The sequence below is a fragment of the Hemiscyllium ocellatum genome, chromosome 11 (genome assembly GCF_020745735.1).
Source record: "Hemiscyllium ocellatum isolate sHemOce1 chromosome 11, sHemOce1.pat.X.cur, whole genome shotgun sequence".
Classification (NCBI taxonomy): domain Eukaryota; kingdom Metazoa; phylum Chordata; class Chondrichthyes; order Orectolobiformes; family Hemiscylliidae; genus Hemiscyllium; species Hemiscyllium ocellatum.
In genome coordinates this window covers 71,980,621-72,052,709 of record NC_083411.1, presented here as the reverse complement: position 1 = coordinate 72,052,709, position 72,089 = coordinate 71,980,621, and the positions used below count along the sequence as shown (strand labels likewise).

Below are 72,089 nucleotides of genomic sequence, written 5' to 3'. Positions count from 1 at the left end.
TGTCCAATCAGTTATCAGAAACTCCGGTGCCTTAAATGCACATAAATATAGTCTTGTACATGTAAGAGATGCCTTTGGTTTGTGTGTTGGATAGTGTTAAACTCCAATATTTGCTTGTTCCTTCATATGCTATTGCACAGAACCAAACTGCATGAGTGACTATGCATGTCCATAAAGGTAATTTTATGAAAAAGCATATTTTTGAAGGTAAAAAATATCTGTGTGCTTAACCCAGGGGATCCAGGTTTGTGCATCTTCAATCAAGCATGCTGTGCCCCATGGAAGGGGCCCCATGGGTGATAACTTCCCCTGACAACATGGTCGTCTCTCTGCCCTACCTATTATGTCCTCCCTTGACGATGCCCGTCTGACCAACCCTGGTCACTCTCAATGCCATACACTTAGTTGCAAGAGTGGCATCTATCCTGCATTCTCTCACCTGGTTAATTGCAGTATGACCAAGTGAGTAAGGCAAAATCAACTCCCATCTTTTTAACCTCCTGTCGAATGGCCGTAGCAAGTCTTTTGATTTACCATACATACTCGCGTAAAAGTTGAATTTTTTAGACTATTTTTAAGTTAAATTTAGGGGGTCAACTATTACATGGATACTACTTTTTAGGGGTTGAAATTCATGCTACAGTCCAAAATACCACATCATTAGCAGAAGCCCAATTGATCCTGAAATGAATATAGAAAAAAACATGAAGGGAGATTGTCACCTGACTCTGACCTGGTGCCTCTTAAACATTCATGCCAAATTCTTCTATTTCCCTTTGTTTTCTCTCATCTACTATTGTTTTAGTTTTTCAAACTAACAAATGAACTGAAATGTATTCATTTCCTCATCGTAATATTTATGTACAGGCTAATATCTGGATTTACCAATGTAGATCTGTTATCTGTGAGGAACTAGGGTTATCATTTACATAAATTATTTGGACACAAGCATAAGAGGTACAGTTAGTAAGTTTGCAGATGACACCAAAATTGGAGGTGTAATGGACAGTGAAGAATGTCATCTCAGATTACAACAGGATCTTGACCAGATGGACCAATGGGCTGAGAAGTGACAGATGGAGTTTAATTCAGATAAATGCGAGGGGCTGCATTTTGGGAAAGCAAATCTTAGCAGGACTTATACACTTAAAGCTAAGGTCCTCAGGAGTGTTGCTGAACAAAGAGACCTTGAAGTGCAGGTTCATAGCTCCTTGAAAGTGAAGTCGCTGGTAGATAGGATAGTGAAGAAGGCGTTTGGTATGCTTTCCTTTTATTGGTCAGAGTATTGAGTACAGGAGTTGGGAGATGATGTTGCGGCTCTACAGGACATGGATTCGGCCACTGTTGGAATATTGCGTGTATTTCTGGTCTCCTTCCTATCGGAAAAATGTTGTGAAACTTGAAAGGGTTCAGAAATGATTTACAAGGATGTTGCCAGGGTTGGAGGATTTGAGCTATAGGGAGAGACTGAACAGGCTGGGGCTGTTTTCCCTGGAGAGTCGGAGGCTGAGGGATGGCCTTATAGAGGTTTACAAAATTGAGGGGCACGGATAGGGTAAATAGGTAAAAGCTTTTCTCTGGGGTCGGTGAATCCAGAAACTAGAGGGCATACGTTTAGGGTGAGAGGGAAAGATATAAAAGAGACCTACAGGTCAATGTTTTAACACAGAGGGTGGTATGTGTATGGAATGAGCTGCCAGAGGATGTGGTGGAGGCTGGTACAATCGCAACATTTAAGAGACTTTTGGATGGGTATATGAATAGGAAGGGTTTGGAGGGATATGGGCCAGGTGCTGGCAGGTGGGACTAGATTGGGTTTGGATGTCTGGTTGGCGTGGACAGGTTGGACCGAAGGGTCTATTTTCATGCTGTACATCTCCATGACTCTCTGACTCAGTGAGGAGGACACTTGTTAAGACAGGGTAGCAGCAAGAGTCTTGGTCAGCTTGGTCCAACTGCAGCTTGTTACAGACCTGAGTGCACTCCGAGATCCAAAAGCCTGCAAACAAGAAGCATTTTCACTGTCTCTCTCTCTCAACAGGTGGAAAAGCTGAAACTTGACGGCTCTGAAAAGCAAGAGTTAATTGAAGAAAGGACTGGAGTCACCTGATTTCAGTGCAGAAACTTTTGCTTAGGTCACAAAGGTTCCAAGGTCTTGCCTCAATCTGTGGTCAGCTGATCATGGCAGACATTTTAAATCAGTGTGGGATCATCTATGAAACTATTTTACTCCATGAAATGTAACAGGTGTAAAATTAGACGAAGGACAATAAAATTTTTTAGTCCATAAGTTGAAACAGCACTTCTCCTGGTGATGCAACTAAGACCAAATAGATGACTGATTGATTGTCACAAAATACTTTATGATGAGGCACCACCATTTAAAGATTAGGAGCCCGTTGGCAACTAATTCATTGCTGGATGGGCCTGGGTCAGGGAAAGGCCCTCCAAGTGGCAATGATGATGGTTTCCCCTTGATTTCCAACCAGTTGTCAGAACCCCTGTTATCCTGGCTAAATTCAGGCCATTTGATACTAATCTGCTGCACATGCATAATGCTGCTGTTAATTTTCTGTCTGACATTTTGTAGGTGGCTGCACTTGACCTTGACTGAGACAGTGCGGCAACATGAATTAGAAAGTCAGAGGTCTGCAGATTTACATTTCCTGTAATAATGTTAGGTGCAGTTCAGAAGCAGTCTGCTGACATAGAAACCTGCACCTAGCTCCCCAACCCCCAGCCCCCAGCCCCCCACTCAGTAAGCTGCTGTTTCAGCTTTATCAATCTTGGCAGGAAAGTTTCACATAGCAAAATGTTATTAACCTTTTAGTTTAGTGACTGAGACCATCTCCAATCATGTGCAGCCCACTGTGATGTTGGGTGACCCCACACCTCCCTTCTTTTGTGCACACATAACAAAAAAGTAGGTAAAGCATAATGGTGTTAAAATAATTTTCCAGAAAGTTTCATCCATGTTTGTTCCCTTTCATGAGCACCTCTACTTTGAATTCCCCATTATCCACTCTCCATTCCCTGTACTTTCTCTCTCCCATCGAATTCTTGGATTGGCCCTCCTACATCCAATCACTTTCCTCATCCATTGTCCTGAATTGATTGACAAACATGGAAGTGATCTGTTAATTGGCTTAAATTTTCCATCTATGTTTCTCCATCAAATTTTTACTGATCCAAAAACAAAATTGGAACAAAGGTTTAACTACTCGAATTAAATTCTGCTAATTTTAATTTGTAAAATATCGACATAAATACTGTTATTCTGCATAAAATGTTTATTTTTCCCATTTGAACATTCTGCTCTAATCTGAATCAATCACTGTTGGACTTAGTCTCCTGTCATGTCACAGTAACTACTATAAAGAATCACAGTGCTTAATATATGCATAGCGTCAGTACAGTGGAAGAAAAGTAACCAGATCATCTGAAAGTAAATGATGGCTGAAAATGTGTTGCTGGAAAAGTGCAGCAGGTCAGGCAGCATCCAAGGAACAGGAAATTCGACGTTTCATGCATAAGCCCTTCATCAGGAAATTTCCTGATGAAGGGCTTATGCACGAAATGTCGAATTTCCTGTTCCTTGGATGCTGCACTTTTCCAGCAACACATTTTCAGCTCTGATCTCCAGCATCTGCTGACCTCACTTTCTCCTGAAAGTAAATGATGTCTGGTTTCGGATGAATTATGATTAGGTCAGAGGCCTTGTGGTGTAAAGGATAGTAACTTCCCCTGAATCTGAACCAGATTGTCTATGTTCAAGTCCCACTCTGGGACATCATGTCCCAATGAACAAGAGATCGCTACAAGGTCAAACAAGTTGAGTTCCAACCTGTAAATCTTTCCAATACATGCAATGACACCTGCACCCCCAAAAGGCTTACTGCACACTCTCCACAGACCTGTACTTCTCAAGCCTTCCCTTTTGTGCTGGACCAGATATTCTTTGGCCCTCTAACCCGTCCATTACTTAGCTGGTTTTCTACCTTCTGGCACTCTGGCATCCTCACCTCATACTTACCTTTCACAGCTGTCTGTAATGCTGCACATTTAAGACAGAGAATAACCATGGTGACTACTATTGTAAAAAAAAGGGTATGTTTTGACATCCCTTGATTATCATGTTCTACAAGGAACCTGTCAGATCTAAGTTATGCTCTGCATCATTGAAGGAGCCCTGATTGGAATCTAATGTCAGAAATACAGAGCTCTTGTCAGAAAAATGAGAGGCTCACGATTGGTGTGTTACCTCCCAGGTGCCAGGGTTCATGATGTCTCTGATCATGATTTTGGGATCCTTGAGGGGGAGGGGGAGCAGCCCCAAGTCATTGTCCACATAGGTACTAACGACAGAGATAGGGAAAGGATGGGGATTTAAGGCAGAAATTCAGGGAGCCCCAGGTGGAAGCTTAGACTAGAACAAACAGAGTTGTTATCTGGTTTGTTACCCATGCTATGTGCTAGTGAAGCGAGGAACAACGAGAGAGTGGAACTGAATACATAGCTGCAGGGGTGGTGCAGGAGGGAGGGCTTTGGATTCTTGGATAATTGGAGCTCTTTCTGGGAAAGGTGGGACCTCTACAAACAGGATGGTCTTCACCTGAACCAGAGGGGTAGCAACATCCTGGGGGGCGGGGGGGTGGGAATTTGCTAATGCTCTTCGGGAGGAGGGGGGGAATTTAAAGTAATGCAGCAGGGGGATGGGAACCTGAATTGTAATTCCAGTGTACTGGAGGTTGAGGATAGTGAGGTCAGGGGTAGGTTTACAAGATCACGAGAGGGCACCGGCAATCAGGATGTTGGTTGGAAATGTGTGTACTTTAATGCCAGGAGCGTCCGGAATAAGGTGGGTGAACTTGGCAGCATGGGTGGTATCTGGGATTTCGATGTTGTGGCCATTTCAGAGACATGGCTAGAAAAGGGACAGGAATGATTCTATGGTTTAAATGTTTTCAGTAAGAACAGAGAAGATGCTAAATGGCAAGGGGGGGTATGTGGTGTGGCATTGTTAATAAAGAGTAGTATTACAGCAGCTAAGATATTGTTTGAGGACTCGTCCACTGAGGTAGTTTGGGTTGAGGTTAGAAACAGGACAGGAAAGGTCACCCTGTTGGGAGTTTTCTATAGGCCTCATAATTTTTCGAAGGAAAGAATAGCAAAGGTGATTCTCGATAGGAGCGAAAGTAACAGGGTAGTTGTTATGGGGGAGTTTAACTTCCCCAATATTGACTGGAAACACTATAGTTCAAGTAGTTTAGATGAGTCAGTTTTTGTTCAACGTGTGCAGGAGAGTTTTCTGACACAGTAAAGGGGCCAACAAGGGGTGATGCCATATTGGATTTGGTACTGGGGAATGAACCCAGACAGATACTAGATTTGGAGGTAGGTGATAGTTTAGCGATAGTCACCATAATTCAGTTATGTTTACAATAGAAATGGGCATGGATATGTATATACCGTAGGGAAAGAGATATTACTGGGGGAAAGGCAATTATGATGCGATTAGGCAAGATGCATAGGATGGGGAAGGAAGCTGCAGGGGATGGGCACACTTGAAATGTGAACCTTATTCAAGGAACAGCGACTGCGGATCCTTGATAAGTATGTACCAGTCTGGCAGGGAGGTAGTTGTCGAGAGAGGGAATCATAGTTTACTAAAGAAGTTGAACCTCTTGTCAAGAGGAAGAAGAAGGCTTCTGTGAGGATGAGGTGTGAAAGCTCAGTTCAGGTGCTTGAGAGTTGTAAGCTAGCTGGGAAAGATCTAAAGAGAGGGCTAAGAGCCAGGAGGGGACATGAGAAGCTGTTGACGGATAGGTTCAAGAAAAGCCCTAAGGCCTTCTATAGGTATATCAGGAATAAAAGAATGACTAGAGTAAGATTAGGCCAATCAAAGATAGTAGTAGGAGGTTGAGTTTGGAATCTGTGGAGATAGGGGAAGCGCTTATTGAATATTTTTTATCAGTACTCACATTGGAAAAGGGCAATGTTAGTGAGAATATGGAGATACAGGCCACAAGATTAGATGGAATCGAGGTTGACAAAGAGGGGTTTTAGCAATTTTGGAAGATCTGAAAATGGATAAGACCCCTGAACCAGATGGGATTTATCCTAGGATTCTCTGGGAGCCAGGGAGGAGATTGCAGAGCCTTGGGCTTTGATCTTTAGGTTGGTATTGTCTACAGGAATAGTGCCAGAAGACTGGACTATAGCAAATGTTGACCCCTTGTTCAAGAAGGGGAGTTGGGACAACCCTGGTAATTATAGGCCAGTGCGCCTTACTTTGGTTGTGGGTAAGGTGTTGGAAAACGTTATCAGAGATAGGATTTATAATCATCTGGAAAGGAATAATTTGATTCGGGATAGTCGACACGGTTTTGTGAAGGGTAAGTCATGCCTCACTAATCTTACTGAGTTCTTTGAGAAGGCGACAAAACAGGTGGATGAAGGTAAAATGGTTGATGTGGTATTCATGGATTTCAGTAAGGCATTTGATAAAGTTCCATCCAGTAGTCTATTGCACAAAATATGGAGTTTCGGGATTGAAGGTGATTTAGTGGTTTGGATCAGAGACTGGTGAGCTAAAAGAAGACAGAGAGAGGTCGTTGATGGGAAATGTTCACCTGGAGCTCAGTTACTAGTGGTGTACTGCAAGAATGTTGTTTGTCATTTTTATAAATGAATTGGAGGTGGGTGTAGAAGGACGGGAGAGTAAATTTGCAGATGACGCAGGTAGGCAGAGTTGTGGATAGTACCGAAGTTTGTTGCAATTTACAGAGGGACATAGATAAGATGCAGAGCTGGGCTGAGAAGTAGCAATTGGGGTTTAATGTGGAAAAGTGTGAGGTGATTCACTTTGGAAGAAGTAACAAGAATGCAGAGAACTGGGCTAATGGTAAGATTCTTGGCAGTATAGATGAACAGAGCGATCTCAGTATCCAGGTCGATAAATTCCTCAAAGTTGCCACCCAGGTTGATAGGGTTGTTAAGAAGGCATATGGTATGTTGATGTTTATTAGTAGGGATTGCGTTTCTGAGCCACGAGGTTCATGTTTCAGCTGTGCAAGACACTGGCAAGGCCACACCTGGAGTATTGTGTACAGTTCTGGTCACCGCATTATGGGAAGGATTAGATTAGATTACTTACAGTGTGGAAACAGGCCCTTCGGCCCAACAAGTCCACACCGACCCGCCGAAGCGCAACCCACCCATACCCCTTACCTAACACTACAGGCAATTTAGCATGGCCAATTCACCTGAACCGCACATCTTTGGACTGTGGGAGGAAACCGGAGCACCCAGAGGAAACCCACGCAGACACTGGGAGAACGTGCAAACTCCACACAGTCAGTCACCTGAGGCGGGAATCGAACCCAGGTCCCTGGCGCTGTGAGGCAGCAGTGCTAACCACTGTGCCACCGTGCCGATTTGGAAAGGGTTCAGAAGAGATTTACTAGGACATTGCCTGATATGGAAGGAAGGTCTTATGAAGAAAGGCTGAAGGAACTGAGGCTGTTTTCATTGGAGAGAAGAAGGTTGGGAGGTGACTTAATTGAGACATATAAGATAATCAGAGTATTAGATAGGATGGACAGTGAGAGCCTTTTACTTGGATTGTGCAGGCTAACATAAGGGGATATAGCTTTAAATTGAGGGGTGATAGATTTAGGATGGACATCAGGGGTATTTTCTTTACACAGAGAAGTAGAGGTGTGGAATGGCCTGCCTGCAACAGTAGTGGACTTGAGGTCTATAAAGGCTTTTAATTGGGCATTGGACATACATATGGATAATAATTGAATAGTGTAGGTTAGATGGGCATTAGATCAATTTCACAGGTCAGCGCAACATTGAAGGCTGAAGGGCCTGTACTGAGCTGTAATGTTCTATGGTCTATGTTCTGTCTTGACATATACAAAAGGACAACGTGAGTGTGATTGCCCACCTTTGGGGCTGTGTTACCATTATTCTGAATGGTGAAATATTTTAGAGTCAAAATGGTTTGTAAACTGATGGGGCACTTGCATGTGGTGGTGCTGCCTTTGCCTTTCAGCTGGTCAGATTAGTGAGCTTCTGTCAAAGAAAAGAGTTTTGAATTGCTGCTCCAACATTGAATGTACACAATGCAATGTCAGTGCATTGGTGATGTTTAAAGTGTCGAATAGAGTGTCATCTAAATAGAATCTTTTGTTGATATTCTTTAGAATTGTTAGAGCTGCGCTCATCCAAGCAAATAGAATGCATTTCAGCAGATTCCTGATTTATGCTTTGTAGATGACAAACAATCTTTGAGGACTCAAGAGGTGAGAATATCCAGTTCAGTTTGTGCCTAATTCAGTTTAGGTTCTGATCCATGGCAACATGCAAGATGTTGATGTTGAAGAATTAGATGATGATGTTAAAATTACAAGAGCAGCATCATGTGAAGAAATTTCATTTTGCACTAATGTTGTTACGTTATAGAAAAAGAAACTTACATTTATATAGCACTTTCCACCTTCATTACCAGATGGCTGAAAGTGCTTTTCAGCCAATGCAGTACTTGTAGGAAATGTGACATTTCATTTATGTTTAGCATACTCCCACAAACAGCAATGTGATTATGAACAGATAATCTATTTTTTGTGACTATATGATAGATAAATATTGAGCAGGAGTAAGATTTGGGATTACATTGCACTTTGGAGTAAAATGGAGTGAGGGTTCCATTTTTATTTCAGGTTACATCCGAGGTCTGGATTAATCTGCGATTCTTAACATTTGTGCAAAACTAAACTGAATATAAATAAACTCAGAAAAGTTTGGACAGTCATCATTAACATTGATCTGCCAATTCTCTCTCCTTTTAATCTGGGTTTGTTAAGTGTACTTCTCAAAGTACAGATTGGTGATCTAGCCCACAGATTGGTAAAAATATTTATCCATGATTATTTCAACCTGGCTCCATTAATTTATATTAACTGCAAGGATTTTGAAATGACAAAAATACAATTTGGAAAATGTCATTTAAATTAATAGATTTGAAGCAACAAATAGGATCACTTTTTACAAATTTTGTTCAACAGCACCATATAGTGGTCAACAATAATTAATTATAATTGCAAGAATCATTTTCAAAATTGCTTACCTTGCATTAAGCGTTTTATTGGAAAAATAGAATTGATGAAGTGAATATGAATCTTAAACACAGAAGTTAAAATCGTGAAAAATCAAGATTCTTTTGTCTGCTTACATTGAAGTCATACTAATTAGCTGAAAAGAAGCTTCCAGCATCTCGATAATGGTGCAGTTAGAATTTGCATTATTAGATTAGATTCCCTACAGTATGGAAACAGGCCCTTTAGCCCAACAAAACTATACCAACCATCCGAAGAGCAACCCACCCAGACTCATTCCTCTACTGTGTATTTACGCCTGACTAATGGATCTAATACTATGGGCAATTTTTAGCATGACCTATTCACCTAACCTGCAAATCTTTGGACTGTGGGAGGAAACCAGAGCACCCCGAGGAAAACTATGCAGACACAGGGAGAATGTGCAGACTCCAAACGGACAGTTGTCCAAGGCTGGAATCAAAACTGAATCCCTGGTGCTATGAGGCAGCGGTGCTAAACACTGAGCCACTGTGCCACCCCTTTCTTCATAAAGGAAAAAGAAATGTGAATATTCCAACTGCAAAATTGTCACCATTTTGATTTGTGAGAATGTTGTCAAAGTAGAGTTTGTGGGAGGAAGAGAAAAACATTGATACATTACAGAATTATTTATGCTGTCCACTCAGATAAATGAGTGTAGTTGGTGTGGAATTCTAAGACCAAATTTAGGTCTTATGTTGGGAAGCCTTTTTTTAAGCAATTGCCTCATCCTCTCAAGCCTAAGACATCCAGGATTAAATGTGACTTATTACCTACTTTATAATTGCCACTTTGTTGCTGCCCACTGATATTTTCAGAAAGTCTAACGTCGGCTGTGTTATATCCAAAAGAATTGGGCTCTTCACTTGCCAAGAATTTATGATAGATTGCGGAAGGATCTGTCAAGGCCTTGCTGAAAATGTAATCAGTCCCACTCGGGAATTTACCTTAGAAGAAAACTGGAATCTGACCAAAATCACACAACCTCCATACTGGTGGTCATTTCTGAGGCCAAGAGTGGAGATGCAATGAAAGAAGTTTGGCCTGGATTTTCCACTGGCTAGCCAATCGTCATTCCAGAACAGAAGGGAGTTGCTCTCTGGAGGCCCCATGGAAGCCCGATTGGAGCAGACTCCCAAAGGAATTGCTCAGGAAATTTATTGGAAATTGGGGTCCCCTTTAAAATTGTGCACTTTTAATGTTCCAAATTTATCATTTCCTGCGTAATTTGACATCTCTTTTAACTGTGTTACAGTTGTTAGTAGCTGTCTACCAGTATAAATAAAAGATTTATCAAGTGTCATACTAGCCTATTATGAGGGCGATGTTTTTGAACAAAAAAAGGTTTTGTTCTTTGAAGGAATGTAAATTACTACTAAAACGTAATTGGGCAAGGGGACAATTGTGGTCCGACATCATGAGTACATCATTGGCCAAAAGGATTCAGACAATTCAATGACACAACATTAACTACCCCATGCTAGAAAGAGGATATATCAACAAGTGTTCAGGGCAGGGGTTATCCTTATCAGGGTTAGAGGGTTTGAGCTATAGGGAGAGGCTGAATAGGCTGGGGCTGGAGCATCAGAGGCTGAGGGGTGACCTTATAGTGGTTTACAAAATCATGAGGGACATGGATAGAATAAATAGACAGAATCTTTCCCCAGTGTAGGGGAGTCCAAAATGAAAGAGAGTAGGTTTACGGTGAGAGCTGAAAGATTTAAATGGGACCTAAGGGACAATTGTTTTCATGCAAAGGGTGGTACGTGTGTGGAATGAGCTGAGAGAGGAAATGATGGAGGCTGTAACAATTACAACATATAAAAGGCATCTGGATGGGATTAGATTTCTTTAGGATATCGGTTGGCATAGATGAGTTGGACTAAAGGGTCTGTTTTTGTGCTGTACACCTCCATGACTCTATGAGGTAATCCTTAGGGGGCTGTTTTCTCTGGCTGGAGTAACCTTGCACAAGTCCCCAATTAAATTGGAAAATTCAGAGGGTTTTGATGAAATAAAGCAAAATCGTTACTCAGGAAAAGTTTGAATATTCAATACAGAGTCTAATTCCTGCATAACCATTCAATTTGCCCCATAGTTATCTCCAAACAACCACTACTCCTCCAGATGATTTACATTCCCACAGACACTGACCTGACTCCCCAGACCCAGTCCCCTCCTTGACACTCACCTCCACCTCCAACAGTTCCTGGTCTAATTTGACAGCTCATCTAAGATTGCAGTAAGGGCTGGTATGATTGAGGTCGCTATTTTTATGTAGAAATTAAAACTCCATTGCTGTGTGTTCATTTGTCACCTTTAGCTATCCATGTATTTACAACACCAGGATCTTTATCACACACAGTTTAATACCTGGCAATTGAATAACATTCTGCACATATTATTTTTGACACCATTATTTTTGGTTCATGTATCTCCAGTTGGAATGAACTATTAAAAAGCTGACTTATTAAAACAGGAGTGGATAAATCAAGGAAAGAAAGGTACAATATCCAAGAAAAATATCTTAATAGCTCAAAAAGCAACAAACAACAAACTGTAACCAATAATCTTGCAACAAGGTTGATAGAGTGTTGATTCTAGATAAGACCATAAAAACCATTAGTTGGCTAATGGCTGATAGAGAGGAAATAGCAAGTGGGAATAAGGGTTTGAGATTGGCAACCTGTAACCAGTAGGGTTCCATGGATCATTGCTGAGACTGTAACTGTTTACTATGTATGCTAACAACTTAGAGTCAGAGAATCAGAGAGATGCACAGCACGAAAACCAACCCTTCTGTCCAACTTGTCCAGGCCGATCAGATATCCTAAACTAATCTAGTCTCATTGGTCAGCACTTGACCCACATCCCTCTAAACCTTCCTATTCATATACCAATCCAGATGCCTTTTAAATGCTATAATTGTGACCAGGCTCTACAACTTCCTCAGGCAGCTCACTCCATATACACACCACCCTCTGCATGAAAAAGTTGCCCCTTCGGGGCATTTCCTCTCTCACCCTAAACCTATGCCCTCTAGTTCTGGACTCTCCCACCCCAGGGAAAAGACTTAGGATAAATAGACAATCATGATTTTATAAACCTCTATAAGGTCACGTCGTTAGCCTCCAATGCTCCAGGGAAAACAGCCCTAGCCTATTCAACCTCTCCGTATAGCACAAATCGTCCAACCCAGGCAACATCCTTGTAAATCTTTTCTGAACCCTTTCAAGTTTCACAACATCCTTCCTATAGGAGAGAGACAGAATTACACACAATATTCCAAACGTGGCCTCACTAATGTCCTTTACAGCTGCAACATGACTTCCCAACTCCTATACTCAATGTTCTGACACATAAAGGAAAGCATACCAAACACCTTATTCACCATCCTATCCACCTGCAACTCCACTTTCAACAAACTATGAACCTGCGCTCCAATGTTCCCAGGACCTTACATTAAGTGTGTAAGTCCTGCTCTGATTTGCCTTTCCAAAATGTAGCACCTCACATTTACCTAAACTCCACCTGCCACTCCTCGGCTCATTGGCCCATCTGATCAAGGACCCATTTACTTCTTCGCTGTCCACTACACCTCCAATTTTGGTGTCACCTACAAACTTACTAACTATACTTCCTACGTTCACATCCAAATTATTTAAATGACAAAAAACAGTGGACTTGGAAGAAGGAAGCGACAAATTTACAGACAGCCCAAAGATAGGTGGAAAGGTAAGCTGTGAAAGGGACCCAAACAGTTAACAGATAGATACTTAAGTTAAGGAAGTGGGCAAAAAGTTGGAAAAAAGCATATAATGTGGGAAAATGCCAAGTTATTCAATTTGGAAAGGAGAACATAAGAACAGATATTATTTGATTGGAGGAAAACTACAACTCAAAGGCATTTGTGGGTATTTAACCTGCTGACCTATGTGTTAGCATTATCAGGAAGGATAATGGTATGTTAACCGTTATTTCAAGGGGGTTGGAGTATAAGAGTTGGGAAATCTTACTGCAACTGTACAAGGTGCTGGGAAGACCACGTTTGAAATACTGTGAGCAGCTTTAGTCCTCTTTATTTAAGGAAAGATATAATTTCATTGGAGACAGTTCAGACAAAATGTTCACTAGGATGGTCCCTGATGTGGAGGGATTGTTTAATGAACAAAGGCTAAACAATTTGGGACTCTACTGACTGGAGTTTAGAAGAATAAGGCATACTCTCATTGAAATATATAGGATTCTTTAGGTGCTTGACAGGGTAAGTGCTGAGAGGATGTTTCCCCTGAGAAGAGTTGACAACATGAAAGCATAGTCTCAGGGGTGCCAATTTGAGACTGAGATGAGGTGGAAGTCTTCCCTTAGAATGTTGAGAGATTTTGGAACTTCCTCCCACAAAGAACTGTGGGACTAGAGTCCTCATGTATAGCTAAGACTGAGATCGATAAATTCTTAATCTGTCGGGAAATCAAGGGTGATGAAGAAAATGCAGGAAAATGGAGGTGAGGTATGTCAGATCAGCCATGCTCCTATTGAGTGGCAGGATAGGTCTGAGGGGCTGAATAGCCTACTTCTGTTCCTACTTCTTCTGGTCTTGTGGATTTATAATCCCCATCTGTTAAACATCTACCTCCTCTCCAGCAAGTTCATATTATCTCACTGCTTTTCCTTGTTTAAAGATTAGACAGGATAGGTAAGAGTCTTCACTGATACTGAAGGTAAGTTGCATCCAGATTGCCAATGAAACTTACTACAAATATTGTATTTAAACTAAAGCTGCAATCCCTGATTCTAAATCAGATTTTCAAGGAACTGAAACCCAGTTTGAACAAGATAGACATTGGAAGTTAGCAGCTTATCCTTGGGAAAGCATCATAAGGTCCCATGATGGGAATTACCCATCCCCACACTCTAGTTGATTTCATACAGCCTACCCATGTTCACCTAATCATAGCTCCCATTACCATCTATCTAGTTTCTTTTCTTCCCTGGCTTACTATTGACAATCATTTTGTTTGCCCATGTTCTCTCTCTCTATCTCTCTCTCTCTCTATCTCTCTCTCTCTATCTCTCTCTCTATCTCTACCTGTCCATTCACTTTGTTCCCATCCTCATCATCAGCGTAAATACCCCCTTTTCCTCGCTGCTATCAATTCTGATGCGGTGTCTGGACTCAAAACATTAACTCTGTTTTCTCTTCACAGGTGCTGCCAGACTTGCTGAGATTCTGCAACAATTCCTGTTTTAGTTTTATCCAGATCTCCGGCATTTGCATTTCTTTTTCCACAATTCTTCAAAACGTCAGACCTCCAAGCAATATTAAATATAAACATCCTCTTAAGAAATAGTGCAGGCACAATGGGCTGAATGGACTCCTTTATATCAATCATATGAATTCTGATTCTGAAGACAATGTCAACATGCATAAACGGCTTCATGTAGAGAAAGGAGGACAGCTGACAGCTATTTTGTCCATGATACTCTTTGAATGAATTATCGAATTTATTTCATCCATGCTTTTCTCCCTCAAAACTGTCACATTTTCTTATGACACAGTTACAATTCAATTCCCCGTCCAAAATTATTGGATCTGCCGCTGATCACAACATTCCAGATCAAAATTGTCTATGAAGAAAAATCTACTGTTTCTTTCAATTATTTTTCCTTTGCTGCTGGGAATTTTCTTTAAACTTACTCTATCAAAGTCTTCTCATCGTTTTGAACACCTTGATTAAACCTTTTGTGTTCTGCTCTAAGGTAAACAAACCTAAAATTGCTATAGGTTTGTTTTTGTTCACCTGAGCAGGAAAATGAGGCCTCAGTATAATGTTTGAACCAAAAAGAATGCATCCAACAAGAGCAATCCTTTAGGGATGCACTGAAGCATCAACCTTGAGTTTACCCTTGAGTCACTAGCATGTTATTTGAACCCACTGCTCTCTATCTGAGAGAGGTAACCTTCTTGCAAGTGGATCATGGAGAACAGTGGTGCTGAAGCAGACCAATCAATGACTTTGAGCACAGTATTCTCTGGATTCAGAGACATTGCCTTTCATCCAGGAAACAATGTATGACAAGGTCACCAGGATTGTAGAACAACCTCTTCTTATGCTTAATTAAATGTGCTAAGCACCACGTAGAAGATTTGTATATATTGTTTTCTTGGTGAATAATTCTGTGGTAGGAAGATGAGCAATTGGAAGCTTAGAATGGATACAGGCACTTCAAAATCTGATAATAAAGATTTAACAGTGCACGTTTGGTCTTTGAGCTATGATTATTAAACATCAACATTGTGTAAGTACAAACTATGTTCAAGGTATTTGTTTCTGGGTTACTTAACTGGAGATGCCATTGCTGGTCTATTCAATGTAAAATCCATAATATTAATTAGTTTTTGAAAACAAAAGTATGTTGGTATTTCATTAATTTCTCTAACTTTCAGGGAAGAGCTAAAGACATTTACTACAATTTCTGCTGTCACTTCCTTCAATGTTTTTGGATACATCTCAACCTGCCCCGGTACCTTATCAACTTTAAAAATGGAAAGTTTACCAATGCTTCCTCCTTACCAATTTTAAACCTTTCTAGTAACCCTTCTTCCGATGTCAGCTTAGCCTGGGCAACATCTGCTTCATAGGTAGAGACAGATGCAAGGTATGTGACTGGCCTGTAAGTGTAAATCCCTTGGTCCTGCTCCTCCTTTTACCACTGATGTTCTTACAAGGCTTTGGGATTTCTTTTTATGTTTGCTACCAGTCTTTTTTCATAATCTCTTTTTGCTTCTTGTACTTGTGTTTTTGCTTCCTTTCTTACACATTCAGTTTGGTTCTCAATAATATTTACAATCTGACACCTGTCATATGCACATTTATTTCTTCTTAAACCCATCTCCTTTGTCATCCAAGGAGCACATAATCAATTTCCCTTTGGAGGAAATATATCTTGATTCTGCTCTTCTGCCTCAGAGATTTCCTGCCAATCTTTGGTTCCCATCTATCTGCTCAAGCTCTATTCTTGCCCCAGTGAAGTCTGAACGCCACCAGTTGATTACTCTGATAGAGCCTTACAGTTTTATAGATATTCACAACACCTTTCATCAAGTGTCCCACTCACGTCACAATCTGGAGGAACATTGCAAAAGTACCAGGCAGAGAGACTCAATAGGAGCATGTGGAGAACACATCCAGACAGCCAAAGGAGCACCCAGCTCGCCATTAACCCATTTATCTGTCCATTTAAACACCTCCGGCCCAAGGCAGTCAGTTCTGTAGATTGCCAATCTAGTTCATTAATCATATTAAAGTATTAAAATGGAGACAAATTATCCTTGGTCTTGAGGTACCAAGCAATATCAATCCTGGAGCTAATCAGGTCCCAATTCTGCATTTGCCAGTTCTGATAATCATTGACCATTTAATTTAATATTGCAAAGTTGCTGATGAATTCTTCAATGGAATTTTGGAATCACGTCAAACTTTCTTGACCATAGATTTGATAATAATATACAAAGTCCACAGAATTTTGGGAGTTAATAACTCACTTCCTTCCTGGTTCAACTGGGTACACTTTCTTCCCAGTTAGCCAGTGCTGAATAGCTAAGTAAACTAAAACTCTTTATGAGGGAATTCATAACGTGAAATAAAGAACAAAATGACAAATTTTACATTATTCATTGAAAAATATAGGAGATGGGGAAAAATATACTTTAATTATTATCTATAAAATATTATATATAAAAGCCCTGCTTATAGAATAAAATTAATCAGAAAGTTTTGACTTATTCCAAGCCTCCATTAAAGAAATTTAGTACTAAAGTACCTGGGCTCCTATGAGCCTCACTGATGAGCAACGACTAAATGATTTAGCTCCAACCAACTATAAGGGAAACAACCCTAAAGACATAAATGAGAAACTGGATGAGAACGTAGCAGAGCTTCCACTTTAATAAAGTGTAATCCTATCCAAACCAGTTCTGAGAAAGGGTCACTTGACCCAAAACTCTGATTTCTTTCCACAGATGCTGCCAGACCTGCTGAGCTTTTCCAGCAATTTCTTTTCTTCATTATGGTTTACAACATCCTTGCTTCTTTTGGTTTTTATTTATAATTAGTTGATGCTTGTGTGCACTCACTCTGAAACTGACTTCCAGATCATTGTTAGCTCCTTCTTTGAAGCATATGAGGAAATGCACTGTTCACTAAATTCCTAGAAATCCAATGCATTCTCACAAACACCTCCACCCATCAAGATCAATGGTGAGATCTTGAAAATGTGGGCATTTCTTGGGAGCTTCCTCTCAACGAAGGCACAGGTGATTTAAAAAGTTATCATTACCTCCAATGTGCCAGCTCAGCTGTCGTCAACTGAGTATTTGAGAACTAAAATCTCAAACACAAGTCTGAAGTCCTGGTTTACCAGGCAGCAGTGACCCCTGCAGGTGATGGCCTAGTGATATTATCACTGCATTATTAATCCAGAGAATGTTCACGGAACCCAAGTTCAAATCCTGCTATGGTGGTGAAATTTGAATGAAGGGTCTAATGATGACCATGAAATGATTGTCAGAACATCCCATTTGGCTCACTAAAATCCCTTAGGAAAGGAAACTGCTCTCTTTACCGGCCTTCTAGTGACTCTAGACCCACAAACAATGGGAGTGACTTTAAACCACCCACTGGCTAATTAGGGATGGGCAATAAATGCTGGCCTAGTCACTGATGCTCACATCCTGTGAATATATTTTGAAAAGAGGCTTTGGAGATTTGGATAACCTACAATAGACACCTCAAAGGACTTAGGAGATATCAACGGATTTGCTTCCAGCGGCAAAAATGATTTTCCAAAAGTTGTATTCGATCTTCTCTGAGATCACCTTGCCTCGTACCAAAGTGCTAATGTCTCAAAACCAGCTCAAGTGGGCAGGATATGTTCAAATGACTGCCCTGCTCGAACCTCTGTCATGTCAGGAGGACAATAGGAACACTTTAGAAATGCTCTTAAAACATCCCAGACGAGCTCAAACATCCTGCCAACTCATGGAGGTCCCTGGCTTATGACTGCCCAAAAAGTGTTAATTCAGGAAGGCACTGAACAGAAAGAGGCAAAGCCAAGGCATCACAATGAGTGAATAAACCTCTCAGCAACTTATTTACCTGATCCTCAAAACATGACCTACCTCATACATATCAAATCCGCAGTTCGTACAGTGTACTTGTCAATCAGCTCTCAACCTAACCAACTGGAATGGAAGCATGTAAGTACATCATTTAGAAGCTAAGTTGGCCCACTTAGCAATTGTCTGCCATTTAACAAGATCATGGCTGGGTGTTCCAAATTCCACATTTCTATCTATCCCTGACAAACTTTGATTCTTTTGACTAAGAAGAATGTATCTGCCTCCAACTTCGAAATCTTCAAAAACCTCACATCCACTGCAGTCTGAGGCAGAGAGTTCCAAAGTCACACAACCTTCAGATAGAAAAATACCACCTCATGTCCATCCTAAAAGGGTAACCTCTAATTTTGAACAGTTTGTTCAGGACTTAACAACAAGAGAAAACATCTTTTCCAGGTCCAGTTGGTTAAAGCCATTCAGGATCTTATAAACTTCAACGCAATGACCGCTCAGTCTTCTAAACTCTGGAGTAAATACTCCCAGCCTGTTCAGTCTTTCCTCATAAGACAACCCATTCATTTTAGGTATCAATCCAGTAAACCTCCTCTGAGTTACCTTCAACACATTCACATCCTTTCTCACAATGCCCTGTGTTAACAAAAGCAGATCCTTACTTGTTACGTTCAATTTCTTTTGTACTAAAGGATAGCTTTCCAAGAGTCTTCTTGAATACATACTATGTATGTAAACTAACTTCTTGTAATTCACATTAAAACATTTTATGCACTTCAGCATCTTTGGTTGGCATGGTGACTCAGTGGTTGGCATTTTGCCTCAAATTGCCAGGGACCTGGATTCAATTCCAGTCTCAGGTGACTGTGCAAAGTTTGCACATCCTCCCCGTGTCTGCATGGGTTTCCTCCTGGTGCTCTGGTTTCCTCCCAAAGATGTACAGGCTAGGTGAATTAGCCATGGGAAGTGCAGGGTTACGGGGATAGAGTAAGGGACTGGGTTTGAGTGAGATGGTCTGTGGAGGGTCAGGGCAAACCCCATGGGCCAAGCAGCCTCTTTCTGCACTGTAGCGATTCTACAATACCTTCTATTCTCCTGTCATTCACTGTTTAAATCATGCTTTTCTTTTTATTTTTCCTGCCAAAGTGAATAATTTCACATTGTCCCACGTTATTCTCCATCTACAAGATCTTTGCCCACTAACTGTTTATCTAGATTAGTCTATAACCTTGTTATGTCATCTACAAAGCCAGCCTTTTTTGGTTTATGGTCTAAAAAGTGGGAAAAGATAGTGGTTTAAACCCAGAAAACTGTGGAAGATATTTGCAGATTCAAAACCAGAAGACATTGTGAATTGTATAAATTGTTACATGGGCTGGGATTTTTTTTCCCCCGGAGTATCAGAGGCTGAGAGGTGACCTAATGGAAATTTGTAAAAATGTTAGGGGAATGGATAGGGTGCCAGAGAGAAAGGATTTTAAAAAAGGAACTGAGGGGTAATTCTTTTTCACAGAGGGTGGTGCAGGCTAGAAGCTCTATTGACTAAACACAAGGCTATAGCCACCTGGCCAGATACCAGTCAATAATTTGTTGCTATGTTGTAAAAATGTTGGAGGAATGGATAGGGTGGTATATGGAACAAGCTATCAGAGGAAGTGGTGAAAGTGGGTACAATTGCAACATTTAAAAGGCATCTGGGTGTATGAATAGGAAGAGTTTAGAGGGTTATGAGCAAAATACTGGCAAATGAAATTAGGTCAGTTTGGGATGTAGGTCAGCGCGGATGAGTTGCACCAGTTTCGGTGCCATGTGACTCTGAATATTTGAGCAGCGGAGGAGAACGTTAGAAACATCAGCACTATGTGTGTGCATGTGAGTGTGCGTCTGAAGAGGAATTTCTTTCAGTCAGTCCTTCAGATTTTCAGTGGACTAGTTGTGAGGGTCCAGGAGTGCTCAACATAGCAACACATTATTGACTGGTATCTGGCCAGGTGGCTATAGCCGTGTGTTTGGTCAATAGAGCTTCTAGCCTGCAAGGAGAAAGCACTCAAATTGTCCCTTCCTATATGGTGAAGTAACAGAAAGATTCCTGGTAGCTGTTCTCACCCACTCACTAATTCACAATAAGATGGTCTCTCTGTAAATTTCCTCATTCAAAGAACAAAGAAAGGGAGAAAAAAAACACTTCTATAGGCACTGAGAGGGCAAATCCACTATGTAAGCCTGAGAATTTGGGTATCCAAAATCTCACATCGTTAGCAAAGGAGTCACAAGAAAATCAGAACAACTTATTCACGTCTACGATCCATACTGGATCTATGGTTCACTGATCTTTTTCTTCACCTTCCTACCCATAATGCGTGCCTGTTTGCGTGTGAACTTTACAAAGGGATAGAGTTTAAATTGTACAGTTATAATGTTTCTTTCTTAGGACTGGTTAAAAACAATTCTGCTTACAACAAGTAGCCATTTTCTTGTTGGATTCTTCTTGAATCAGACGGGTAAAATTGGTCAACCCGCAAATTTTCATATTTGTGACAACTCTGGAAAATGTGGGCCTTGATTCTCCATGAGATCATAAGATATTGGAACAGAGTTAGGCTATTGGGCCCACTGCGTCTGCACCACCATTCGATCAAGGCTGATATGTTTCTCAACCACATTGTTTTGCCATTCGCCTGATCCCATCACTATTCAAGAACTTCTTTATCTCTCTTAAGCACACTGAATGACTGGGTTTTCACAGCTCTCCGTAGCAATGAATTCCACAGATTAACCACCCTCTGGCTGAAGATATCCATTCTCATCTTAGTTGTAAGGGTTATCCCTTCACCTTGAGCCTGTGCCCTCAAGTCCTACTCTCTCCTATTCATGAAAAAACCTTCTCCACATCTACTCTGCCAAGGCCACTCATTATTCTGCAAGTTTCAGACAGGTCCCCCCTCATCCTTTTAAACTCCATCAAGTACAGACTCAGCATCAACTGTTCCTCATTTGCAAGCACTTCACCATCAGGATCATTCTTGTAAACCATCTCTGGTTAGCCTCCAACATCGGCACATCCTTTCTTAGATATGGGGCCCAAAACTGCTCACAATATTCCAAATGTGGTTTGACTAGAGCACCATACAGCCTCAACAGTACATCTCTGCTCTTGTACTCTAGCCCTCTTGAAATGAATACATTGCATTTGACTCCCTAACCTAACCTTAATAGAGTCCTCAACTAATACTCCCAGCCCCTTTATGCTTCAGATTTTCAAAGCCTTGCCCCATTTAGAAAATAGCCTATGCATCTATTCTTCCTATCAAAAAGCGGATAATCTCACACTTTTCTGCTTTGCATTTCATCTGCTACTTCTTTGCCCACTCACCTAAATGTTCAGGTTTTTCTACAGCCTCCCCACATCCTCAATACACCTACCTTTGTGTCATCTACAAATACAGTAATGGTGCCTTTGTCCAGATCGTTACTTTATAACACGAATAGTTGTGGTCCCAACACTCACCCCCGTGAAACTCTACTAGTCACTGGCTGCCATGCACTGGCACTCGTTTGTCTAACTTGTTCATTACCTCTTCAAATAATTCCAATAGATTTGTCAGGCATGACACCCCCTTGACGAAGCAATGTTCACTCAGCCTTATTTTACAATACACTTCCATAATCTCATCCTTAACAATGGACTCTTAAAACCTTACCAATGAGTGAAGTCAGGTTAACTGGCATACATCTTCCTATCTTTGCCCCTGTCTTTTCTTAAACAAAGGTGTTACATTAATCATTTTCCAGTCCTCCTGGACCTTACCTGACTCCAGTGATTCCTGAAAGATCACCATCAATGCCTCTACAATCTCCTCAGCTATCTCCCTCAAAACTCTGGGAGTAGTGCACCCTGTTTGGGTGATCTATCCACCTTCAGACTTTTCAGCATCCCCATAACCTTCTTCTTAGTGATGGCCACTACATTCACCTTGCCCCTGATTCTCTTGAAGTTCTGATATGCTGCTGCTATCTTCCACTGTGACTACTGATGTGGCACGGTGGCACAGTGGCTAGCACTGCTGCCTCACAGCATCAGAGACCTGGGTTCAATTCCCGCCTCAGGCTACCCTCAGGCACATTATCCCCATGTCTGAGTGGGTTTCCTCCGGGTGCTCTGGTTTCCACCCACAGTCTAAAAATGTTTGGGTTAGGTGAATTGGCTATTAGGTATATGGGTCTGGGTGGGTTGCTTTTCAGAGGGTCAGTGAAGAGCCTGTTTCCACACAGTAAGTAATCTAAAGTACCTATTCAGTTCCTCCACCTGGGTTCAACTCCCACCTCAGGTGACTGACTATGTGGAGTTTGCACGTTCTCCCCGTGTTTGCGTGAATTTCCTCCGGGTGCTCCGGTTTCCTCCCACAGTCCAAAGATGTGCAGGTCAGGTGAATTGGCCATGTTAAAATGCCCGTAGTGCTAGGTAAGGGGCAAATGTAGGGGTAGGGGTACGGGTGGGTTTCGCTTCAGAGGGTCGGTGTGGACTTGTTGGGCTGAAGGGCCTGTTTCCACACTGTAAGTAATCTCAATCTAAACCATTTCTTTGTTCCACATTATTATTTCTCCAGCCTGATTTCCCAGCAGTCCAATGTCCATTCTCACCTCTCTCTTATGTTTTAGATATCTAATAAAAGCTTTTTGCAATCTTCTTTTATATTATTAGTTAGCTAACTCTCATATTTCATCTTATCCCCACCTAACCTCCTCAGCTGGTTTTCAAAGGCTTCAAAATCCTCTAGCTTCCCATAAATCTTCACAACATTATATGCTTTTTCTTCTACTTTCTATACTGTCCTTGACTTTCCTTGTCCGCCATGTTGCCTCTTGCTCCACTTAACATGTTTCTTCATCCTTGGGATGAGTTTCTGTTGTGCCTCCTGAATTATTCCCAGAAACTCCTTCCCTGCTAGGTCCACTTTCCAATCAACTCTGGCCAGCTCCTCCCTCATGTCTTTGTGGTTCCCTTTCTTCAATTGTATTACCATTACATCTAAATTGATCTTTTCCCTCTCAAATCTATCATGTTATGGTCGCTGTCCCATAGGGATTCCTTCGCCTCAAGCTACTTAATCAAGTCCAACTCATTACGTAACACTAAGTCCAGAATTGTCTGTTCTTGGTAGGCTTTACCACAAACCCCTCCAAAACAAACATTGCAAAGACATTTCATGCATTCCTTTCCTTGAAATCCACTGCCAACTTGCATATTGAAGTCCCCCATGATTATTGTAATAGTGCCTTTTTTACATGAGTTTTCTATTTCCTGATTTATTGTTTTACCTCACACCTTACTTATTTTTGCCTTTGCAGTTCCTCAACTCTATCCACACAGATTCGACACATTGTGACTCTATATCACATCTTACTATTGATTTAATTTTATTTCCTACTAACAAAGGCACCATGTATCCTTTGATATTTGACTCCGAGCCTTGATCCCTTGCAGCCATGTCTCTATAATGCGCACATTTTACCTACTAATTTCAATGCTCATTTATTGTGTTTCATATGTTGCATGTATTTAAATACAGCACCCTTAGTCCTACTGAAAATGTGTTGCTGGTTAAAGCACAGCAGGTTAGGCAGCATCCAAGGAACAGGAAATTCGACGTTTCGGGCATAAGCCCTTCATCAAGGCTGATTCCTGATGAAGGGTTTATGCCCGAAACGTCGAATTTCCTGTTCCTTGGATGCTGCCTAACCTGCTGTGCTTTAACCAGCAACACATTTTTCAGCTGTGATCTCCAGCATCTGCAGACCTCATTTTTTACCCTTAGTCCTATGTTGACTGACCCCATCTTGTAATTGTTCCCTTATCTGCTATGCCTGAAATTAGATCCCTGGGCTTTTCCATACTCTCTGTTCTATTACTTGTTCTTTAATAATCTCTAGGTAAAAACAATGACTGCAGATGCTGGAAACCGGATTCTGGAGTAGAGTGGTGCTGGAAAAGCACAGCAGTTCAGGCAGCATCCAAACAGCAAGAAAATTGACGTTTTGGGCAAAAGCCCTTCATCTTTAATAATCTCTGCTGATCCCTCCACCCCACCTTTAACTTTTTCTATAATTTTTTTTAGAGTCCCCACAGAGTGGAAACAAGTCCTTCAACCCAACAAGTCCTCACTGACCCTCCAAAGAGTAACCCACCCAGACCCATTCCCCTACCCTATTATCCCACATTTAACCCTTACTAATGCACCTAACCTACACATCCCTGAACAGGATGGGCAATTTAGCATGGCCAATCCATCTAACCTGCACATCTTTGGATTGTGGGAGGAAACCACAGCACCCTGAGGAAACCCACGCAGACACGGGGTTAATGTGCAAACTCCACATAGACGGTCGCCCGAGGCTGGAATTGAACCCAGGTTCCTGGTGCTGTGAGGCAACAGCGCTAACCACTGAGCCACCGTGCCGCCCTTCACACAATTTTCCACACAATGGAACACCTGTTCCCCCCCATTATTTAGTTAAAAGCCTTGCCCATAGCCAGGACTTTGTTTCCAGCACGATTCAGGTGGACCATGTCCCATCAGAACAGTTCCCTCTTTCTCCTGTGAATTCAAACCCATTTCTCACATCCCAACCTTTGAGCCACACATTTACCTCTTTAAACTTGTTGACCCTGTGCCAATTTGTGTGTGGCTCACGTAGCAATCTAGAGTTATTCCCTTTTTTGATTCTGCTTTATATAAAGTGACTATTTTCCCTCAGCAAAACCTCTTTCAGAGGGTCATAGAGTCATACAGCATGAAAACAGACCCTTTGGTCCAAACTGTCCATGCTGACCATATTCCCAAACTAAACTAGACCGAGCTGCCTGCTCCTGGCCCATATCCCTCCAAACATTTCTCATTCAAATACTGTACACTTATCCACCACTTTCTCATTCTACAAAATTCACTCTCTGTATGAAAAAAAAAGGCCCTTCATTTCTTTTTTACATCTTTCCCCTCTCACCTTAAAAATATGGCCCCTAGACTTGGAATCCCCCATCTTAGGGAAAAGACATCTGCTATTCGCTTTATCTATGCCACTCATTATTTTATAAAGCTCTATAAAGTCCCCCCCTCAATCTCCTATGCTCCAGTGAAAATAAGTTACAGACTCTCCTCATAGCTCAAACCCTCTACTCCCAGCAATATCCTGGTAAATCTCTCCTGCTCAATTTTATCCTTCCTATAACTGGTAACCAAAACTGGACACAGTACTTCAGAAGAGGCCTCACCAACGCCTTGTACTCTGAGGTCTGAGCAATGAAGGCAAGCGTGGTAAACACTTCTTATCCGTCCTGTTTATATGTGATGCAAATTTTGAAGAATTATGTACCTGAACCCCCAGGTCTCTCTGTTCTATAACACTAACCAAGGCCTTTCTTTTAATTGTATAAATCCTGCCCTTGTTTGCCGCAGCCAGGTAACTCTCCCCTTCCCGAAATGTGTCACAGTTTTCAAAGTTCAGAATTCAGCTCATCAACTCTGAGCCGGAGTTCTTCGAACAACCAACAATTGCTACAGATAAGGTCACTATGAACCACAATGGGACCCATCAGTTCTCGTATCATTCAGTTAGAATACATGGCCTTGCCTGATGTCTTTAAATACTTCATTCTTAATTTGGTTTTGTAAAATTTTGTACTGGTCTTTTAGTTCGTAGCCTGTAAATATTTCTCCCATACACCATTCCCACAGTGCCAGAGACCTGGGCTCAATTACTGTCTTGGGCAACTGTCTGTGTGGAGTTTGCACATTCTCCCCGTGTCTGTGTGGGTTTCCTCCAGGTGTTTCAGTTTCCTCCCACAGTCCAAAGATCTGCAGGTCAGGTGAATTGGCCATGCTAAATTGCCCAGAGTGTGAGGTGCATTAGTCAGGGGTGAATGTAGAGGAATGGGTCTGGATGGGTTGCTCTTTGGAGGGTCGGTTTGGACTTGTTGGGCCGAAGGGCCTCATTCCACACTGTAGGGAATCTACTCTAATCAATCTAAAATTAACCTATTAAGATAGTCAAATTAGTAGCTTTTCAACAACCAATGAACTTATGGCTTACTGGTGATGTCACTGTTTTGCACTGGACCCCTATCCTGGTCATCAATTTATTCTGTTAAAAAAATTTTCTTGTAAAGTTTACTGATTGTGACCCTGTCTTAAATAGAACTGAGTCTCACTAGTTAGGCTTCAATAGTACCTAACACCTACTGAGGCCCTATTCAGCTTCAGGTGATAGACATAACTGTCCATCAGTCAGCTATCGTATTCCTTTTCAATAGACTTTTGGACGTTTTAAAATGGCAAAAGATTTAGCTGTCCTACTTCTATGTTGCCCCCAAATATCCAAACTATATACTCAATTCAGGCTAAATGCACTACCCCAGGGAATTGTGACCATATTTGGGGGCTCTTTGGCTGGATATTGTTGCAAAGACAAAGTGAGATTAGGCATGGGGCTAGAGGAGTGCTAAAGAATAAAATGGTTGACACTAGTGAAGAGGGAGATGGCACAGGGCAGGGTGACACTAGGCACATGGACACACAAGATGGCCGCTGAGACATCAGTTGGCCGACTTGACACATAAGATGGCCACCGGATCACAAGATGGAGAGAAACAAAGCAAATACAGACACTGCCTGAGGCCACCAGAATTCCGTCACATTGCACTTGATTAGTTTAAGGCGGGTGGGGGAGAGAATACACGAGTAACGAACACTGCCCGAAGTGTCTGGGTCCAGCCAGCACCTCTTATAGAAATGCTAACAGATTGATACAGATTCAGTACGAAATGTTAATGGCCTGGGCTGCAGTAATCAGGAAGAGCAATTAGCATCCATTACTACAGCGATGGATTTCCGTGCAGGCAGTGAAACTGACATTGTTTACATTTGAACTGACAATGGCCACACGGAAATTAACAAAGGCTGCACTGCAACTGACAAAGACTGTATCGAAACTATTAGTGATTCTGTAATGATTACTATAAACAAACCATGTACAAAGACAATACTCATATCACTGATCTATTGTATCACAAGATGCATAAAAATTTCTCAACATGTGATCCGCGTCAAGAGAAGACTCGCAGCTGACTTCTATGCTGTTGGTGTTTTTCTCTCCCGCAGAGATCCGGGATTTCCTTGTGCAATAACCTCTGCCATTGAACCCTAACTCTGGCTCCGACTGGTGATTTTCCCCACAACACTACGATTTGTACTAAATAAAAATGAAATGGCACTAGAAGCAATTAAAGCCTTCACCAAGCACAGGCTTAGTAGGCCAAAGGGCCTGTTCCTGTGATGCATTGTTCTTTGTTTGTTCTTCTGTAGGTGGATAAGCTGTCCCTGATGAACTTAAAATATATCACAAAGGGCAGGTTAATTGAATTACTATGTAAATTTAAGTGGACTTGCCTAGCAGAGCTAACAAACAGAATGTAGGTATTCCTGATGAAGGGCTTTTGCCCGAAACATCGATTTTACTGCTCCTCGGATGCTGCCTGAACTGCTGTGCTTTTCCAGCACCACTCTACCCTAACAAACAGAACGTGCCCCTTCTGTCTCTCTCTTCACTTTTGATGTTTTGCATTCCCCATATTGGGCTTTGCTTGGAAATATTTAATTGGCCACATGGGTGATTACTAGTGGTGGTTAGTAGTTTACAAAAGAAACAAAGTCACGGTGATTTGGTGGTGTGAAAGTCGCTCAGTTGTGCATGATAGCACTTGAGTATGCAAAAAAACGATAGAACTAATTGAACATGAAGCTGCTGCCAATAAAACAATATCTGTATTGGTTGAGTTTCGAGAAACAAGCTAGGGTGGAAACAGAGATTAAATACATGCTGGAAAATCACTTGATTGAACCTAGCCAAAACAGTTGGAGGTCACCAGTGATGTTGGTTCTTGGTCTATTAAAGGGATACTGTCAAATACCACGAACATCAAAAGCTAAAGAAACCTCTGCCTTTGTTAGACTAAATATGCTCTATCAAGGTTGAATTATGACATTTGAATTTAAACCCCTCCCACCCCTAAGCCTTCTGAATCAAGTTGTAGCTGAAATATCAACTGTGTAGTTTATTTAGATAATGTGTAATTTACAATAACAAATGTGAACTGTTTAACTGTTTAAGCAATTGCAGTTAGCTGAGTAATAAATGTGACCAAGTAAATTCACAAAAGCAAGGGTAACCTACCTTGGACATATTGTAGGAGAGGAGGGAGCAGGCAAGGTGAGGACCCGAAGACAGGTAGTCAGCATCACTAAGAGGAATGGGAGAGCTGAGGCCCTGACACAGGCAATAAGTGCCACCAAGAGGAGCTGGAGAGGTCAGACACTTGGGCAAAAGGTCTGTGCAAATCTCAAGAGTGGTGGCAGCAAGGTTTAAAGGAGCTAAGAGCAAAGAACGGTCCCAGAAGCATTCAGAACAGGGAGATACTTGTGTAGGACTGGCAGTTTGAACAAACATGTGTACAGTAGGTGCTTACGGCTAGAGAAACCCAAGCTTAGGAAATTGGAGCTTCAGGGCAGCTGGGACACTATGATGTATTCACAAGGCCCTAGGAAGATCAGGCAGAGAGGAAATGGGTGACCTCTGGACTGAAAAGGGAGAGCTGGCAAATAAAGAAGTAACAATCCAAGTGCATCTTGCTCACAAACCATTTTTCAGCCTTGGAAGATGGCAAGAGCTTGTTTCTGCAGGCCAGTCAGAGCCAAGGCCATGGCACTGTGGGATGGTCCAGCAGCTTTGTTTTGTGGGAGGGTTGGTGGGGGAGATGCGTGAAAAGGCAATAGTGAAATTAAATGAAGGAAGTATACCAGTACTTTTGAAGCCATACACATGACTGCAGGATGGTATGTTGCCATCTGGATGCCAGGATCAAGAATGTCATGGAATTGCATCAGAATATTCTGAAGGAGGACAGTGAACAGCCAGAGATCATTTTGGTCCATGTTGGGACCAATGTGATAGGAAGAAAGAGAAATTAGGTCCTGTGAAGACTTTGGGAGGTTTGATAAGAAATTGAAAAGCAAAACCTCAAAAATAGTAATCTCCCAATTATTACCAGCGCTATGCAGCAGTGAGTATAGGAATAGAAAAATAGAGCAGATGTGTGTATGACTGGAAACATAATGCAGGGGTCTTGAGATTCCTGAAGGAGGTGGGATGGGTTACATCTCAATAGGAACAGGATCGACATCCTCGTGAGAAGGTTTAATTATGCTAATCCTAACAAGTAGTTCAGGAAGGTAGAAGGTGGGGTGGAACTAAAAGCAAAAGCGCAAGGGAAAATATTAACCAAATAAGAAGGAAGACTAAACAGAATCAATTTTAAAGGGAAATAAATGGTGACGTTTTGAAAAATGTCCATATTACAGAGGAGGAAGTGCTGTGTGTCTTGAAACGCATAAAAGTGGATAAATCTCCAGGACCTGATCAGGTGTACCCTAGAATTCTGTGGGACGGTAGGGAGCTGATTGCTGGACCTCTTACTGAAATATTTGTATCATCGGTAGTCACAGGTGAGGTGCCAAAGACTAGAGGTTGGCTAACGTGGTGCCACTGTTTAGGAAAGATAATAAGGACAAGCCAGGGAACTATAGACCAGTGAGCCTGACGTTAGTGGTGGGCAAGTTGTTGGAGGGAATCCTGAGGGACAGGATGTATGTGTATTTGGAAAAGCAAGAACTGATTAGGGATTATCAATATGGCTTTGTGTGTGGGAAATAATGTCTCACAAACTTGATTGAGCTTTTTGAAGAATAACAAAGAGGATTGATGAGGGCAGAGCATTAGATATGATCTATATGGCATTCGACAAGGTTTCCCATGGGAGACTGGTTAGCAAGGTTAGATCTCACAGAATACAGGGAGAACTAGCCATTTGGATACAGAACTGGCTCAAAGGTAGATAACAGACGGTGGTGGTGGAGGGTTGTTTTTCAGACTGGAGGCCTGTGACCAGTGGAGTGCCACAAGGATCGGTGCTGGGTCCTCTATTTTTTATCATTTATATAAATGATTTGGGTGTGAGCATAAGAGGTACAGTTAGTAAGTTTGCAAATGATAGCAAAGTTGGAGGTGTAGTGAACAGCAAAGAAGGTTTCCTCAGATTACAACAGGATCTTGATCAGATGGGCCAATGGACTGAGAAGTGGCAAATGGAGTTTAATTCAGATAAATGCGAGGTGCTGCATTTTGGGAGAGCACATCTCAGCAGGACTTATACATTTAATGGTAAGGTCCTAGGGAGTGTTGCCGAACAAAGAGACTTTGGAGTGCAGGTTCATAGCTCCTTGAAAGTGGAGTTGTAAGTAGATAGGATAGTGAAGAAGGCATTTGGTGTGCTTTCCTTTATTGGTCAGAGTATTGGGTACAGGAGTTGGGAGGTCATGTTGTGGCTGTATAGGACATTGGTTAGGCCACTGTTGGAATATTGCATGAAATTCTGGTTTCCTTCCTATCAGAAAGATATTGTGAAACTTGAAACGGTTCAGAAAAGATTTACAAGAACGTTGCCAGGGTTGAAGGGTTTGAGCTATAGGGAGAGGCTGAATAGGCTGGGGCTTTTTTCCCTGGAACAGAGGCTGAGGGGTGACCTTATAGCAATTTACAAAATCACGAGGGGCATAGATAGGATAAATAGACAAAGTCTTTTCCCTGGGGTGGGGGAGTCCACAACTAGAGGGCACAGGTTTAGGGTGTGAGGGGAAAGATATAAAAGAGACTTAATGGGCAACCTTTTTACGCAGACGGTGGTACGTATCTAGAATGAGCTGCCAGAGGAAGTGGAGGAGGCTAGTACAATTGCAACATTTAAAAGGCATTTGGATGGGTATATGAATAGGAAGGGTTTGGAGGGATATGGGCCAGGTGCTGGCAGGTGGAATTAGATTGGGTTGGGATATCTGGTCAGCATGGACGGGTTGGACCAAAGGGTCTGTTTCTGTGCTGTACATCTCTATGACTCTATAACCCAAAGCTAGGAGCCTGACAAATGAAATAGATGAGTTGAGAGCACAGATAAGTATGTGAGAGAATGATACAACTATGACCAAAATCTGGCTAAAAATTGGCAGGATTGGCAGTTAACATTATCAAGTATTCAGAATTTAAAGAGAGGGGGATAGCGGATGAAGGCACAGTCACAACGTTGATCTAAGAATCAATTATAGCAGTGAGAATGGATATTATTTTGGAAAGATCATCAAATGAGGTCAAACGTGCAAATTTAAAAAAATGAAAAGATAAGTTGCATGTGCACTATCAGCCAACAGTCAGGGAGGGATAAAGGGTCAAATGTGCAATTAGGATCAAATGTGCAATTAAATTTTAGAGAAATATAACAATAATAAAGCAGTAACAGTTGGGATTTTAGGAGCTCATGGTATTAGAGAAATATATTAGCATGGATTGAAGATTGCGTAAAACACAGAAGACAAAGTTGTGTCTGATTACATCTTTCTCAACTCAAAGTTTGGGAGAAGATTTGTAGCTCGGGTGCTCATTGTTGTGGTTCCGTTTACCGAGCTGGGAATTTGTGTTGCAGATGTTTCATCCCCTGTCTAGGTGACATCCTCAGTGCTTGGGAGCCTCCTGTGAATCACTTCTGTGATCTTTGCTCCGGCATTTATAGTGGTTTGAATCTGCCGCTTCCAGTTGTCAGTTCCAGCTGTCTGCTGCAGTGGTCGGTATATTGGGTCCAGCGATTCAATCAATAAGCACATCGACCTGGACCCAATATACCAACCACTGTAGCGTACAGCTGGAACTGACAACCAGAAGTAGCAGATTCAAACCACTACAAATGCTGGAGGAAAGATCACAAAGCGCTTCACATGAGGCTCCCAAGCACTGAGGATGTCACCTAGACAGGGGACGAAACTTCTGCAACACAAATTCCCAGCTCGGTGAACAGAACCACAACATCTTTCTCAACTTGCAAAGATGTAATTTGTGGAATTGCATAGGGATCAGTCCTAGGCCCTCAATCATTTTCCATGTATATTAATAATTCAGGGGAGGGATCAGAGTGTAAAGTATCCAAATTTGTTGATGATACATAAATATGTGGAGGGCATAAGGAATTTGCAATGGATGTTGCTACTTTGAGCGAGTGGGTAAAAACTTGGTAGGTGGAGTTTAACATGAGTCAAGCGCTTTGATAGAAAGAATAAAAAGGCAGATTATTGTTTAAAGAGAGAGAGAGAGAGAGAGAGAGAGAGATGCCTAAAAAAAAAGTAGTGTTGGGGAATGTGGGTATTCTTGTATATGAAACAAAATAAAAGTTTAGCGTGGACAACTAACACATAGGAGAAGTTGAGGATTTCAGCACATCAGCAATGATGATATTGATTGGCAGACCAAGCTGGACAGGCAAATAATTAAGAATGTAAATGAAATATTTGCCTTTATTGCTAGTAGGTTGGAGTTTAAAAATAAAGAAGTGTTGTTCCAGCTGTGCAGTGTGTTGGGTGAGGCTGCATCTGCAGTACTGTGTACAGTTTTACTCCTTGAATTTAAAGTCGGATTTACCAACATTTGACACAGGTCAAGAGCGATTCACTAGATTCATTCCTGGTATGAAGGGACTGAATTATCAAGAATGGCTAAACAGGTTAGGCCTTTTTTTCATTAGGGTTTGTGGGGTGGTCTTTTAGAGACATACAAGATTCTGAAGGGACTTAATAGGATTTTGACATGAACATTTCAACTAGTGGTAAATGTTGAACTACAGAATATAGTTACAGATTAAGGGGATACTCATTTTATACTCAAATGTCAAGCAATTTGTTCTCAGAAGATAATGAATGGCTGGATATCTCTGCTCCAGAGTTGTGGAGGTTATTGCAGTAAAAGCATTTAAAGAGGTGGATTTTTGAAATATCAGGGAGTTGACGGTCATGCTGAGCTAGTACAGAGGAGTTGTTGAGGCTTTCAGCAAATTAGCTGTGATGCTATTGATTGGCTTGAGGGGCTGAATGGTCTGCTCCTGCTCCAGTGCATTACCCCAATGAGTTACCTTCACAACATATTTTCCAACCATGTCTTCAATCCTCTCATCTGACAAATTGAAAAATTGGAAGACCCAGCCCAGACCCCTCTGGGACACCATTCACATCCTTTCAATCAGGAGAAGAGCCATTTATGCATACTCTATTTCTGTCAGTCAATCTTCCATGATTGTATGTTATGCATTACACAATGAGCTGCTACTTTACATAATGACCTTTTATCCAGAACCTTCACTTCAAGAACAATATGCTCCCCTTGGTCACAGTTTGTTATTGCCTCAAAGAATTTCAGTAAAATAATGAAACATGACTTTCCTTTAGGGGAGGTGATGGTCTAGTGATATTATTGATAAGACTATTAATCCAGAAACACAAATAATGTTCTGGGGACTTGGGTTTGAAACTCACCATGGCAGATGGTGGTACGTGGATTCAATTTTTTAAAAATCCGAAACGATGACCATGAAGCCATTGTCAACTGTTGTAAAAATCCATCTGGTTCACTAATGTCCTTTAGGGAATCCTTACCTGGTCTGGCCTACATGTGATTCCAAACTAACAGCAATGTGGTTGACTCAAATTACTAACAATTCCCGCCACCACCCCCTCCCACCCCCCCCAGGTAATTAGGCAAGGTCAATAGATGCTGGCCTACCCAGTGGTATCTTCATCCCATGAAATGAATAAAAAAGACCACTTTGAGTTTTGTTTTTAAGTACCCAAAAGAACTTCATTAATGATCACATCTTTCTTCACAGCTGACAAAGCCAATTAACCTATAGTTTCCTGTTTTCTGTCTCCCTTGAATAGAGATTACTTTCCAACATAATTGAAGCTGTCCTGCCATCCTTAACTAGATTTCTTTTCAGACATCATATATCCCTCAATATCTGGAACCTAGCCCTTAACTTGCAGCCACATCTCCAAGCTGGCTATTAGATTACGTATCAATTTATTTACTGTTTGAAATGCTACACATTGATACAGAACCTTTTGTTTTATTTGTAAGAATGTTTGATTGCTAATATATTTTTCTTCTATCACACCCTGTTCTCGTCCAAACTTCATTTTTCATATTAGTATTTTTGTTGCTATTTCAGCTCACACTTGATGCTACGTTTAAATAAGTTTGATTTCTCACCCCCAATTAAAACTTACATCCCACATTAATGGGACGCGAGATCAGATCCATCACCGTTCAGGTAAAGACTGTATCAACACTACAGATCCCACTTACCCCAGTACTGACGTCAGTTCCTTGCAAACCAAAAACTACTTCCACAAACTTTGAGTCATGTATTCACTTCTCTTATTCATCTTACACAATTTGTAGTTTCCTTATATAGTATACTAGAGATCACAGTTAAGGTTTCGCTTTGAATTTATATAGAGCCCCATTTCTACATGTCAATGATATGGAGCATTGCCACTGGACCCTCCCTTTTCCCTTCCAAATTCTCTGCCAGCACAGTTATCTAAAACCATGTAATTGGACAGACAACACAACTGTCTACATTTACACTCGGTTTCAAAAATCAATTCCACTCACTAGGCTGTCCCTCAAAATACAGCATTCCTTCTTACTCCCTGCTCTTGAAGGGCTTCCTGTATCTTGGTGCCATGGTAACAGTTACCAAACACAATAAGCTCAAACCTGTTGAACTGCAAAGGCTGAGGCTCTTATGCTCATGCTCTCTTGGTACCTTTAGCTGTCTTGCCTCCAGTCACACCCAGCTTTCCCCAAACACTGAGTCAATCAGAAAATGCTAAGAGATGTGACCATCGCCTGGAATAAAGCGCCCAGGTAACTTTCTCCCTCCTTGATATGTCCAGTGTTTGCAGCTCTGCCTCCACCCTTGTAACTGATCCGAAAACCTTACAGCCTCAAACACTTGCAGATACATTTGCCTTGGATCACATTGGCATGCAGAAGTGCCTAAATTCTGAAAACTGTAGCATTACACTTTCTTTGCCATCTCCAATTGCGCAAATGTATTAGTAATTGTTCATTTATAATTAATACAGCTACACCTCCAAAATGTATCAGCACTGCCAGTAAACTTTACAATACGAATTAAACAATATACAGGCACTTCTTTAATGTGTAACCCTGCATTATAGAAAAATCACATTTTAGAAAGTGCTTAAATTGTCAGCACTGTAATTGTGATGCATTCAACAAGCTTTAAAAGTTTGCACTTTATAAACAGTGCCCAATTTGTCAATTGCATGAGTGAATTTGCATTAACGAAACACTCTATATAGCAGAATGACTGGTCTGTAAAATACTGGTAAAAATTAGTTTCAAATAATACCAACTAAATTTACCTGCTTCTTCTGCTGCATAAAATTAAACATCAAATGCACGAGGCTGAAGATACGGAAAAACCCATCTCCACCTTCCCCCTTCACTGAACTCACTTACCAAACTTCCAATTTCTTGGAACAATGCTTGTTCCCTGAAGGCCCAAAATTCCACTTTGAACTAAAACCCCAGAAACTCACTTTTTTTCTCTTACTTAGGCAAAGTCGTCCTCACACTGAATGTTCCCTTACTCAATACCGAGGAACTGCCTAAAGAGAGCATAGCTTTCTTAGCAATTTGAAGACTTTAATGATGGTGTTGGGTTTCCACTTAGAGGAAACATTTCACTGAATTACATAAAACTTCCCAATTCATACACTGCATACAATGTTTTGTTGACACCCGATGCACGAGGGACACTGGCTTGTAGGTAGAGAATCTTGACTCCACATTTGAATAACTCACAAAAATTGCAAAATTAAACTCAACTGTTTTATTGAAAGTTGCTCAAGTGTTAGTCCATTTGTTTGCTCCTTTAAAAACAACGCCGCCATTTACAGAATACAATCTCGTATGAGGGTTTGCCAGTTAATGCAAATTTAGAAAAACATGACACCATCTGTTGCTACTTGCTCTTAATCATTCATTCAGCTTTGAAGATAAATCTTTAAACTGCTCACAGAACTACAGCAACTGCGAGTCCACACTTATTGCTGATCAAAGTCTATTTGAAATGTATTAAACATCTTAAGCAAAACAGGCATCAGCATTCTCCTAGGAATTTACTTCAACTTTCTCTGAATAGTTTGCCACCGAATGAGATCATCTGAGGAACACTCCTGCACATATTGTTGGTGTGGTATTAGACACTACAAAAAGAGAAAAGTTGGACTATTTCAAACTGCCATTCTCATCTTTGTTAATGTTACTGCATTTATAGAAAGAGGATTGAAATCACTAAGCCCTGCTTTCACAAAAGTGGGCTATTAATGTACTCAGAATACATTGCATGTGCAGTGTGCATGTTAAACTATATTTTCTATTCAAGGCATAGAATTATCCAACATTTAACAGGCAGTGGTCATTTTGGTCATTGCATCGACAGGATGCAAATCAGCTCATGTTTCCATCTCATGTCCCCATGGCCATGCAAATTCTCTCTTCAGATGCTTATCAAACTCCATCTGAAAGCCTAACTGTTCCCAGTGTCTAAAAAAACTCCCATCACTGTTCATTCTTCAGTCCACATTAAATCAGTGTCCTGTATTTCTCCAAAATTCTACCATTAGCGAGCATTTAACCACTCCACTTAGACCACTCATGATTTTGAATACTTTCCAAACCTCTAACATGTGTTATTCAGGTAGCAATTGCAGACTGATACTGTAGTTCAATAGAAAATATTAAAAGATCAATTGTTTTGAGCTTTAGGTCAATAACATTTGGAAGGTTATAAAGCTTATTTCACTTGAATAAACTGCATGCCCAGGAGTGGGCTCTGAATAAACAAGATACAACATGAGATTTCATTAACGTGAGAAATACTTGAATACAGGATATGTTCATTTTAATGTACTTCTATTCATTTAATGACCAATAGTCATCCCTCCAGATGTGGAGTACATCTCTAGAGAAAGCTGTAGTTGACAAAATCTCTCCTATTCTTTGAAGATGATAAATAAACTAATTGAAAAACTATGAATCAGTCAACTACTGGCTACTGATATATAGAGGGAATTTTAACAGACCAAATTGCATTAAAAAAATGTCACTATTGGTTCCTAATTATTCTCAGGTGCATTGCCACCGCAATGAGACATTATCGAAATTGACGGGATATACGTAAACTGGTAATAACCTAATTAAGAGTTTGACTGGTGTCCAGAAATCTACTTTCTTGTTCTTGACTCTTAAAAGATGCAAAGCCAATACTAAAATTTCTTTTCCATCTTTGTATCAACCAAGATACTGGGCAGAACTTCCAACAATTGAGAATATTGTTTGTTAAAAGTTACATATAGCGCCAATGCAGTGCAATTCCAAATGAACTGCACTTACAGTACATATCTCAGAACTAATAGTTGTACAACTCTATTCTGGCACACCAGCTTTTCTGGTTAACACTGAATAGGAAAACAAGAAGCTGCAATAATTTTAAGGACATTTAATAAATGTTACAATACTGAGAAAATACATTACATAGTCCACAGGGTAAGTAATTCAAATTTAACCTCAACTGTAACATAGTCCTGTGTTCCAATAAAATTGCTGGAAAATAGATATATCTTCCAATTTGACATGTTCTGCATTTTTCCACCTTTATGTCAAATCAGATGAAATCCAAGTGAAACCCTAGCAACATACAGAGTGCAGAATTTACTTAATGAACTTTAAGAATTAGAATTAACCACAGCTGAATGTCTAAAATCACCTTGAATTTTTTGTTGTTGAGTGGATTCTCCACTGTTATGCAAGGCTGTTATACAATTGTGCAAACACCAAACTACTCCATGATACATCACAAAAACAAGGTAAATCTCACTTTCAAATGTTTACATTACAAAACAATTTCAATACAGTAGGCGCACAAATTCTAATCCTGCTTTCCAAGTGAATGCCAATCCTTTGAATTACACTTTGAAAGGTATTACCATAAAGAAAAAAATGGACTTTCCATTCCCTGACATCCGTACGCTTCTTAATTTCCTTAGAGTAGTCTGATTACATCAAGAATAAAAACGACATCGCAAATTTGTAAGAACAGATGTCAATAAATCTATTGAATAAACAGTGCAAACAAAAGCTGCATCCGAAAAGCCTTTTAGTGAAGCAACAGTATTTGCACTGGAATACAAACTGCAAAGCAAAGCTAATAAGGCTTTTGATTGTCACACATTACTTATAGGTTACGTGTACTGCACGTGGAAAGCTTCTACAGTCAGCTGGGTAAAAATAGCATCCCTCATTTAAATTCCATATGGTTCACAGATCAAGGAATCAACCACAAAGTTATTTGCAAAGTGCTTGATTCTGTGGCAGTTTTCTGTTGAGCGTTTCTGGATACCTATTAAAATTAAAAAAAGTTTTAATTACTGAACAATTAAAAACAACAGAATAGAAGTTCATTGGTTTATGATAGTTCAAATTAATGAATTTATAGCTTTGACCTTTGCTTAACATTCTTTATAAAATTTGGTCATTTTAACAGTAGAAATTGTACCTTTAACCATATTTCTGTGCTGCAATCTGTAGGTCTTCTTCCCTGAACAGAGACGGTAGATGAAATAACCCAGCTGATCAACATTGTCAATACGTTCAGTCACCAGCAGATCTTCATGAACAAGGTAGGTCTGAGGCAAGTAGTCACCTGTCTGTTGAGAAAATAAGACATTTCCAAAATGTCACGAGATCTCATTTTAAAAAAATCACAACTACACAATGAAATTCGAAAAGATTATCCCTTGCTGGATGAACAAGTAATTTATTAATAACTTGTTGCTTAAAACATAGGATTGTTCAGAAGTTGAATTTATCCTCGAGTTGTGAAAACTCAATTACTCAAGCTATTGGAATGTCAATCAGGAACATTCATGGAATAAAAGATAGCAACTAAAAGCAACAAAACTGATCAGTGCTGTAAAAAAATTTCAAATTCACAACTCTTGTACAAAATTTCCAGTATTACAACAAATGGTCAATTAAGAGAGGGAATACACCCCTTTAATAGTAGCTACCAGTCACCACATCCCGTGCAGGGATCAAATCTTCATAAATATAACTTTGTAAAGCAGCTTGCTAAAACATTGGTGAATACTTTCAGCCTTCAAGAGAATCTGGTACTTTAGCACTGCTGCATTTTTTCACCTGTGTACAGAGATGGGAGATACCACAAGAAATAAGTTTGGTTTTTAAATATCACTCCTGCCGTTATTAAGTAGTTATTCTGGCAAAGCAACTACTAGTGCTACAATTAAATGAAGTTTGTTTCATCCTTGTACAGCAGTTTGATAGCCACCAACAGTACAATTTTACCAGTAAACCTTTTGTCCCTCATTCACCATAACCCTAATGCTACTTATCTCTTGTATCACATCCTCACCACCACAATTGCCTTTAGTTCTCAAACCATTAGCTCTTCATCCGGGACCATATATTAAAATGCAACCCTTCCCTGCACTCTCGACTCCAAAAGGATGAAAATTTGAAAGGATATGATTGACAACTGATCTAATTAATCAACATCACATTTGGTTGAATCAGAGTACTGGCAGATCCTGCTAACTACTCAAGGAGCATCCTGGATTGCAAAGGTAACCAAAGTTTTTTTTAATTTTTGAAAATCCATCATCTTAACAACTTATTTGTCCTCAAATAATGCAAGGAGCTCATGCTTTAATTTTTTTTCCATTGAGGCCAAATGTTCAGCTGTCATTCCTGCTTCAGCCTCTTTCCTTTGTCCACTGGACCAAGATTCTCCTAACGTTCATGTCTCTCCTAGCTGTAAGCTCAGACCTTTACTGGTTTCTCTCCTATCACCCACATCTTCTGAGTCAACAATATTTATATTTTCCTTCTGAGTCCGTGGCCCTCGTTCCAACTGATCAATGACCTAACTCAGTTGGGATTGTTGGAAATTTTTGTCCCTAGGTCCCGTCCTGGTCTCCTTCAATGCTGCCTTAATTATGCCTCTCAATAAAATCATTTGACCATTTGCGACTTCTTGCAATATCTGTCATTGCTATCGTTTTGTGACTCTTGGTAATGGTTTAGGTAATTCGTTGCTACTTTATCTTGGGTGTGTCCAGTGATTAGTAATAGGAGATTCATGACCAGCACAGAAGATAAACCTTCTTGTTATCCAAGAACAGTGTATTTCATGATGACAATGTATAACCACATTTGGTCAGGGATACTTATTAGGACCTCAGGGAACTGGTACAGCTACATCTGTTTCTCTTTAAAAGCTAGAGTGGAACTCTGTCTCCACTCACTGATGGACAGAATCAGTAGAGTGTCTAAAGCTTTTGTAACATGAATATTAGCCACTTTAGAACCATTAACTTATACAACACTCACCATCCCATCTTACTATCCCTTTCCTCCTAAATCCCGGAGAGTGATGTCATCCATGGGTACCTTTCCTGAAGCTCCACTTTGAATACTTCCATTAAGTTTCTGCCCTGGCAGCAATACCAAAATAGCTAATCAATGTGTGCAATTGATAAATAAAAAAACCTGCCTGCTTGCTGCTTCTCAAACATTGTAGCTCGTGCAGACTGACTGCCAAGCACATGATTGATCATTTCACCTTGTTAGAGCACACCCCAATGCTATCCAACTGAGAGGCTTGGATACACCTGGCTTTGTTCTTAGGTATCTAATTGCAGTCAGAGTGTAGGTTGCAATAGCTTCTAATCCCATTTCCCTACTGCTGCTCCAAAACTATGTCCTTGCACTCTATTTCCTGTGATGTGCGAGTAAAGTCACTTCACACACATACTGGTGACATCCAGCTTTCTCTTGATTACTCTGTCGTCTATAAATTATCAGATGCTTAACTGAAAGCTAGCACTGGATAAGCTAATTAAACACCGTCAAGAGCAAAACAAATGTCTTTGGTCCTTTCATCAAGCTCTGATTTATTTGGAAAAGACAAAAGATGTATCAAAATTGTTTGTTACCTTTAGTTCTATATTTACAATTTATAGGTAAACCTTTACACAGCTAATGTTTTGAAAAGTTTACTTCTGATTAAAATAGACCTCATCAGGTACACCTAACATGATGCTTTCTTCCCCAGGAAGGTTCAAGGTCATGACTGAAGACACACAATCTGAGCCTTCATTTATTTAATGTCTGCTCTGGAAGTTGGTATCCCCTCTCTTACCTGACCTTCCAAATAATGGGATGTATAGCGTTATCTTCACAGATATCATTGTCAACATTCAATACACTTGGACAAGGCAGAAAGTGAGCATGACGAATATGAGAGTGAGGTACTCAATATTACCAGAACCCATGAAACCCTGTAATGGAGTAAAACGTATGGGCTTCAGCTTTGATTTCTAAAAGATGTCATTAAAAAGTAAATTTAGAAAATTTACGGATTTCCTCAAGGTCCATACTAATTAGCTACACATCCATTTAAACTACACTGAAAGGTCTGGCATGCAGGTATGTAAACTTAGGAGAAATTTGCATCTACATCAAACAAACCAGATCCTCAACTTATAATGAATAGTTCAGAAAAAACAACTTGTTCCACAATGCCACAATTCCTGACCATGACTTGTACCAGCTCTATTAAGCCTTTGTGTATTTTTGTTATAACCATAGAGCTGTACAGGACAGAAACAGACCCTTCAGTCCAACTCATCAGTGCTGACCAGAAATCCTAAATTGATCGTGTCCCATTTGCCACCATTTGGCCCATAACCCTTTAAACTCCTGCACTCATCCAAATGCCTTTACATGTTGTAATTGTACCAACCTCCACCACCTCCTCTCGCAGCTCATTCCATACATGCACCATCCTCTGCACAAAGAAGTTGCCCCTGAGGTTCCTTTTTTAATCTTTCCCCTCTCACCTTAAAAAATGCCCTCTATTTTTGATTCCCTTACTCTGGAAAAAACAAGACCTTGGCTATTCACCCTATTTAGCATCCTCATCATTTTCTAAACCTCCATAAGGTCACCCCTCAACTTCCAATACTCTGGGGAAAATAGCTCCAGTTTATCTGGCCTCTCTATAGCTCAAACCCTCCAATCCCGGCAACATCCTTGTCAATCTTTTGATAGTTTCACTTCTGTAGAAATACTTATTTTAAAAAAATTGTTACTTTTCCTAATCAACATTAAATGGCAGTGAAAGATACTTTTAAATTATCAACATATAATTTATTGTCATTATTACTTTCTCTTTTGGAATATTTTACTGCATGCAAGGTGACATGATCCAAATCGCATTTGTCCCGAACCCAACAACAATATACATTCAAATAAACTTTGCTTTTATCATCTCATTCATCAGGATCAAGACTGATTCAATATTTTCAGCTCAGTTGCTTTTCCTCACTCAACTTTAAGACTTCAACTTGAATGACAGACTATTTGATAGCAACCCAGTAATATTTAATAATTGCCCTTTCTACATCTCATGAACACTAACAACTGAAAATCAGGATGAAAAAAAAGAGAAAAAAAAGAGAATCCTGCATCAATTGGGCTGAGGTAAACAAATAAGTATAGTTTTCTTCAGACAATATTTAAACAACATTTACTGATACGTACTGCAAGTCTCATGAACAGTTCAAGCAGATTACGTGGAGGCATGACGACAGAAGTATTCAACGTAATCACATAGCAGTTATCCAATTTCAGATCAAGATAAGCAGTCAGGATCTAGAAGTAGATTAAAATACATTTATAACAGAAAACTTAAAAAAAACAAACATCATGAACCCTTTTAAAACATAGGCTTAGTTACAACAAATATAAAATTTAACTCATTTAATTACTTTTTTTAAAAATTAGAGCAAACTCAATGCTGTGACTACTTCACAAGAGTCAAAAAAAACTCAAACATTACTTTAAATTCTTAGCAGAAAATCCCATCCAGAAGCAGAGTTTATGTTAAAGACTGCTGCTATACAGTCTAAATGCAAATCATTCTTAGCTAATAAAACTGGTTTACATACATGTGAAAACATGCATATAAACATCTATGTATTAAGATTTGTTATTTAATGAGGCAAATATTTAAGAACTTTATTTGCAAGTCATCCTGCCTATTTATTACCTTAGTAAAATTATAATGATTATGACTTGTGCCTACATTGCCAAGATTTCAGACAACAGTTTGGGGATGCTGATCCTTCTGTCACAGGCTGACTGAAGGTCGAAAACTTTCTGCCACTATTATTCAAAACATTAATCAAGCAACAAAATTCGATCACTGTATAGAATGAATAATTAGTGTGGTCAGCCCTGGGGATAGTCAAACCACCCATCCACCTTTAAACAAATAATCTAACATTCAGATTGTCCAAGTGAGTTCTGCTACAGGAATCAGATATGCATTGCAAATGCTGACCACATCACTATTTGGAGATTCTGTTCTAAAACCACAGAATTGTTACTATACAAGCAAAGCACCATTCTGGAGATCCTTTGCATTCAAGGTGCAAGTTAATATTCAATCCCAAAATAATTCTGTGGCATTCAAATACGATCTCAATTATTGAAAATCCCAAGAGCAATTATATCCAGGGAGTTCACTGACCTAATTTTTAAAATATGCAACTTGTGATACCTAATTTAATATTTTGGTTCAGTGCCAGATGTTAATTTGTGAGAAAAATGCTATTTTTGCAGAAATTTCAAATGGAGCGTCAGAGCAGACACTCAAGCATCCAGTTGTTAACAGTCACAAACATTGAGTTCATTAAACTTTACTCGGAACTAAAAGGGTCAAGCTATAGAACCAGCTTGGGTGTAAGAAAGAAATAGCACAGAAAAATAATAACTGGTGAGAATAGTATTTAGCATCCATTCTCAACAGTAGCTATACTTAGGACAGAATAAAACCAAGAAATATGTGGGGCACCTAAGTACACTGCTGCAATGGTGGTTAGAACTTTAATCTTCATAATATAGACTGGATAAATCAACATAGTCTTAAAAACTGTACACAATGAGTATTTGGAACAGTTCATTAGAACAATAGATTGTGGAACAAACTTGAGAACAGACTATGTTAGATCTGATAATGTCGACTGAGATAGGATTGTTGATCTTATACTAGTATATCCTCGAGGGAAAAGGGAGCATTTCACTTGAACTTCAAACTCAGTTTGAGGATTAGAAACCTAGGTGCAAAACTAAGAATAAAGGAAATTGGAAACGTTGAGGACAAGCATTTGGACTGGGTACATAAATTAAGATGACAGTTGATCAGCAATAGCAGACATATTTAAGGATTTCACAATTCAGTCATAATCCAAATGATAAAGAAAGACTTTACAAAGAGGATTGGACCTTCACTGACTAACTGAAGTAGTTAAGTTGAGAGAAAAGTCTTTGAAGTCTAGCAGTCAAGACAATTTCAGAAACCAAAAGGATCATAGAGAAAAAGGACAAAAGAGTTAAAATGGCAAAAAAAAAAGAGTTTCCACAAGCATATAAAAGTTAGTCCCATACAGAGAACATTGAGGAATTAATAAAGGGAAAGAAGGAAACACCAGATTTTGAACAAATACTTTTATTAGTCTTCAGAAGACAAAACAAAACCCCCATTAATAGTAAAATACTGAGAGACATGAGGTGGTAGCTTCAAACAATTGTCACTCAAGAAAAAGTACCAAATAAACTAATGGACTGAAAGAGGTTGACAAGTTTCTTTAAACTCATGACCTGCATGCTAGGGTCTTGGACTTGGATGTTCTGCAATTTTCCTGATTTACTAGATGCTGAAAGGGTTGCAGAGGATTGTAAAACTGCAAATATGTCACTTCTAGTCAAGGGAAGACGTAAATAGAAAACTGAAGAATTAGCTAATATCTATTATTCTGAAATTGTTAGAAATTACTAGGAAGCAGCAAAACATTTTAAACACTACAATGCACTCAATCAGGTAATTAAGTCACTTGACTTAACAAGTCAGGAGTGTGATGCAATCCTCCGTACTTGCCTGGATGAGCAGAGCTTCAAAAATATTTATTCAAGCAGCTTAGAAGGATCACATCCGACATCTTGACCATTCATTCCCTCCATCACCGATGGACAGAGGAAGCAGTGCATACAAATCTACGTATTGCACTGCTCCTGTTATGACACTTTGCAGACCTGAGACCTCTATCACCTAGGGCAGCGCACACATGGGAACAGCATCAGCTGCATGTTCCCCTCTAAACAACAGATTATGAAGAAAAAAATCTTGAAGTTAAAACACCATTAGGATTTTTACTGTATTCTCCTTTGACTTGAGAATCTCTCACTCTAGTCTCTTTCAGAATTACAATTTTTATATATAAGCTTACCAATTCAAAATCATGAATGATGACTGCTGGATCAGCATCATCAAATTCTGGAACTGGAACATCAATAAATGCCACATTCCCATTATCTCCCAAGAACTGGACATCTTCTGTAGCAAAAGAATAAGGAGCCTCTGTTTCCGGGTCATCTGATAGGATATGAGAATCCAAGTACTGCATGCGACCATGGAACACTTTGTTCTAACAGAAAAGCAAAAACAAAAAAAATCAGCTTAGTATAATATTACTTTCGTAAAATTTCAAGATACGACAATTGCAAGTGATACACGAATGTGGTTTGCGACTAGGAAAATCACTGACTGGCTCTGAAGACTGACTGTTTTGGAAAATCATTGGAAGAGGAGAATAGAAATGAAAAGCTCAACTGGCTGAGAAGAGGAAACAGGGAAAACATAACTCAATGAGCCATGCCTTGCTCTCACTGCACTTCTATCTCTGCAGCAAATATGATTGTGACTGCCTTGGCAGCATGTCACCCCTGAGCCTCATTACGTGATACTTAACACTACACTGGTTTATACTAAGATGATCATTGTCTTATAAGATCAGGCTTAGATGACAGGACAATTCAGGTTCATCTAAATTTGACTTGGGAATCAATTCAATTTTCACAACTATTGAGACAAAATGTTGGACTGTTATTTCTGAAAATAGAGGGGTATAACATTCAAATGAGTTGAAGATATTATGGAGACATTAAATTGAGGAATATCCATGCCTTGCAGGTCATTTTAGCAACTATTTGCTGGCTAAAAGTTTTACAAAGATTCAAAATTCTAAGTTTCAAACATTGAATAATTTGGTTGTATTTAATCATAAAAGAATTCAAAGCATTTAAACATCAATTATTTGCTACTATTAATAATAACCAAAACTAAGAACCCATTAGAAATTAACATTTGTTAGTTTTCCATGTGCAGGTAATCTTCCAATAAGATTGGAAAGTGAAAAAATGGAAAGGTTGTTTTCTACAAAAGAAAGAACAACACAATTGTAATCATTGTGACCGAGATAGGAGAAGTGCATTATCTCTTGCGTTCCATTACTCTACTGGTTATAACTCACCAAAACTTGCAAATATGTGATTATCAAAATAGCCAATTATTCTGTCATGATAACCCCAGATTTCTTATGGATTTATTGAACTTTTAATGCATATATTAAATAAAAGGTCAACCAAAAATGACAACGTAAATACTGAACAATGCAATTCAGTGACTGCCTCGACGGCTTCTGTAGATTATCTTCAACACCAAGGTAGACCCTGGAATGTCACACATAATGTATGCCCAGCAAGGTTCAAATTGATGGATTTCAAAGCCACAAATGCACTGCAAATTGCACTGTAATTTTCTGAGTGTGTGAAGCATGGTAGGAGCAAAGATAGCAGCCTGGGCAGAAGAAATGTTAGTGATTCCCCTTTCAAGACTAATCAAGCACAAGGAATAAAAAGCCTGTTTCAAATCAAAGCAGAATAAGCATAGCCAGTCTTTCATTCAGCATTATTGTATCATAAAGCACAGAAACAGACCTTTTGATCTAACCAGTTCACGCTGGTCATAATCCTAAACTAAACTAGTCACACCTGCCTGACTTGGTTCATATCCCTCTGAACATTCCTTATTCATGTACCTATCTAAAAATCTTTTAAAAATTGTAACTATAGCTACATCCATCACTTTCTCTGGAAGTTTATCCCACACACGAACCACACAAAATTGCCTCATGTCTTTAAATCTTTCTCCATTCACCTTAAAAATATGTCCCCAGCCTTGAAATCCCACAACCTAGGGTGAGGACATCTGCCATTCACCTTATACCCCTCATTATTTTATAAACCTCAATAAGGTCACCCCTAAACCTCCAACGCTCCAGTGAAAGAAGTCCCAGCCTATCCTTATAAGTCAAACCCTCCATTTCCAGCAATATCGTGATAAATGTCTTCTGAACCACTACAGCTTAATATCATTCCTATAACAGGGTGACCAGAACTGGACACAGCACTTCAGAAGAGGCCTCAACAACATCCTGTACAACTTCAACATAACGTTCCAATGCCTATATTGAAAGGTCTGAGCAACAAAGGTAAGCATGCTAAACGCCTTCTTAACCATCTTATCCATATGCAATGCAAAATTCAAAGAATTATGTACCTCCACAGTACAATTTGAGGTTAAAAATTTGGGAAACTTAACCTGGGGGTTGGTTATAACTGCATTTGCTAGTCTGTTTCAGACTAGAAATCTATCAACCAGATTCATTTACTAAAAATAGTTTTTATTGATAATTAATGGATATCAGTTAAAGAAAAATTTTTAAAAAACTTTACTGCAGAGACCGACTGTAGAAAAATAATCCAAAATAGTTCTTAGTCTGTGAAGCATTAAAAAAAGGGATAAAATACGAAATGTTCCAGGTGGCTTTCAGTCTGGCAGCCTGACACACAGTGGTCAAGTGTCACAACATCTAAACGGTGGCCACTCAAACTTTCAGAAACAATTCAATCATATGGCAAGACAGAGTCTTCCAGACTTTTCTCAGAAGACTTACAGTACAAATTCTCAGCTCTTATACTGGGCTCACGATTTTACAAAACAGGAGCAAGATTAAGCTCTCTCAGCAGACTGGCTGCACATCAACTTTAAGCAACGTCAAATAGCAATGACTTAGATATATGACATCTTGGAAGTAGGTCCAATCAAGACATGTGACTTAATGTTATTTAAAACTAAATATTCAATAAATGTCCATACTTCAGAATTTCAAACGAACCAATTTTCACATTTTTCAAAAAATATAAATAATCAATGAAATTCAAACTGAAGATTCTTCATTAGATTATTTAAATCAGATTTTGACAAGATTTATACAGCAGAGGAGGATCCACCAGAAGCATTTCATTAAGATCAACACACCAGAAACAAGTTTCTGTTCCTAATGTGAATTCAAGTTGCCATTCAACTTGACAACCTACAGCCATCTCTATGCACCTGCAAACAATTTGAGAAATGCTGTGGTGAATTTTTCTACCAAAGAATACCAACTTCTGAAGTATTTGCTTAGCTACAAACAAACTGTACCTGAAGTGGGATGAATCCAAGACACAACACTGTACTGGTGAAGCTAGTTCTACACTTAAAATATCAAAACTTGGACAAGCAGCAACATGTTTTAACTTGCATAGGTGTGCAATGCGCCCACTGAAACCTACTGATTCTAAATCAACTTTGGCAGCTATACTATGAAGTATAATGAGGTTATTTTCCTTGTCCAAGTACTTAAAGCTTAACTATTTGTTTACAACACAATGTAAATTGTCACATTAATTTGGAATTAACCCTACCGACTTCAGAATAAAATTGTTTTCGACTGGCAGTTTCGACGAGCTGTTGGTTAGTCAACTGTTTACTGATCTTTGCACAATAAGTGCGATTATGTGCAAGTGCACATGATGCTCCACCTAGTGGCACAGAGCAAAACAAATTGCAGCCCACTTGAAAATGAGGGGAATACAGAGGAACCTCAATTATCTGAGTATCAATTATCTGAAATCAGATTATCGGAAGGAGATCTCTAGGTCTCAACAGAAACATTACACCAAAGACGTGTTTCTAACACTGATCGTATCTTTTGTTTACAGTGATTAGAAGTGCTGCTGAGAATATTCTTGGACTGATGAGAGCACAGGCACTGTCTCTAAATGACTGACCACCTGCCCCGGCTCTCTCTTCCCACACTTTTCCTGGAGTTCTAAGCCCCCCTTCCCCTGATAATCTCTCCAACACTGTCCTGTACAGGGCAAAGGTCAAACCTATCAAAACATTGCTGTAAAACGTGTGCGCTAGAGACTCACTACCCAAAAGGCAATAGCAGCAGCAGTCCTGTAGTTGGGTGTCTGGTCCGGCTGTCCCGGAGAGGGAGTGTGGGCGGACAGGGGGCGGTGTTGGACAGGGTTGGGGGGCCTGTCAGGAGTGCAGTGTTGGTTGGGGGCAGTGTTGGACTGGATTGGGGGTGGGCAGTGTTGGATGGGTTTGTGGGTAGGGGCAGGACCTTGAACAGGGAGCAGACCTAATAGAAAACTCTGAGCCCCAGAGGAAAGGCATTGAACCAATTAACCGAATAAAATCAATTAGCCAAAGAAACCATGCCCATTCAGATAATTGAGTTTCCTCTGTTCATTGTAAACAGTTTTCATATGCTCAAAAAAACCCTACATTGAAGGAATTACTATGAACTTCCATCAGGTGATTAAGACTAGAAACTTCCTGAAGTCTTTAGAATTTCAGTTATTATGTAAGATGAAATATCATACAAACAGGAGGGAGGGAGTAGGAGGAAAGAGCTGGTTAAACTTGAAAGGGTTCAATAAAAGACTTACAAGTTGCCAGGGTTGGAGGGTTTGAGGTATAGGGAACACACTTGGGCTATTTTCCCTGGAGCATCAGAGGCTGAGGGGTGGCTGTAGAGAGGTTTATAAAATCATGACGTGCATGGATAGAGTGACTAGTCAAGGTCTTTTCTCCAGGGTAGAAGAGTCTAAAACTAGAAGGCGTAAGTTTAAGGTAAGAAGGGTAAGATACCAACTTTTTCTGAGGTTGGTACATGAACAGAATGAACTGACAGAGGCTGGTACAGTTACACTATTTGAAAAGGCATCTGGATGGATCTATGAAAAAGGAAGGATTGAGAGGGATATGGGCCAAATGCTGGCAAAGGGACTAAATTAATTTAGGATATCTGGTCAACATGGACAATTTGGACCGAAGGGTCTGTTTCCGTACTGTACATCTTTAGGACTCTATAAATTACCTTTGGCACAATGAATCGATACAGGCAAGCTCCTCCAATGATCAATCCAGATAGTATGAAAGCCAATCCAAGAAGGGTAAATAAACATCTTCCAGTGGAATTTTCTCCTCCAGACACTGCAGCAGCTTCTGGATCCTACATGTACAAAAAGATAAAGTGTTGGCTGCAGTCACTTAAAATTAACTAACTGAGCAATACATTACAAAAATATTTGCATATGGAATAATAAATACTAAGTTTTTACACCACAAATACGATTCCACTTGCTACAACAGAACCTGGTTTGACCAAGTTAAAATAATTCTGGAATCAAGCAGTTCCTAAAAAAAAATTAAGATTGTTATAATCTTAATTATAATCCAAATACTCAGCAGTGTTTAAAAATAAACACTGCCTAATATAGGCACTTTGCAGTTTAATAAACATCAAGTAGCAAAGTTGGAAGCAACTTCAAATGAAAGGTACTTCTACTCACAACCAGACAGTTTACTTTACCATCACCTCAGAAACCATTTCCAAGAAAATAGATGGAAACTACATTAGCAGTAAGTCATACTCATACATGAATTCTCTCTGTCACCTAACATTAACAATTGCTACACAAAAGTACGGTTTAAAAAAAAATACCATCTGGTCCAAATAGCCTAGGTTAGTTTCCAGACAGAAAAAACAAACAGAAAACTATGAAATTGTGCTGGATGAACAAACGACAGACATAAGATTAGCCAGCAGACAGAACACTGGGCATCTGGAAAGGGCTGGGTATCACAACAGCAATGATCAGTTTTTCTTGCTTTTTCCATGTTCTTCACTATAACTTCTCCTATAAGCAGACATTTTTCCCCAACTGATATTTTGCATATACCTAAATAAACTGGAGTCAGCCTTTATGTTCCTTACTGTCTTGCATTCATACTCTTGTTTCGCTTCGGTCATCAATTTCTTCTTGTTCCTATGCTGGGTTCTAAATTGCTCCCAATTGTCAGGCTTACAACTTTTTGTCATACTTGGAGAAAATTCAAACTTCTTTTATTAGACACAGTTAATTCACCCTTCCCTTTAAGTATTTGTCTCTTAAAAGAGTATATAGCTCATGTATATGATTCTTCTGTCAACCACACGCCTTTTTATTTACGGTATTGTTCTAATCCGACAAACATTCACAGTTCCCTTTGTTCTGACTCAAGATCATATTGTTCACACTGAAAAATATCAAACATCACATCCTATTTTGGTTACTATTTCCCAATGCCTGCTTTGCAGCAATGTTATTAATAAATTCTTTCTCATCACAATAATACAAGATTCAAAATGGTGTGATCCTCTATTACTCTTACTATTCCAAAAACACATCTTGTGCACACTTCAAGAATTCACCTTTGACAACATTAGCGATAGTTAAATTTACCAATATGTAAATATGTAACTGCAGTAGTCTACTATTGCTGCATTGTCCATGCTTCATGCATCTCTAAATTATACCATGTCCAACGTACCATTATTGCCTGGTTAACCTAGAAACAACTCCAAAGCACCGTGGCATTAGCTCTGAGGAGCAGTAGGAAGTTGTCCGCATTATGTTGTCCAATATTTATTCCTGGATACTTTCTTTTTAAAATCATATTCTGATCATATTGATTTTTTGAGGAGATTTGTAGCTTAGGTTGAGGTTTTGGATGTAGGTTTGCTCGCTGAGCTGAAAGGTTCATTTCCAGATGTTTCATCACCTTACTAGGTAACATCTTCAGTGGACTTTATGCAAGGCAATGCCAAAACTTCCTGCTTTCTATTTATACGTTTGGGTTTCTTTGGGTTGGTGATGTCATTTCCTTTGGTGAAGTCATTTCCTGTTCCTTTTTTCAGGGGGTGGTAGATGGGGTCTAACTCGATGGGTTTGTTGATTTGGTTCTGGTTGGAATGCCACGCGTCTAGGAATTCTCGTGCAGGTCTTTGTTTGGCTAGTCATAGGATGGATATATTGTCCCAGTCGAAGTGATGTCCTTCCTCATCCGTATGTGAGGATACTAGTGAGAGAGGGTACCATACTTCAAAACAGTTCAAAAATAAAAGAATTTTAAATGTACAAATAACATTGCTGTAGATCTTGTGCTGTGCTGAGTAACCTAAAAGACTCTTTTAGGTTACAGATTTTTAAAAATTAACTATTGTTTTTGCTTATGCAGCCTGTTTTAACAATAGGCTGCACCTGCTTCCTCTATCAAGTACAAGGATGTGGTATTCTTCCACAGCACAGAGACTAACTGACAGGAATTCTATTTAAAAGGCATATAATAATTAAAGTAGAAAACCTATTTGTAGTTAACACACATGTTATATACACCAATGAGACAAAATTCTGCATAGACAAGTTTTGTAAACAAAACTACTACAAAACATCTATTTTTCTGAACTTGTGTGCAATTACCAGTTGCAGGTTAAGCACTAAACTCAGTTTCTAATTCAGCTAAACTGGTAGATCATACCAAACTTTCCAAAGTTCACAACAGTTTGCGCATCTAGACTTGAAATAACCCAAATACACCATTTAACAGTACTACAAAAATTTTCTTGCAATAGGAATAAGATCATAAGACAGAGAGAAAGGAGTACACTTCCCAATTGAAATATTAAACATGGGTTTTGTTGATTTTAGAAGTTTCCAAGTGCCCCAGATACAGCAATATACATCTGCAGATAAGAAACATTAAAAAGATAACCTTAATAGTAACAATCTAAAAGGATATCAGACATAGTCCAAATAGAAAACAATTAAAAGGCTTTAGCAGTGTAGCCCGACTACAAACGTGCAAACTCGAGCAAGCCACTCAGATCATCTTAGCCCCACAGTAAAAAAAACTCAAAACAAAGTTAACTGGGAGAATACAAGGTACAAAATAAAAAGCCCTTGAAATTATTCATGTCTGTTGTAAGTGGAACAATGTTTTTTTTTAAAAACAAAGGGATTCAGAATCTAGAGTGATGTTCAGAGAGTATGTAATACTCGTATATGTAAAATGTTAATGCGTAAGTACAGCGACTACACAGGCAAATGATACATTATTCTGCAATCTTTTCAGTTAGAGTCTAAGAGGAGCAAAATCTTCTGCAATTACATACAGTTTTGGTGAGCCCACACTTGTTGTACTGTGTGCAGTTTTCTCTTTTCCTTAACACAGTAAATCTTTGTGACCTGATTTACAGAATGGAATAATTATCCTATGAGAAGTGACTAAGTGCTTGAGAGGGCTATGAATGTTCAGTTATGGAGCATATTAAAGACAACACATGACAGATTCCTGGACACTAATGGAATCAAAGGTCACTGTGATATCATAATTGAACAGCAATTAATGCAGCATGTTCTGCCATTTAATAAGATTATGATCATGCTTGAGAAACTTACTCGTGCTCCAAGTGAATATTCTAAAGAGTACTTTGAATTCTGAAGACCAGTCCACAAAACATTCGACCACCTACATCAATCTTTATTAATGTAACTTTTATAAGCCTTCAACTGAATAAGTGGAAACAGTTTCAAGTAGAAGGAGATGACAAATCTTCCAGGGAAATATCTTTGAGGACAGTTTCTAGAGTACAAGAATCTTTGGAGTGGATGTGGTAAACCAGAGGTGGAAAGTAAAAAGGTAGAAGTAAGACACTATGGTCCCGGAGGGCCACAGGACTGCTCTAAGAGAGACAACTGGTGGTGAATTCAACTCAGTGTCGCAATGCCTTAGGCAAGGGGCAAGGTTTAGAATGTAGGACTTTCACTGTAACCTTTGCTGGTGTGGGAACTGAACTCATGCTGCCGGCATCGCCGCATCATTAACCAGCCATTTGAGCCATTCAGACCTGCAATGCAAAAATTATTTCAATCTTTACATAGATTGAATGTGTGGAAATTTTCATGCATCTATAGAATTGTTTTTTAATTGGAAGATGTCATTTCTGAGCAAAAACAAAAATAAGCTATAGCAGTAGCATGTTCAGTCCCAAAGCTGACTTTGCCATTCCCTATTATGGTTGATTTGATTGTGGCGTTAAATCTACTTTGCTGTCTGACCCTCAGCTCCCTTATTAATCACAAATCCATCTAACTCAACCATGTATATGCACACTACACTGATCACTAGGAAAGACATTTCCCAACATTAACCACCTTGAGGATGGAATTTCTGCTAGTCTGTCTGTCTTGATTGGGAGACTCCTCATTGTGAAACTGTTGCCTGATTCCTCCCTTCAGACATTGCATTTCCTTTGCATTTATCCTGTTAATCATCCCTCAACCTTCAGTCCCAATAATAAATTGAGGCCCAAACTTTCTTCATCTGATAATTCCTTCATCAGATGAACTTACGCAGTGAACTTCTCTAAATATTTGAACACAAGTTAAGTCTCTCTTTAAGCAAAACCGTACGCTGTACCAAGCTGAATTTATTCTCCAACACACTGCTTAGATCACAGTATTTAAGAAAAGTTTTGAATAGCAATTGGAAATATAACTGGATATTGCAGATTATAAACTGATCTTCCATTTCCATTAAAATCCAACTTAGATCAATGGAAAGAGTCCCATTCTCTCATTGCAACATGATCTGAATTGAGATAATCTGGACAATCAAACTTGGCACAGATGAACCCAGAATACAATACTTGAACTTTCTCGGCAGTAAATTATCAATTTATTTCAGAATAATACAAACAAGATGGAAAATATCATTGTACTTCACCATGGGGAGATATTTTGAAAGTAGAGCGAAATAAAGGAATCTAACCATGTTAATCTGGGCTCAAGTTTTCAAAATTAAGCACTTCATTTTGAACAAGAGCATTTTTGTAAAAATTAACATTTTGCCTAATTAATCCATTCAGAAATGTTAATACACACTTCTGAAGCAGGTGAGACTTGAACCTGGGGTAAATGAGCACATAAGGACTATTGGTGAGGGGTGAGGGGGGGAAAGAGAGAGAGAGAAAGAGGGAAACTGTCTTGTGGTGCAGTGGTAATGTCTGTACCCCAGAACAGGGAGGCCCAGGTTGAAATCCCACCTGCTCTAGAGGTGTGTAATAACATCTCTGAACAGGCTGATCAGAAAAATAGGCGAATAAACACAAACAGTATGTATACATGATCCAGTGATAGTTTTTCTCCCAGAGTCAGGGAGTCTTGGGTTTAATTACACTTGCTCCAGTCACGTACAACAGCTTCCCTGAATGGGTTGACATCAGGAAAGAAAACATTCCTTCCAATTCTGTTGAAGTGAAACATTTGAGGGCCCTTTTGGTACAGATAACATTCATGGCTTGGAGCCAGGTGGCCCAGGTTCAGTGTGTAACAGCATTTCTAATCAAACTGCTGTTCAGACCTATCTATATCAAACACTAAATATAAAATATCTGAACAAGAGTATACTGCAAAACCTGAAACATCCAGACAGAAATACATTTACTTCACTAATTTCACAATTTTAGCAACTAACAATTCTAATCTGACAACAAAGTTGTGTTATCACCAGGAGGACACAAATGCTTTTAAGAACATCATACTTTGGTGCATTGTTATTTGAAGGTAAAGTTGCTATAATCTTACCAAACCATAGGGCTGCTCTTTCATGAGAGGGGGGCAAATAGTGGTGGTTTAACTTGAGGGTCATTATGCCTCAGGCAAAAGATGGGGTTGACAAAGAGAAAAGCATTAGTTACACAATTCACATTAATTTGTAAGTTCAAGGTAGCTTTGCATTTTCAGATCTTCATAAAGAAAACTATTCAGTCAAAAACAAAACTGCCTTCTTCCCAGGAATTATTCAAACATTTTAAGAGTGAGAGCGAGTGAGATGAATGAGAGAGAAAACATATTTTCAGGTCAAGTTAACATAGTTTCCAAAACAATGACATTAAAATACAACATTTAAATTCTGCTGAGTGTAGAATGAAGGATACTTTGTTAAATTAGATTAATTCACGAATCAAGACAATAAATTGCATCCATGCCAAAAAGGCCACAGATCTGCTACTGAAATCCACAAATTAATGAATTGAGACATTATATAAAGACTTCATCTTTTATTTTTCTGTATTTTGATTGTGGATCAGAAAACCCAAAGATTGTTGAAGAATTGCTGCACTGTTTAAAAGCAAATAACTGACATACTATAAGTACCATTTATGCAGATGCTTGTTAATGTAGTCAAGGAAGCCTGATTTGTTGATGAGCTGGAGTCAAATGTTAAGGGAACTTTGGCAGACAACAAATAGCTGACTGGCCTATGGAATTGTGACCAGTTATCAATAACAAAGGCTTTCTACCTCCCAGAAACTGAGGGACAAACTCCCAGGCAGCTGAACAGCTTTGATGTGTGAATGCTAAAGAGAAGCAGTAGGATTTCGGCAAATGCAGAAGCTATTTCTTTTTATTGCAATAAAAAGGTTCTCAAGCCTTAAGGTAATGAGTTTATTGCCCCTTTCCAATTGCTATAAGCTATGACTTTTAATTGATAAGTCATAGACCTTTATAAGTGGATCCATTCACCCTGCCTCCTGCAAACAAATGAAACTTTCTGATCAGCATATCATCTTGGCTAATGCTGTGGATAGAGACGATTGAAATACCTACCTAGTCTTGCCCTTTGCATACAGCACCCATTTTTTTGTGTCTGTAGTTTTGAGATTTTACAAGGGTTGAAAATGTGTTGCTGGAAATGTGCAGCAGGTCAGGCAGCATCCAAGGAACAGGAGAATCGACGTTTCGGGCATAAGCCCTTCTTCAGGAATGAGGAAAGTGTGTCCAGCAGGCTAAGATAAAAGGTAGGGAGGAGGGACTTGGGGGAGGGGCATTGGAGATGCGATAGGTGGAAGGAGGCCAGAGTGGGGTGGGGGCAGAGGGGTCAGGAAGAAGATTGCAGGTTAGGAAGGCGGTGCTGAGTTCGAGGGATTTGACTGAGACAAGGTGGGGAGAGGGGAAGTGAGGAAACTGGAGAAATCTGAGTTCATCCCTTGTGGTTGGAGGGTTCCCAGGCGGAAAATGAGGCATTCTTCCTCCAACCGTCGTGTTGTTATGGTCTGGCGATGGAGGAGTCCAAGGACCATGGACTCCTCCATCGCTAGACCATAACAACATGACGGTTGGAGGAAGAGCGCCTCATCTTCCGCCTAAAACAGATGCATTGAAAAATAATTAACAGATTTGTTGGGTGGAAATTTTTAATCTGCATTAACCATACTATCTTATTTCCTAACTCTTTCTAAACATTATGCTGCTCACAATTGCTTCTGACGTTATTACTCTGCAACATAGCTGTTAAAATGCTGTATACAGGTTTCATCTACAGCTGCTACAATAAAAATGACAATATCTCGATGAGAATTCACCACTACTAGGTATTTATTAGCAGGTGAACATTCACAAAATTCGATCACCCCAAAATATTGTGCCCAATTATCATGAATTTATTATTTTAACTTAATGCTAACTAAAAACTGATATTATGGAATGCCGTTCTTAAAAGCACAGTGGATGTACCAATTGAACTGCAGCGACTCAACCAAGCGGCTCACCACCACCTCAAGAACAATTATGGATGAGCAACAAATAGCAGCTTTAGCAGTGGTGCCAACATCTAAATATCTAAAATAAATGCAAGTTAATGTTAGTCAATATTGGAAGAAACTGTTCTACTCCAGCTTTCATCGTCCCATTTCTTTGAATTCAAGTGTATTATTAAAGGAACCTTTTGAGAGAGCAAACAGTTTTTAGGTTAATGCTGATCTCTAAGAAAGTAATAGCTGAGCATATACAAAAATTCAAAACTCAGCAAGAGTCAAGCATAGCTTTGTGAAAGGAAAATCACATTTCTCCAGATTAGTGGAGCTCTTGAAGGAAGTAACAGGTGTTGTGGTTAAGAGGAGACCGTACACATGTACTTGGATTTTTAGACAGCGTTTGACAAGGTGTCACATAAAAGGATAGCAAATAGTATACGCACATTATGAAGGGGTAAAAGCTAGCATGGTTGGGTGGTTACCTGGTTGGCAGTAAACAGCATACATAAGCAGGTCTTTTTCTAACTGGTAGAATATGATGAGTGGGATCGCTCAGAGGTTTGTGCTAGGACCTAAACTTTTTACAATTGATATCAATGGCCTAGATGAAGAGACTGGAGCTAAGTTTGTTGACACAAAGATAGGTAGGAGTATGTGTATGAACGAGGTGGCACGGTGGCTCAGTGATTAGCACTGTTGCCTCATAGCGTCAGGGACCAGAGTTCAATTCCCGCGTCTGGCGACAATCTGTGTGGAGTTGCACATTCTTCCCATTTCTGCGTGGGTTTCCTCCGGGTGCTCCGTTTTCCTATCATAAGATGTGCAGGTTCAGCGAACTGGCCATGTTAAATTGCCCATAGTGTTAGGTGCATGAGTCAGGGGTAAATATAGGGTAGGAGAATGGGGCCAGGTCATTGTGGACTTATTGGGCCAAATGGCCTAACTGTAAGTAATCTAATCCAATAATATGAAGTGGACATAACAAGGATGCAGACAGATAGGAGAGCATTCAGACAAAGAGCTGAGAGTATCATTGTGAAATTATTCTCATTGACAGGTAGAATAAGAAAGCAGATTATTATCTAACTACAGAATGACTGCAGAATTCTGAAGTTCATGGAGATCTTGGTATCAGATTAGGGGCCTGAAGCATAGAAAAATGCCAACTGGCCTGAGTGCATATCGGTCAAATACAAATCAAATATTCTAATCCCATTTTCCATCATTTGGTCATAAGCCTTATTTGCCTCAGCATCTCAAGTGCATACCTAAATATTCTTTAATGTTAGAGAGTTTTGGCCTTTACCATCCTTACAGGCAGTGAATTCCAGATTTCCACCACACTCTGGGTTAAAAGCTTTTCCTCATATCCCTGCTAAATCTTAACCGAGAATCTACATCCTCAGGTCGTTGATCCTTCCTGTCTATCTTATCTATTCGCCCATATAAATTTTATACATCTCAATCAAGCTCCCCCTCAGTCTCCTCTGCTCCATGGTAAAGGACCCTTACTTTAACGACCTCTCTTCAGCACAGCCAATATGCTAGTAAATCTCCTCTGCATCCTCTACAAGGCAATGACATCCCTCCTCTACTGTGGATTTCAGAACTGTACAGTGTTCTATGCATTTGTCACAGGTTAATATGCAGATACATCAAGCAATTAAAGTAGCTTTCAGATCTTTATTAGAGAGGAACTGAACATAAAATGAAAAATGTTATGCTTCAATTGTATACAGTATTGAAAAGCTCACTCCTCAAAACTTAAGGGCAATTCATCATTTAAGGGAAGATCAAATGCATTGGAAACATTTTAGGAGATTTACAAGCTAGGTAACCAGTAAGCTACTTTATGAAGATTGGATATACTGGGCTTATATTCACTGGAGTTTTAAAAAAGTATGTGGCTTGACTGAAAAATAAAATTCTGAACAGTCTTAACAAGGTGAACGTGGAAATGATGTATCTTCTGATGAATAGTACATAACTTGGGGGCGCTGTTTTAAAATTTAGGGGGTGGTTGGTTTTGGAAAGCTGAAATTTGAGGGCTGCGCAACTTTTGAACTTCATGCGTTAGAAGGTAAAATCTTTGAACATTTTGAATTTGGTGGTAGATTAATTCCCTTGCCTAACAAAAAATTTAGGTTATGGGAGTGTATTGGAACATGGAATTCAAACATAAAGATAAGATCTGTCATAAATGTCAGAGCAGGTTCAAGACGACAAATACTCTACTTCTGCTCCTAATGCGTATATTTGTATATTGATAACATTTGTTCTAGCTGATGACTATTCCTATACTATGAAGAAAAAAAATGCTACAAGAATAGATTTTGCTCATCAAATCAAAACTGTAACATTGCATCACATGCTCATTTCTAGTGCAGGGTAATTAGAAAAACAGGAAGCTGCGTATAGTTTCAGAGTCTTACTAAAATTGCTTCATCTCTTGAAACAATTTGTATACACAGGTTATTTGGAAAACCAAAAGTGATAACATGCATTTTAGGCATCTTACCAGAATTTGCATCATAATTACACCCCACTGGAATTAATTCTACTATTGAATCAATTCCCTTACTACCCAATTTAATTAATTTACACTGTGGGCTAATCTTCCTTTGAGAAATAATAAAATTCAGTCTAGAAGTGAAGAAGGAAAAGATACAAAACTGTATTCAATATTGACCAATTATACTTGATGAAGGAGCACCATTCTAAAAGCTCTTACTTCCAAATAAACCTGTTGGACTATAACCTGGTCTTGTGATTTTTAACTTTGTCCACCCCAGTCCAGCACCAATATCTCCACACCATTATTCTAGCTAGACATACATCTCAAAATTAAATATGTTATTTACCGTGAGGCATTAAAACAATAGGTTGCGTGGAGTTTCTCCATCAAAATGAGTGTGACAAAACAATATGGAAAATAAGTCACATTCAACAATTATTTTCACCAGTGTGCTCTTAATACAATTATACAATTGAGTATTCATGCAAATTTCACAATGAATTTTCTAAAAACAATCAAAATACACTAACATTGTGACTTAAGAGCTAACTCGAACAATAGCTTTATAAGAAAGCTGTTGTTGTCTTATTAATTATAGCCCAATTAATTAATGCTGTAAGACTAATTCTAGTATGTGGGTGTCAAAGCTGATCCTGTTCATTAAAAAGTAGTTATTTAGATAAGCATTCACATAATAAAACATGCTTCACATTAAATTTAAAGCTGGAATAAGATTATATGATGTAAACTATAGAAAGTAGAACATATATGTCAACAGGAGCACTGACAAGAGTTCCACAGATGCATTAACATAATAACATATTTCAACATCTGTTAGAAATTCTTGAAATGTGTAAAGCCAAAGATTTATGTAATTAATTTGAGGGACAGGAGAGGTCTTCTTAATCACTTTTGAGAGCAAATTACTTTATTGGAAATAAAGTGAACAAAGTTTTTATTGTAAATACTTCTAGAGTTAAGTGTGGAGAAACTCACCAGGTCAGTTTCTCTCTCCACAGGGATTACCAGAGTTAGTGTTGCAATTCAAAATGAGTCTTTGCTGAAACTGACCCCAAGAGCAGTTATGTTGGACTTGAAATATTAACTAATATTTGCTCCACAAATGTTTCCAGACCAACTATACCTGGCCAGCACTGTTTTATTTCAGATTTCCAGAATCCACAGTATTTAGCCTTCAGAGCCATAGAGATGTACAGCACGGAAACAGATCCTTCAGTTCAACTCATCCATGCTGACCAGATATCCCAACGCAATCTCATTCCACCCAGCCCATATCCCTCTAAACCCTTCCTAATCATATACCCATCCTGATGCTTTTTAAATGGTGCAATCATACCAGCCTCCACCACTTCCTCCAGCAGTCCATATCACATACACACCAGCCTCGGAGTGAAAAAGTTGCCCTTAGGTCTTAGTCTGGAAACATTTGGTTGGCATCTAATTTTATTTGCAGTAGTTTTAAAAGTAACAGTTAATGCAAATAACAAACAAATAATTTTTATAAAAGATTCTTATACACTCCAGTAGGGACGCCATCAGAAACATTATTCAAAGCGTTCTATCGCACCTATCCAGCAGTACTGTCCTAAGATACCACAAAATTAATCTTAATGGCTTTGAATCGCTGGGGTGCAACTGTTCTGATCACCCAGAGATTGTATGGCTATGGGTTTGATTGTTCTGGGTAATAAACATTGAGATTTTATTACCCAGAACAATCAAACCCATAGCCATAATGTTTACAGAGTAGTTGTTGACATTGAAAAGCGGCTGGGAACTCGGCAGATAGACGGTGAACGCCACTGGCACTGGGCAGCAGAGGAAACCCCCCACAACATCGGAAGCTGGAAGCTGTCCTTCCCATTCTGGGGAGAGGGAGTTGAATAAATTCGTGGGCAGTTAGTTACAGCCACGAACGTTGTTCTCTCCATCACAGACACACACACACACACAGACCAGCTGCTGGAGGACAGGACGAAAGCCCAACGACAAATCGTGAGAAAAGGAACAGCAGTACACTCGACGGATACCTCCAGCAATTCTCAGCGCCGGGGAGAAAGAACCGGCTGAAGCAGCTTCACGCCACAGGGTCGGGAGCTCGGCTCGGAGCCGGCGGATGCGCCACATCCCGGGGAGCCTCTTTCCGTCACCCTACCCTTCCTTCCCCGCGCTTCGCCAGCCCGTGCTTACCGGCTCAGGCACCAGGAGAGCCCCTTTGCCATCCTTCTGGGCGACGGGTGAGTTGAAGCCAATCTTGACCATATCTGCAGGCGGTCGGTTGAGCGAGCGAGCGAGCTGAAAGCGAACAGTGACCGCAGTGGCTCCAAGTCTGGGCCGCTGTGACGCACTCACTCTAACGGACGCTCCAAAACCCGAGCCGCTGCGCAGACTCACTGACCAGCGGGAGCCGCCGCGCAGACTCAGAGCCCCTCTCGCGCTCCGAAACGCACGCTCTGACGTAGGTCGCGCACCGCCGCGCAGACTCGCTGACTTCCCCTCGCCGATTCTCCGAACCGAAAGGTGAAAGGTCACAGTCCGAACCTTGTTTAAAATGGTCGTCGAGTGAAGGAAATGCTAATGATCTTTGACCGTCGGAGTCGCAGATACCCTTGGGGTGAGCGAGAAACACGTCATCTGTTTTCATGTGGTGTCACTCTCTTAAAAAAAACAAACACGCCCTTGTGTGATGGGAAAGGCGATCCACCCTTTTTAATTATAAATCCCACGCAAAACACATCCCTGATGTTGACAGTCTGCTCTCTCCACCCCCCCCCCACCCCAACTGTAATTTATACACGTGATGTCTCCGATCATAAAACCCTTTATCAAATCTCACATGTCTCAAAATGGGCTTATTTAGACAAACAATAAGCATAGCTAAAGCTGGTCTGTTTTATCTTTTTTTGTCGTAACTTGCCTTCTGGATGAGCTGTCTTCTGCTGAGGGAGTGTTCATTCGTAAAATTGTTGCTTATGAAGCTAAATCGTAATTGTAGGCATTATTCAATGCTGTGATTCAAAATATAACAGGGTGCAGTCAGTTTTGGTGTTAACCAAATATTTCAGACAATCACACGTTATAACACCTTGTTTTTCCAGACGTAACATTATGGAAGTAGACCTCTCTGCGAAACTAGACCTCTCTGCGAAACTAGAGATACTAGTATTTCACAATCAAACCTTCAGCGCAATTCATTGCACTTCTGATACTCAGTTTTTTTAAAAAAAAATCACATTTCCTGTAGACCAAATTTATGAAGTTACAGCCTGCTAACTTGTCAGCATTTTTTTTAAAAGCTGAAGTGAGAGCTTTTTCAGCAACAAATCTAATCATTTGGATTTTCAAATCAAAGATTATTGAAACTTGGGATTGATGAGATGTTTCTTTCTCCCAATTGTTAGTTGTGCACCATTTTGGAGCGCAAATATTAATGCAAAGCACAGCAGGCCCTCACTTTCACATACCTCTTTTAAAGCTATTTTGATTTATGTCATTTTCTTAATGAAGCTGGTATTTCTGTTTAGCATTGTAGAATCATATTCATACTGTTTTGAACTGGGTATGATGTAGGGTCACATGTCATGATCAGTTCCACTCCTCTCCTGCTTATGTCCCTCACTCTTCCACCTACTGTCTCTCCAGCTGGTCTCATGCTCTTCTATCCCTTTATGTTATTTAAATATGTGTACATATCTTCCCAGGCAATCTTTCAGATTTGATGATAACATGTTTGATGGGTTCAAAGGTGGCTAAGTCTAAAGTATGATCTGCAGACTCTGCCACATGGAGTGCAGGAGGCAGTTGGTTGGATTTGTAGAATACTGGGAGCTTTGTGAGCGTTCTCTAACCTGAGTCTTTGCCACAGTTTGTTCCTTGTGACATCTCTTGATGTGTTTGATGTCTTCTTTAATTTACATTCTTTATTGTGAGTGGTCACAAGCCACCTGTATGAGTTGACAAGGATGTTGACTTCTTTAGAGTGTTTTGAGGACATTCATGAAGTGTTTTTCCATTCCTCCTGGGAATCTTCTGTCACAATGGAGTTCCAGGTGGAATAGCCACTTCAAGAGCCTGGCATATGGCATATGAACTTGTTCTGGTCAGTTGAGTTGGATTTGAGGGATTAACATATTGAAGCTGGAAAAAAACTGACTTAGGAGAGGACTGCTGTTTGGCTGCCTTTTTGACACCAGATTTGAAAGGTGTTGTGGAAGTACCACTAGTGATATTTCTCTAGTCTTTTAAGATCTCTGTTGTGTAAGTATCCAAAGTGTAGGAACACTGAAACCACTGCCTAGTAAACTACAACCTTAGTTCCAGGTATGAGATCTTGGTCTTATTAGTTTCCTCAGTTGGCTGAAGGCCTATCTGGCACATTGAAGGCAATGTTCCTTTTCTTTATTTTATTCCTCTCACTAATTATCATGGCTTAATGTCACAGAAATTAAAATCCAGTAGGGTGTCATACACCTCACATGGGCATAATCAGCCAATTGACACCAAACCATGCAAGAAGCTGTTGGGACATGGAAGAAATTTGGTGCTTGGGTAGGTTTCAGAAGGGTCTTATAGGATGAAAGAAGAATGGAGAGATTTAAGAAGGGAGTTCCAAAACTTTAGCATCCAGACAGCTAAAGATAGAACAAAGACACAACGAACTCCAGAGATTTAAGAATACTTAAGAAATTAGAATAGGAGAAGTGTAGGCACGGGGAAGAAGTTGTAGAAACAGCCAGGAAGTGAAAACTTGAAGCAATTAAAAACAAAGATGAAAATGTTAAAGTTAAAAATGAATATAGGTGTACACTACTTGTGCATTTTAGACTGAGCAATTGAGACTTTGAGCTTAAGTTTGTGAAGCAGGAAATTAGCTATGAGGGTATTTGAATAGTAAAATCAAGAGGCAATAGATTTCTGCCACATTTCTGTTAAAGTTACAGTGATCTAGCAGCAGAATATTTGTGGGAATTCATTTCCACAGTGTCTGTATGTGTTCAAAGTGAGTTTGTTATTCAGACATTCAGGCAATTAAACCAATTTTTTTTGAGTGGTAAAGATTTAAGCTTGAGCCAAATTTATGGTCTAGATAATATCTCAAATCAAACTCCTTGGAAGAAAAACTGGGCTTGATAGCACCTGTATTTTGAATCCCACAATGACATTTGGGACTGATGTAGTGTTTACTGCATACATGCACCTTTTGTTAAGTATCACACCAGACTCCATGTTAGTGAAGGCAGTAATGTTGCTTGGAAGTATGGATAGCTGGTAGATTTTGATGTTAGTTTGTACGCAACATTGATTTGACACAAGCATTGTCATTTTGAAGCTTCATGTCTCACAGCAGTTCTGCAGCAGGAAAGATCACCATCTGAAGGCACTATTAATGACTTACAGGTTGTTGCTAGTTGACTGCTTCAGCAGTTCTGTAAGTGGTACTTTCCACTGTTGTTTAAAGTTATAAATGTTTAGAGGAAGTGGTGTAACAGAAGCTAAAGTTCCTTTTGCTGATTGCAAGGTTTCTGCTAATGTTGGCTGCTCACGGACATTACTGGCCTAATTAGACTTTGTATTGACATTGAGCGTGACTGGAAGAATGAACATGGTTCCTAAATCTGTTATCCAATTAGGGAGGAGGTGAGGACGGGACATTGGAGAACACAGAAACATCTAAGCAATTCATCCACCTGATCTTTGAGAATCACCAGCCCAATGTAGACTTATTGTTTCTCAGAACCCATCAAATTGGAGCAGGAGCAAATCAACTTTGATCCTGTGACTCCCCTCCTATTTCTCATCTACATGCCATCTGAAAATCCTATCATTTCTGCATACACAAATGATGTTCTGTTCTATGCCTCTCAGCCCCTCTAACATCATATGTTATCAGTTTATCTGTCTTACTTCAAGTAATGGACAAACAGGAACTTCTTCCAATTAAAAATTGGGAAAACAGCAGATATTATCAATGGCTTCTGCTTCAAACTCTGCCTACGTGAACCTGATTTCATTCTCTCTGATAGTTGTCTCAGGTTGATGTAGACTGTTTGCAACTTCAGGGTCATATGATTTGAGACTGCTTGTGTCCAACTTCTTAACGTCACTTAACCTCAGCTTACTTTGTTTATTCTTCTGTTGAGACCTCTGTTCCTTTGTTACTTCAATATTTGATTATTTGAGCGCACCTCCAACATTCCACCTTCTGTAAAACTGAGGTCATCCAAGATGGGATGTTCTGCCTCTCACAACTCTGCAAGGGCTAGAAGTACAATCCTGACACTTTATCAGGGTTTTGCCCCTGCAAATAGCTGGACACCATTGTAATTGTTTTACTATACAGCTCTTCTGGCAGATTATTAGCAGACATGGCTGTTGCTGTCATCCAGAGGAACCTTGGGCAGCAGTCTTGATGGAAATGTCTGACTAAACATATCATTGTATTTTGCTGGAAATGCACCCATTACAGAATGTAATGCTCTCAATTGCACTACTTGAAAGGCAGCATACCAGGTGAACATAGTGGAGCCACCAATCATATTTGCCATTTCCTGCCTATTGTACTTGGCAACAACCATGAGGAACTGTGTTTCAAACTGCGAGTGAGGCATTGGCCATGAGGGCAGTGCATCTATTATATGGCTTAGCATTGATATATTTGAAAAACCTGGCCAATCTGATTATGTCCTAAAACTTGGCAGTATTTCTTGTAAGCTTGCTGTAGTAACCATGCCATATAAGTGCCAGGAAATTGCCACCTCCAACAAGACAAAATCTAACAAATATTCCTTGACATTCAATTGCATTACCATCACTGAATACCCACAATCAACGTCTGGAGAACATGATCCATTGACCAGAATTTGAGCTAGATCAGCAATATACGTACTGTGGCTACAACAGTAGTTCAGGGACAAAATGTGAGAGGCAGGTTTTTTATGCAGAGGGCATTAAGTGCCTGGAATATGTTGCCTCAGGAAGTGATAGAAGCACATACAATAGCAACATTTAAACATCATTTTAACTGATAGATGAATAGAAATGGAATTGAGGGAAATGGACTGTGATGAGGCAAAAGCAGAAAGGTATTGTATGTCAGTGCAGGCTTGGTGGGCCAAAGGTCCTGATTCTGTGCTGTACTGTTATTTGGTCTTTAGGAATTCTGCAGCGAGTAACTCAGCTCCTGACTCGTAAAAGCCAGTCAGCCATCTATCAGGCATATGTTAGAAATGTGATGGAATACTCTCCGTTTACCTGACTGGGTGTGGCCCCAATAACACACAAGAGATTTGCCAATACCATGACCACAACACTTAGAAGAAGCAGCAGATACATGAGAACACCAGCATCTGCAAGTTCCATTCCAGTCCACTCACCATCCTGGTTTGGAAATATATTGATGTTTCTTTAGTGTTGTTGGATCAAAATCCTGGAACTCCCTTCATTCCTAATAACATTGTTGATCTACTGAAACCAGTTCAAGAAGGTGGCTCACTATCACTTTGTCAATGAAAAATAAAAGTGGACAATAAATACTGGGCCAGCCAGTAATGCTGACATCCCACGTATAGATATAAAATAGTAGCACACCACTGAGAAACACCTCCAAGCTTTTTACGTGCAATGATTAACTCTTGAAGTGCAATGATAAGGCTTCTCAACACTGAGCACATTCAATAACATTATCATTGATGATTCCCTGAGCATTAATGTCCTTGGGGTTACCATTAAGCAGAATCTAATTCCATTTCCCACCCATAAATCATTGCAACAAAGAGCAAGTCAGAGGCTGGTAATTCTGCAATATGTAACTCACTTCCTGAATCCACAAAACATGTTCAGTAAGCTCAAGTCAGGAGTGTGATGAAATACTTGCCACTGACCTGGATGAGTGCTTCTCCAACACTAATGAAGAATGAATTATGATTTATTATCATTTGTACTCTACAATGAACCACCCAGTAAAATAGAGTGAAATGCTTCAACTGTCACCACAATCCAGCACCATTTTGAATAGTTTAAGAATAAAAAGATATAGCTGAAAGAGAGTTCCGACGCATCCGTCATGAGTCCTGAGCTGGCTGACCAATGCCACTTGCACCGAACCCACCAATGTCAGAGTCACCACACTTTATGCAATACCTCTTCATCGCTGGGTCCACCTCGCTAACAGGCGCCAATGCCAGGCTAGACCCACATTCGTGCCATAAGCAAGAGCACCCAGCTCTGGGACTACCACAACCAGGAACTGCCACACCCTCGCCAATAACCAGGACACCTGACTCCGGGCCTACCACAGCCAGAGTCACATATAATCAGGAGTCACTGCTCCAGCCTACTGCAAGCAGGAATCTCTGGCTCCGCTGCTGCTCCCTCACTAATGTCTGGAGTCCCCATTCTAGGCATACCACACTGCTGCCACCTGACAACGCTTGGAGTCCCCACTCTGGGCCTACCACAACTAGGAGTCCTTGGCTGTGCTGCAGCTGCTGCTTCATTGATGCCTGGAGTCCCTACTTTAAGCCTATCACATTGCTGTCACCTTGAGTCCCCATTCCAAGCCTACTACAACCTGAAATCCCTGACTTCACTGCCAGACTGGGCCACTGTTTTGCTAAGAGTCCCACTGGCTGCCCTCCTCCTCAATGTCATCTTCGCTGCCACCACCAACAGGAAGAAAAGGAAGGGGATAAAGAAAAATACAAAAGGTAAGGGAAAGAAGAAGAAAGCAGTCAGTTTGGAGCGGACAGGTCCAGGAGCTTGTACCCTGCCTACCTTGCCAGTGCGGTCATTAGTATCATTCAAGACAAAAGCAGTCCACTGAACTGTACTTCATTCACCACCTTAAACATTCACTCCCTCCAGCACCAGTGTAGAGTGGTAGCAGAGCGTTGCTGCAACTTTCCAAGGCTCTTTGACTGCAAATTTCAAACCAATCGTCTCTACTATTTAAAAAAGGACAGCAGATGCATTGGAGCACAACCATCTGCAAGTAAGCCTCCAAACCACACATCATCCTGACTCGATAATACGATTGGGTGAAAATATTGGAAATCCTTTCATCATAGCACAGTAGATTTACACATACCAAACAGCACACCTTCAAGGCCAGGTAGGAAGGGACAACAAATGTTGGCCCAGTCAGAGACGATCACATATCACGAAAGAATAAATATATAAGATGGACTTAAGCCAAAAATTAGAATGGCGGAGAAAAATTCTAATAGAGGTGTTAATTTTCTTTGGACTGATTTTTACCCAGTATTATGGTTTTAGTAGAAAAGTCGCAGAAACACTGTTTGTGATGGTAGATGCGTCTTTTGTCACACTTTGGAATTATTGCAGTGAGGGAGCAGGATGAGCTCATGGAAAATTCTGGGCCCTGCAGATGTCTACAATTGAGGAAGAATTTTTAATCTAATGCATTACGAGGAAAGTAATGTGCTCTACGTTGTACAGAGAAAAGGAAACTTGTACGAGTATCACTTTTAAAATTGATCATCTCAGCTTTCCATTTAATAAATGTTGTTAAACAAAGGGTCATTTGCAGATCTAGAGCACTAACTGCCCTATTCCAAATTAAGTTTGAAAAATATTTAAAAGGCTGCACTGCCAACTGAAGTGCGGTATGATTTAAATATTGTTACAGCAATCATGATGGATGACAGCAGATCTATTAGAACATCAACTTCAGGCATGCATGGTCTTTTTTTTAAAAACAAAGAAAATGTTCTATTTCTGTCATGCCTTTCACAAACTCAGTTAATTCCAAAGCACTTTACAATCAGTGACGTATTCTTGAACCAAACTGATTTAATTTAGAAACCGTGACAGTCAATTTATGCATCAAGATTCCACATATACGGCAGTGAAAGACCAGATAAGTGGGTTCATTGATGTTGATTAAAGAGTAAGTATTGTCCAAAACATCAGGGGGAAATCCCTGGTACTTTTTCAAACAGTGTTGTAAGTTTTAACATTTTCTTTGAGATGGAAGATGAAGCATCATCCCAAAACAGCAAATATGGAATACTATTGTTTCCTTTTTGATTTGAACTTGTACACTATGAACAATGGCACCATTTTAGAGGTGTTCTGAAGAAAGATCACCCAACCTGAAATGTTAACTCTGATTTCTCTTCACAGATGGTGCCAGACCTGCTGAGCTTTTTCTGCAATTTCTGTTTTTGTTTTTGATTTACAGCATTCACAGTTCTTCTGGTTTTTGTTTGACATCATTTTAGATTTTGTTTATTTTGTGTCAAAGAATGCTTTGTTCTGATTGGAAATACTCTCATCATATAGCAGCATAGCCAAAATGCTGTACATTGCTCCTTACTGCCATCCCTTCCCGAATGCATTTCATCATGATAACAATTCCTTCAACATGAAAATACACCTTGAAAGAGAAAAATAACTTTAATTCCAAATAAATAAGAGCATTATTACTGCTTCAGTATAAGTCCTCTGCTGTGCAGGACATTACATTTTATCAATGGAAAACCAGACCATGGGTGGGACAACAACGGGGAAGGAATGGCAGGAGATGAAGTTATGACTCAATGCCTAATATTTGTTTAGTTGATAAAGTTAATACTTTTATTAATTTAAATAACATGTTGTGTCATAAGTCAGAAATACATTTTTAAATATGGATTTCTATTTTAAAATCCACACTCTTGGTGTTTAGTTAAACCATAGACATTTTGAGACAATTCACTGGGAAGCTATTCAGACCAAAACAACTATGTGAGAATAATACAGAAAAGGGCTGTGGCATAGATGATAAAGGATGTTTATTCATAGATTTAACCAACACCAGAGTAATGAGCAAGTCTTGTAATGAATTATTTTTGCACTAATCTTAAATCAACACCCAGCGACTGCAGGAACATGCATTCAAATAGGATTGGTAGAAAGAGTTGTTGAGAGATGATTAAGATAGATTTGCAAGCGAGCTGGGAGGAAGGCCAAAGCAACAGCAATATACTTCCTACTGCTTTCTTGCAAAACCCTATCTCCCTCATTTCTAAATAGTCTCCCATTTAAAGGGGGAGTAGTGCACACAGTTATGAATCCAGGGTGGTGTGTTGCTTCCTTGGTCATGTTGGAGGAAGAGGGTGACAGCCAGTAATTATGGTCAATGACCAACCAGAACATAGCAGAAAACAGAATGTAACTGGGATCAATATCCTTACAGGAGAATTTACTTGTGCAAATGATATGTTCAGACTAACTTGGCAGAACTGTTGGAAACATAAGGTAATATTAGAAAAAAAAAACAAGGCGAAAGATAATTGAGAAAAATAGATTTCACTGGAGTAGAAAATAATAGGCTATTAGATGCGGACAGAATAAGAGAGAATGCAATAATGTCGATATTAGATTTACTGTGAAGATGCTGTGGCTTTTAAGACGTGAGCTTTGTCCTATCTACTTTTCTCCCTCTCTTTTCTTCTTTAAGACAGTCTTTAAAACCTAGCTTTTTGAGCAAGGTTTTGGTCATTTGATCTCTTATT

The 72,089-nt window shown here is 39.8% G+C and overlaps 1 protein-coding gene across 1 annotated transcript; it reads right to left on the bottom strand.

Moving 5' to 3' along the window:
• Positions 1-36,109: 36,109 nt before the first annotated feature.
• Positions 36,110-67,932, bottom strand: LOC132820059 (integral membrane protein 2A-like). Its single transcript, XM_060831978.1, has 7 exons — positions 67,825-67,932; positions 62,764-63,147; positions 50,496-50,630; positions 45,669-45,866; positions 42,922-43,032; positions 38,852-39,002; positions 36,110-38,695 (listed from the first exon to the last, which is right to left on the bottom strand). Exons 1-7 carry the CDS (start codon positions 67,930-67,932, stop codon positions 38,598-38,600), a joined length of 1,185 nt encoding a protein of 394 aa, XP_060687961.1. The 3' UTR covers positions 36,110-38,597.
• Positions 67,933-72,089: the final 4,157 nt, after the last annotated feature.

Bases quoted from the DNA above. Each gene is read 5' to 3' on its own strand.
- LOC132820059 (XM_060831978.1), bottom strand. From the start codon at position 67,932: ATGGAACTTGCAGATGCTGGTGTTCTCATGTATCTGCTGCTTCTTCTA. The intron at 43,033-45,668 runs GTAAGCTTATAT...ATCTACTTCTAG, and splicing joins TCATTCATGATTTTGAATTG to ATCCTGACTGCTTATCTTGA. The intron at 39,003-42,921 runs GTACGTATCAGT...TTTTCTCAACAG, and splicing joins AACTGTTCATGAGACTTGCA to ACAGGTGACTACTTGCCTCA.